The 70892-nt window shown below is 34.8% G+C and overlaps 7 protein-coding genes across 9 annotated transcripts in view; 6 read left to right on the top strand and 1 right to left on the bottom strand.

Annotated features, from left to right (window-relative positions):
• LOC108210108 (phosphoacetylglucosamine mutase) overlaps window positions 1–8709 on the top strand; it is a 10748-nt gene extending 2039 nt beyond the window's left edge. Inside the window, exons 3-9 of the mRNA XM_017381375.2 lie at window positions 3042–3161; window positions 4498–4640; window positions 4720–4962; window positions 5198–5616; window positions 5697–5872; window positions 6631–6727; window positions 8179–8709. Of these exons, the coding sequence (XP_017236864.1) occupies window positions 3042–3161; window positions 4498–4640; window positions 4720–4962; window positions 5198–5616; window positions 5697–5872; window positions 6631–6727; window positions 8179–8327 (1347 nt within the window). The 3' untranslated portion in view covers window positions 8328–8709. The remainder of the gene's footprint in view (window positions 1–3041; window positions 3162–4497; window positions 4641–4719; window positions 4963–5197; window positions 5617–5696; window positions 5873–6630; window positions 6728–8178) is intronic.
• Window positions 8710–9876: 1167 nt separating this feature from the next.
• LOC108206031 (nuclear intron maturase 2, mitochondrial) lies at window positions 9877–14720 on the top strand. The gene is made up of 3 exons (XM_017376193.2): window positions 9877–12402; window positions 12482–12542; window positions 14340–14720. Exons 1-2 carry the CDS (start codon window positions 10220–10222, stop codon window positions 12483–12485), a joined length of 2187 nt encoding a protein of 728 aa, XP_017231682.1. The 5' UTR covers window positions 9877–10219; the 3' UTR covers window positions 12486–12542; window positions 14340–14720.
• Window positions 14721–15346: 626 nt separating this feature from the next.
• LOC108209546 (cytosolic Fe-S cluster assembly factor NBP35) lies at window positions 15347–18808 on the top strand. The gene is made up of 4 exons (XM_064087145.1): window positions 15347–15492; window positions 16504–16590; window positions 16686–16787; window positions 17592–18808. The coding sequence occupies exons 2-4, from the start codon at window positions 16521–16523 to the stop codon at window positions 18512–18514; spliced, it is 1095 nt and encodes a 364-aa protein (XP_063943215.1). The 5' UTR covers window positions 15347–15492; window positions 16504–16520; the 3' UTR covers window positions 18515–18808.
• Window positions 18809–20309: 1501 nt separating this feature from the next.
• Window positions 20310–22742, top strand: LOC108209547 (haloacid dehalogenase-like hydrolase domain-containing protein Sgpp). The gene is made up of 5 exons (XM_017380507.2): window positions 20310–20527; window positions 21341–21455; window positions 21698–21849; window positions 21925–22186; window positions 22270–22742. Exons 1-5 carry the CDS (start codon window positions 20496–20498, stop codon window positions 22459–22461), a joined length of 753 nt encoding a protein of 250 aa, XP_017235996.1. The 5' UTR covers window positions 20310–20495; the 3' UTR covers window positions 22462–22742.
• Window positions 22743–24494: 1752 nt separating this feature from the next.
• Window positions 24495–32439, top strand: LOC108206698 (vesicle transport protein GOT1). Of its 3 annotated transcripts, none has more exons than XM_017377081.2 (8): window positions 24495–24700; window positions 24805–24881; window positions 26126–26217; window positions 26308–26388; window positions 26491–26588; window positions 26670–26751; window positions 30738–30786; window positions 32082–32439. In XM_017377081.2, exons 2-7 carry the CDS (start codon window positions 24857–24859, stop codon window positions 30774–30776), a joined length of 417 nt encoding a protein of 138 aa, XP_017232570.1. In that variant the 5' UTR covers window positions 24495–24700; window positions 24805–24856; the 3' UTR covers window positions 30777–30786; window positions 32082–32439. The 3 variants fall into 3 exon arrangements, with proteins under 3 accessions (XP_017232570.1, XP_017232572.1, XP_017232571.1); XM_017377083.2 differs by having other exon boundaries at window positions 24496–24700; window positions 24856–24881; XM_017377082.2 differs by having other exon boundaries at window positions 24496–24700; window positions 32056–32439.
• A 4136-nt stretch (window positions 32440–36575) lies between these two features.
• LOC108209079 (regulator of nonsense transcripts 1 homolog) lies at window positions 36576–47788 on the top strand. The gene is made up of 29 exons (XM_017379809.2): window positions 36576–37218; window positions 38225–38476; window positions 38566–38736; window positions 38897–38947; window positions 39964–40056; window positions 40224–40319; window positions 40573–40623; window positions 40693–40811; window positions 40892–41000; window positions 41387–41509; window positions 41591–41662; window positions 41885–41956; window positions 42050–42116; window positions 42267–42409; window positions 42498–42569; window positions 42698–42826; window positions 42986–43141; window positions 43383–43496; window positions 43572–43670; window positions 43756–43833; window positions 44464–44598; window positions 45032–45106; window positions 45194–45308; window positions 45480–45841; window positions 45949–46008; window positions 46084–46155; window positions 46269–46400; window positions 46631–46750; window positions 46990–47788. The coding sequence occupies exons 1-29, from the start codon at window positions 36745–36747 to the stop codon at window positions 47122–47124; spliced, it is 3747 nt and encodes a 1248-aa protein (XP_017235298.1). The 5' UTR covers window positions 36576–36744; the 3' UTR covers window positions 47125–47788.
• Window positions 47789–49976: 2188 nt separating this feature from the next.
• On the bottom strand, window positions 49977–61297 carry LOC108209186 (lon protease homolog 2, peroxisomal). The gene is made up of 17 exons (XM_017379969.2): window positions 60951–61297; window positions 60542–60657; window positions 60358–60466; window positions 60007–60176; window positions 59237–59328; window positions 58403–58582; window positions 58230–58313; window positions 57343–57470; window positions 56642–56843; window positions 56338–56544; window positions 56071–56201; window positions 54874–55087; window positions 53650–53949; window positions 53183–53377; window positions 51667–51912; window positions 51355–51456; window positions 49977–50470 (listed from the first exon to the last, which is right to left on the bottom strand). Exons 1-17 carry the CDS (start codon window positions 61055–61057, stop codon window positions 50387–50389), a joined length of 2667 nt encoding a protein of 888 aa, XP_017235458.1. The 5' UTR covers window positions 61058–61297; the 3' UTR covers window positions 49977–50386.
• Between the last annotated feature and the right edge of the window lie 9595 nt (window positions 61298–70892).

The following is a 70892-nucleotide window of genomic DNA, read 5'->3' as shown; positions in this document are numbered from 1 at the left end:
CTCTTCAGCTCGTTTATGTTGCAGAGTGAGTTCTGGGACCATCGAGTCGCAATGAATATCAGAACTGCTTCAAGGTGCATGTTTAAGCTGCCGCTAGCTTTTCTGCGAACCTCAATTTTTCTTTATTTTTTAGCCTCTTTCTGTAGAACTTTTCTTCAACTCACACCATCTGAACATCTTTCTTTTATGCTTATGTTTTTTCTTTTAAGTTTCCTGCTAGTTGCTCACATACACACCATGCTACAATTGCGGTTGAAATGATCAGTGGCTCAGTTTTCGTTTACAGCTAGCTTGGTCGCTGGAGGCTACAGCTAGCTTAGGATTTAAGCTGAGCTCCTAGCTAATTCATTTTACCAAGCCAATGCTTTATTTGGTATTCTCCACCATATGCATCCTTGAACAGATCTAATGCTTGTTTTTCTTGATAATTTCGAAGCCGACTATTCGAGGTTTATGTTGAAAACCCAGGTCATGGCACCAGGGACAAATTGCTAATATACTTGTGCATATCCTCTTGCATCCCGACCATGTTAACCATCAGCTTCATTTGTTTTGGTTGTCTTAATTTTGGTAGCTGAGAGGTGATTCTATCTCTCTATTGTTGTTAGACATCCCAGACTTGACAATTGTGGTAGCATAAATAGAGGAAATTTGCTCCTTATACATGTTAAGCAGGAAAGTTTTTTGCGGAAACATCTATTCGAATCACCAAGTTCATGTATCAATGGAATATTATAGGAAGGTAAACACTGCCAAGGGACCAGGTGCTCCAAATCATCCAGCACCAGTAGAGGGTAAAGGGTTAGGGATTAATCTTTGTTGAGCAGCATTCAAGAGATTATAGTAATTACCCATTGCCCATTGGCTCTATTTGTCTCGATTTTGCTACTTCCATATGATCTGTTTGCATTTTGTTTTTCTAGACTTCAGCGAATAGATCAAGTTGATTCAAGCAGTCAAGTTCTGTTGGGTTGTTTCATCCATAAACTATTGCTTGTGATTGTTGTGTTGGCATTGATTGTTCTAAAGAGAAATTTATTATAACTTCTGGAAATTACAAACTCAATCTGATTCAGTATTTGTCATTCCTTGTATTTTTTGTTGATTGACCCGGGACCATAGTAACTGTTCGGTGAAGCCATAATTTTTGATGCACCAGAACGAATAAGAACAACAATCTTTAGGAGGAGGTACAACTCTCTTAAGGCGCATCACCAGCACGATGGAACTTCGAAATATTACAAACATGCAGTGTATATTGAAGTTTGTGCAAGTTCACAGGCTTTTATAATATTCGTTATAATTATAAATAAATTAAGGTATAAACTACAATCTGAGCAAATGTATGCCATTAACAACAATTAATTATATGTGTAGTTAAGAGTTATTAAGTCAAAAAGTAACTTAAAATGTATGTTGAACATATACTCTAGTCATCCATAAACTCAAACATGCTGTTAAATTCTATGTTGTATGATCCAACAAGTACCGGTCAAATAACCACTTTCCTGCAGATCGTAAATTTAGTGAGGTAGTTCTATTGTGTCCTTTAAGAGTATGATTGGAGCTCCCTCTGAAAATTTATACGTGCTCCTTATGGCTGTTTACGCACGTCCGTCCTTGCTGATGTCAAACTTGGCCAATTGATTTTGTTTTGCAAGTTGGTTTTAACAATGAAATATGTCAAAATTTATTTATTGAGATTTTTCCTCTACACAACTCCTTCAGAAGATGCCAAATGTTGATGCCAATTTTCGTCATGGATGAGAAGTCATAATAGAGAGCCATGTTACTCTGACTTGGGTACTAAGTGACACATATCCGAGTGTCGGACTTGAAGTGACACATATCCGAGTGTCGGACTTGAAGTGACACATATTTGAGTGTTGGACGTGAAAAATCTCAAAAATTGAGGCAAAGGAGAAAGAAGTTGTCCTCTCTTCTCTGGCTCTGGTAACCCGCCGCCGCATATGTAGAATCTTCTGTCTTCTTGAAAAAGACAAACAGGGGCGAAGTCCTAGAAACTAGCGGCTTTTCGGGGAAGTAGTTAACGCCTTTTTTTCTTTTGCTTTGTTTCGCCATATGAGTCAGGCTTTTTATTGAGTTTGCAGACAAGCATGGTAACTAGATACCTTAGTAGAAAGTAACTATCAAGTTATCAGACAAAATTTTGTTTGGAATTTTGCAAATTAGAGATCTTCTCTGCTTGTTTTCTTATTTTTGCTTGTTTTTTCTGGTTTGCATTGTATATTCAACTTATATGTGGTCTTTTTGTTGGTCGAAGTGTCCACAATTCAGTCAAAGGATTTGGCACGGAATAAGTGTCGTGTCCGAGTGTCAAAGTGTCGGACACATGTACGACTACCTAAAGAAGAGTCGAAGTAACAGAGGGTATTCGTATTGACCTTTAGTAAATATCCATGGCCGTTTATGGTGAAGGTTAGGGTTTTTGGGATTTTGTGTTGTGAGTTCTTTTCAACAATGAAAGATATTGAACTATATTTATTGTGATTCAAATTCATATAGCTGTCTTTGATCACTCGTCTGCAGATACGTGTACCTTGGTCTACATATTCGAGAGCTTCCTTCCTCGTGTTTGTTTATAAAGGAAGAATAGTTTTGAAGTTACTTAATATTGTATGAGTTTACATAAGTTTTTGTGTCAATTAGCCTGCATCTTGATCTATATAGATTATATAGCTGATGCTTTTTATTTGAAACACCCCCTCCAGGTTGTTCAAATTATTGAGATTAACTTCATGTTTGTATATGTATAGCTGATGTTTGATTATATATTATGTATAGCTATGTGGAAGATGGTCATGATTTATATGAATTGGTGGACATATAGAATTAGGCTGTTAGGAAAAAAAACCACAATACTCATATATGCCAATTTATAATTGTCAGATGGATGTACATTCATTATTTAGCTAAAGATATATCTCTAGAAAGAAGATTATATTATATAATTTGCAGGTTTCAGTTAATGTTGGGTTTTGATTTGGTTATTGACCTTTGCATTAAATTTTTTGAAACAGTTGATACTTGAATTTGTCAAGAAAGAAAATATTCAATTCGAAGGAGGAAAGGGAGCTGAGGTTTTATTGGGGAGAGACACCAGGCCCAGTGGGGAATCTCTTCTAGAGGCTGCTAAACAGGTATCCCATGCTCCTTCACTCCCATTTACAACTATCCACAATTCTACATTTAAGCTGTAAGTTTACTTTTGTATTACACCAGTAAGGTTTCACAAAAATATAACTTACTTTAAACTAGTATTGGGCAAACACTTATGTTCGTCTCTTGTTTCCTGTCTCCTACCTTCTGTTGCCCGGACTCCCCATTTTTTTTCTTTAACCCATGTCCACTGGACATTGCGTGGGTGTGGATATGTGATCTGAGTGGGATCCTTCTTATATTAACTGGCACTTTACCTTGCTGCATTTCAGTTCAAAATGAATCTAAAAGGTCTCCTCACAACTTGTTGCAAATAGCAAGTCACTTAATGACTTGTTTCTATTTTCTATATTATTCTTTTGACTTAATGCTATAATTTAACATAAATAAGTCTGTGATTTATGTGTATGCCGAGTAGACAATTTTCATTATAAATGTACAAGAAATCATCTATAAAGAGTTTTACTTTTGAAGTTTACATGCGAGTTCCTGCACCAGTATTCAGTTTCGGATCCGTATCCAAAAATTCTAGATGTTCTAAAACTTAGAATCTGACTCTTGGACCCTCACCCGTATCTGACACTCATATCTGCATCCAGGTACATGGCTACCCAAGGGTGGTCGAAGTTAAGGCACTTAAGTACTTGTGCCCGCATAAAAATACAAAGAATATAGTATAAATTTATCTTTGAAATTATTAAATATGTGCCTCCTAATAAATTTTGTTTTGGGAAATTCAACAGAGATGATAAAACTTAATTATTTTATCTTCAGTTTTGAGAATGTCAAATTTTGTATAAAATAGAAGATGTGTACACCTTTATATCATTGTATGTACTTATTAGGTGCACTTTACTAAATTTTCCAAGTGCTCCATAGTAAAAGGTTCTGCCATCTGTCCTTCAAATATACTATAGTCTAAACATCAGTATTGGACAAAGTACTATTGTATGCCACTTTAATTTATGTGTGTCCTACCACCACTAAATTCTAATCAAGGTAACTGCCCAATAAACTCTAATTGCTTTTGCTACTTGAGATGTGTTCCAGTTTTCTCTGGACTGTACAGATTGAGATGAACCTGATCCTCATTTTTTTGAAACAAATTGATCAAAAATCATCCATTTGTTTTTACTTTTTATTGATAAAGTCAGTTACAGAAATTTAAATACACACGTACACTATCCTCACTGGGGTTCGAACCCTCAACCTCTTATTATGTAAATTAGTCCATTCCTGTTTCAGTGAAACAAAAGCACGAGTTGTTCAGTTGTACATTTAGTCATATGTAATGTCTCTTAATTTTTGTGATTTAAGGGAATCCGTTCTATAGTTGGAGCTGTTGCAGTCGACATGGGGGTTGTCACAACCCCTCAGCTCCACTGGATGGTCCGTGCTACTAATAAGGGGGAGAAGGCATCTGAACACGATTACTTCGATCAACTTATAAGCTCTTTTAGGTAGGTTCAACTAGAATTGACCAGATATATCTTGGGATAAATGAAGAACATAGCATAATGTGCCTCTATTTCTGGCTAGGTGCCTGCTAGATCTAATCCCCCAAGGCGCACAAAGCAGTAACAAGGAGAAAATGATCGTGGATGCTGCAAATGGTGTTGGCGGACTAAAGCTTGAAGTTATCAAGAAGAGTATACATGGTTTGAATTTTGAAGTTCGCAACACTGGCAAGGAAGGTGTGCTCAATGATGGTGTTGGTGCTGACTTTGTGCAGAAAGAGAAGGTCACTCCATATGGTTTTAGTACCGCTGATGTTGGAATGAGGTGAGTTGTTTCCTGTTAGTTAAGGCCTTTTTTAGACCTTGATAGTTAGCTTGACTTGGTTTGGAACAATATTCCTTAATTTAATTTTTGCATTTGTAGTTATAAAAGCTTATATTGACAATTTGATGAATTATTTTGTTGAACGGGTATTTAGTCAAATTCTATAGGCCACAAAATTCCAGTTATTAATTTAAGGTATTTGGAATTAAGTGCTGGGATAATTCTAGTGTTTCAGGTGTGCAAGTTTGGATGGGGATGCTGACCGGCTTGTATATTTTACAGTGCTGCCAAATTCTAGTGGCAAAATTGAATTAGTAGATGGGGACAAAATACTGTCTCTTTTTGCTCTATTCATCAAGGAGCAATTAAGTATACTTGAGGAGGCTAATAACAAGAAGGTCAATAATTCCTATGAAGCACATCTTGGTGTTGTACAAACAGCATATGCAAATGGTGCATCCACTGATTACCTGAAACAAGCGGGTCTAGAAGTCGTGCTTACTCCTACAGGGGTAAAATACCTGCATGAGAAAGCAGCTGACTTTGATATTGGCGTATATTTTGAAGCAAATGGACATGGAACAATTTTGTTCTCTAGTAATTTCTTATCCTGGTTGGATGTTAGAGTTAATGAGCTTGGGTCAACAGCCAAAGGTTAATTTGATACAATTTCCACATTCCACAAAAGCTTTGAATTTATTTACCGTAAATTCATAAGATAATTTATATTTCAGGTTCTGAACAACTAAAGGCTGCCTTAAGATTATTGGCAGTCAGCAAATTGATTAATCAGGCAGTTGGGGATGCTTTGAGCGGCTTGTTTCTGGTAGAGGCTATCTTACAACATATGGGATGGTCAATACACAAATGGAATGAGCTTTATAATGACTTACCCAGCAGACAACTTAAGGTAGGCGTATGTAACGTGTAACATATACTCTTTTAGATGCTTCGGTATTTGTTTAAATTCCTAAGAAATATCCTCAACTTGAGATCTTCAAACACATAGTTTGGCTAGCTCCTTGTTAATTGATATTAGATTATGAAATGTTTAATATGCTTTAATCACTAACTGTAGAATATATGAATTTCCTAGTCTTTCACAGAAATTATACAGCTGTTTCATTTCTTTGCATCCTACAAAGTGATTGAAAAGTAAAGACACCAGAAATTAATTACGGCAATGTTGAATCTGTCATGGCTAAATGCTGTATGTTCCTCTTGGATGTCTAGTATAGGGGTATGCAAAACCAACTAGTCAATAATTTTCTATTCTTAAAAGTTAAAAATATTCTCCGGAGATCACCTCGTGTTTAATATAGAGTGCTAGTTTTATATCGTACCTAATGTTATACTCCCTCCGTCCCAATTTATCCGTCTTGTTTGACTTTTTGTGGTCAAATTGACCGAACTTTGACTGGTAATTAGTAATTATTCTTATATGATTTTGAAAATCGAAAAAGTACATTTCAAAGTAGAATAGATGTAAATTCTAATAATATATTTTTCTTAATTTTTTCTAATTATTTTATATATGTAAATTTCTGTCAAAGTTTAGTCAATTTGACCATAAAAAGTCAAACAAGACAAAAAAATTGGGACGGAGGGAGTAATTATTAGTCTATGATCTCTTCTGATGAAGCATTTATATCTTCTCACTTGGTATAGGTAAAAGTTGTTGACAGAACTGCTGTTGTCACAGCAAATGCAGAAACTGAAGTTGTCAGTCCCCCCGGCATCCAAGAAGCCATTAACGTGTTGACCGGTACTATACTCTCTCTTTCGAGTTTATGAATCTAGAATTAAATTGCTTACATCATACATAAATTCATATGTTTAGGGTTCTGTAGTTGCTTCCTTAATCCAGAGCCGCATGAATGGTCAATTATAGATTAGGCATCACTATTCAGACTTTTAAAGTGGTAAAACAGACTGGGGGAATCTATTAAAAAAAGGGGAAAATATCAAAGTTGTCATTGAAATGAAGGCCAGATATCACACTCTTTGTTTAGTTGTCGGCATCTCTAATGCACCATCCTATAGCCAGTAATCACAACTCCGTCAATTTTGAGATATTGAGTAAACGGAAAAACTTTGACTATGGCATGGCCTCTCTCTTCCAAATCTAAAAATGGCACGATTACTTGGTTCATTCACTTTTTACGTTGTTTTTATATTATTGCATAATTTATATATTAGAAGTTTGTTTTTCTAAATAAATATTTTCATCAAGTTTATTAGCTCTCATCATAGTTTTATTTAAGCTAGTTCTGATAACAAATTTCTGTTAATACAATTTTTTTTAAAAATATTATCAAGGTTATTCAAAAAAGTACTTTATTTGATTTCAAAGTAAAATATAATTCCTTTCCACACAATTAAAAAGAAAGATTGAGATGTAAAAAAAAAATCGATTTTTGGTTTTGGAATAGAAATTGAATTTTGTTGTAATTTTTTTAAAATATAAATTTTAAAATAAAAACCATTTTTTTAATTAAAAATTGAAATTTTTAAAACATTTAAAAAGAATTTGTTTTGATTAATTATATATTTTTTGACAACTTAATAATATATTTGTCGTTTCCATGTGCATGGTGTATAAGTGGCAACTAATGGGGGATCGAGGTCAGCAGCCATGAAGATGAATATTTGTACAGTAACATTTTATGTTGATCAAGAAGTCAAACTAAAGGAGCACGATTGGATAGCCCAGTGGTGGGTTTATCCTCTGTTGACCCGGGGCACCCGGGTTCGACTCTGGCTCACCCCGAGAATTATTAGAACAGATACTAAGTTGTGTAAGGCATATAAGCCTGCATTGTCAAAAAAAAAAAAGAAGTCAAACTAAAGGAGTTGTCATTACTGGCTACTAAAAGGATGCATAAGAGACACCCATAATAATGATGAAGATTTTGATATTAGGCCGTCACTCGGTGACCACTTTGAGATTTAACCCATTAAAAAAATGACAAGCTGAACTTCTGGGTTTTTATTGGAATATTTATAAATCCGATTTTTATGTATAGATTTGCATTATCCACAGAGGATCATCGCAATGTTATTACGTATTTACTTCTAAGGGAAAATTACAGAACTAATTAGTGCTAGAATGAATGAAATGGCTTAGCCTCACAGCTTCTGATCTAGTACACGAATTTTCTTTTGCCCAAAGTTTGCTGAATTTATTCATTCCTTGTGTTTCGCTCTTTTGTGCAGCAAAATATCCTCGGGGAAGATGTTTTATACGACCATCAGGAACCGAAGATGTTGTAAGGGTGTATGCAGAGGCAAGCAGACAGCAAGCAGCAGACGACTTGGCCAGTTCTGTGGCCAAACTGACAGACCAGTTTCTTGGATCACACTAAATTTACCGTTCTGGATGTTTTTGCTGTCTTATTGCATGGACTGATAATGAGAGTCCGCATAATGGTTCAACTCAATTGATAAACCTGTTAGTTGGATCATGCTAACTTGGTGATTCTGGACAATTTTATCATACTAGGATAGCCTAATCTTTACAGTATTCCATCCAGCTCATAAAACTTCTGCCTGCTCTGGGTATCCTTAGTTATCACCATCTACATGTAACATTTGCTTGACTCCTGACTTTGTTTATTAGTTGTTGACTGGCAACTATTCAGACAGAGCTTTTGGATGTTTTTTTTTTTTGGCCAAGTAAACCTATGCTTTTAGTTTTATTCTCCTGAAATTCATTCAGGGGCACTATAAGTTTTCTTTTTCACTTGATGGGATAGGGTATAAGTTATTATATCCATAAAAAAGCTAGATGAATCACATTGCACAAACACAACTATTTCTGTTTTCCAAAAAAAAAAATACAACTATTTCGTGCACATAACAAACACAACTCAAGTAATTATAAAAAAAACACCAGCAGTCCAGTAACAAACTCCATCGAAATTTGATAGATATCGGAGCAAACGCTAGCAGAAAACCAGATGCTTACATCATGTTACAACCATGTTACACATGTAACACAGATTAATACTCCCTCCGGATACATTAGTGAGGAAGTCAAAACAGATTAATACTCCCTTAGATACATCAAGGGACATAACAAACACTTTAATCTTCGTGTAAATTATAATTTTATTACTTTTTTAAAAGAATTTCTGAATAAAAATGATCTTTAAACTTTTATTCAGAAAATGATTATTTTATTTTATATGTTTTGAAATAAACTATTTGTTGCTAATTTAGTTTAAAATATAATTATATTCTTTTCATATAATTTTAGGTTCAAAATTTAGATGCTATATATTGCACTTTAACTTGTATTATTTTAAGTGCAATATATAGTAGCTAAATTTTGAACCTAAATTTATATAATTATTATATATAATATTATGTATCTAATTCGACATATCTTGGATTTAATTATTAATTAAAAAATATTTTATAAATATCTAATAATGTATAAATTATAATACATTATAATATTACAATATATAATATATTACTCCCTCCGTCCCCCTCATTTGTTTACATTGGGGACGGGGTTCAGCACGCATTTTAATACTCTCGTAAAACGTAGTTCTATAAACTATTTTGAACTTTTTTCTTTTGAATAAAAATTTGATGTTTAAATTTTTATGAAAAAAGAAATTTTTTAATAATAAGTTATACAATTATGTTTTATATGCGTCCTAAAATACGTATCGAGCAGTATAAAAAAACTGTAAATAAATAAGAATGACAAAAGGAGTATTAAATATATATTATAAAATAAAATATCCTATAACCAGGTGTTTTTAGAATTTCGAATTCGGATAGGCTCAGATAAAATTTTAAATTTCAAATTGAAATATTGGATTTAATTAAATCTAAACCCATAAAATTGAATTCAATTAATATCAAATTTCAGATTTGGGATATAAGTCGGATACGATTATTTTATGCCATTTCCGAAGCTGGCACGGGTTGGGATTAAAGGGAAAAAAGGGGAGAAAATGTTGATACCTAAAGAGCTGAGAGTGCCTGACTGAAACAAGCTAAACCCTTTATACATTTCACAAGCAAGGGTTTAAGAGGTATCCCAACTTTCTTTTATACACTGTGCTCTTCAGAATCCAAATATTTTGTTCAGACATTTCGTCAAACACTTGGCGTGCAGCTCTAGTTCAGAATATTTCAACATCACTTAGGGATCAACTACTGTCGTATTCTTACATGTTCTCCATTATACAGTGAATTTTAGGAATGACATGAACTTTTGAGTTTATATATTCAAGTTCCAATGCGTCGTCGGCTTAGTATTTTTGGTCATCACTTGCTTACTAAGTACTCATATCCTCTATGTAATTCTACTGTATTACAAGCTGGGTCATGTAGATTGAAACCTAGAAATAATGGGGTTATGTTATTTAGAGCTTTTATGTACACTTCAACACATAATAGGAGGGTCTTGGACCCCGATGACCCGTCTACCTTAATGAAGGAGGATGGTGTTGCTGTTTGTTCACAAATGTGGATTGAAAATTTCCGAGACCCCGAAAGAACAGCTACTAATTTGGTCAGTTATTTGAGGAGATTTGAGTTGTGGGTTTTAGCTTATCAGAAAGTATGTGCTGATGAAATGGGCGCTTATATGCCTCGAAGTGCGGTACAAAGGTCCGCACTTGAGGATTTGTTGGCTCTTAGGAATGCTGTTCTTGATAATAGGTTTAAGTGGGGTGCTAGGTTGGAGTTTTTTATTAAGTCACCTAAGGATAAGACTGAGTATGAATCATTGTCGAAGAGAAAGATTAGAGCTATTTTGACGACTACTCAACCGGCTGCTTTTCAAGATAAGATTGTTCAGGAGGTTTTGTTTATGATTCTAGAGCCAATTTATGAAGCTCGGTTTTCGCAGAAGTCGTTTGCATTTAGGCCCGGGAGGACAGCTCATACTGTATTGAGGGTTGTACGGAGGAGTTTTGCAGGTTATTTGTGGTATATAAAAGGGGATTTGAGTACGGTATTGGATGGGATGAAGGTTGGGATAGTTATTAGTGCTTTGATGCGGGATGTTAGAGATAAGATGGTGATTGATTTGGTGAAATCTGCATTGGTTACACCTGTGATCACTAGTCAGGTTGATGAAGCAGAGAAGAAGAAAAAGGTAAAGAGGAAGTACCAGAAAAAGAAAATATTAGCTGATGATGAACCAAAGCCTGACCCATTTTGGCTAGAATCATTTTTTGGATTTGCTCCGGAGGAAGCTGAGAAAGTTCCATCTTGGGGGCATTGTGGAATCCTTAGCCCCCTTTTGGCTAATGTTTGCCTTGATGAATTGGATCGCTGGATGGAGGGTAAAATTAAAGAATTTTATAAGCCTTCCAAGAGTGATGTCATATGGAATGCTCCAGATGGAGAAATTGAACAGGGAAATACATCCTGGCCAGAATTTGTTCCCACCAGTGGACCGGATAAGACCCGGAAAATTGATTATGTACGTTTTGGTGGTCATATATTGATTGGAGTTAGGGGACCCAGAGCAGATGCTGCTACACTGAGAAAACAGTTAATTGAGTTTTGTGATCAGAAGTATATGCTTAAGCTAGACAATGAGTGCCTTCCTATTGAACACATAACAAAGGGTATAATGTTTCTTGACCACGTATTGTGTCGTAGAGTGGTGTATCCCACTCTTCGTTATACTGCAACCGGGGGGAAGATTATAAGCGAAAAAGGTGTCGGGACATTACTGTCAGTTACAGCAAGCCTCAAACAGTGCATTAAACAATTTAGAAAGTTAAATTATCTCAAGGGGGATAGAGATCCAGATCCGCAACCATGCTTCAGAATGTTCCATGCCACTCAAGCTCACACGAATGCGCAAATGAACAAATTTCTTTCTACAATGGTTGAATGGTATAGATTTGCTGACAACAGGAAGAAAATTGTCAATTTTTGCTCTTATATTATCAGGGGATCGCTTGCAAAGCTCTATGCTGCAAAATATAAGCTCAGGTCACGAGCAAAGGTTTACAAGATTGGCGCTAGGAACCTAAGTCGGCCTATCAAGGAGAAAAAAGGGCAGTCACCAGAGTATCATAATTTGCTGAGAATGGGCCTTGCAGAGTCGATCGACGGGCTTCAGTACACTCGGATGTCTCTTGTGCCAGAGACTGATTACACTCTGTTTCCAACTGGTTGGAGGCCAGAACATGAGAAGGCTTTGATTGAATATATAAAGCTTGATGATCCAAAAACTCTTGAGGAGCAAAGGCAATGCCTTAGTGAACAAGGTCTGGTATCACCACAAGATTACACTTCTATGCTGGTGTGGAACTACAAAAGAAGTGCTCTGCCAAAACTAGAGCAATGTTCTACAACTGAAAAGAGAGAAGAAATGTTAGTGGAATCAAATGATAAATCTGATGACCAACTGGCTGGAGATGAGAAAGAGAATGGAATTAGTTATTATGCAGAACAAATGTAAGATTTTTTTACAATTTGTGATTTCGATTGCTTCCTTAAACTTCACGATGTATGATCTTACATTACATACTCCCAGGTGATATCTTCTTGCTAAAAGATTGAGGTTGCAAGAAGAGCTGGTTGTAGGGATTAATGTGGTATGTTCATTCTTGTGAAATTATGAAGTTTTTGGACATGGTGTCATATCATGTTACGAGTAATAAATGTTATTCCTATTCTTTGTACAGCATCTGTGCATTTTATTTTGGTGTATTTCAGCTTATACTATATCATATAGCATGAATTAAGGATTCAGAATGCATGATTGTATTGGATTCTTTGTTACTCCTGATTTTAAAAAATGTTTGGAGAAGTTTAAGCATCTTTATCTGTAATAAATGTACATGTATATGATATTATGATTCTGGTTAATATAATTTCATATAGTGAAAATAATATATTATGCTTCTTTCAGTCTGTGTAACTAGGCAACTTGTGGCTTGGCTGACTAAGGGTAGAGGGGTATTGAGGTATGCTTTTTTGTAAGTGGATTATACACGGTCAGTGTATAAATAAAAACTTAATTATTTCCCCTAAAATTCGAAATATATGAGGGCTTTCTTGTGGGTTCTATGACTTGGACTGTTGTATGACAGTTTTGTATAACCTTAGGTATTTTGATTTTGAATCCTTAAATCTCAGATTACAAAACTAATCTTCAAAATCAGTATTTGCCATTTTTGTTCAATAAAACTGGATCAAACCCGCGAGTAAATAGTTTGAGATATCTATTGTAACATTGTGGTCACAGAAATCTTTATGTCCTGCTGATATTAATATAAGGGCTCATTTGGTTTGACTCGGGCAAACGGAATGGAATTTAGAAAGGGAAATGAGGAGAAATGAAAGGAATGATACTGAATTGTATTACTAGTTTGGTTTTGATACGGAAACGGAATAGAAAATTATACGAATATCTCCCTATGTGATTCTCTAGGTATTATATAATTTCAAAAAAGTCGGTATGTTTATAATAATATGGGTTATTTATTTATATAAATCAATACAGTTTGTTATATAAAAAGTATTTAAATACCTTGACTTGTAAATTATATCAAAAATTGTTTTTCATTTATTACTAAATTAAAAATAATTTTTGATTTTCAAAAATATTTTACATATTACTTTTGTTTTTTATGATTTCTAAAATAAAGTATAAATGAAAGTTAAAGTTTTGATTTCAAAAATATTTTACATATTACCTCCACCAAATGGCCCCTAATTATATTCACTAAAGTTTTGTTTCATACAAGCGCGAATGTGGTGATAATGTTCATAAATCATTATTGTTACTTGGCTGCTTTTGGTTGAACCAACTCCTTATGTGATATATGCGGAGATTTTGAGTCTATTGATCTCGGTGGAGACTAAAATTACTTTTAGTATCTTGATTCTTGGGTTTACTATATTTATATTATTTATTATTATAGTAGAGGTGCGTTTTGGCGAGAATGCCAGTAATTTTTGAATGCTTGAGAAATTTTGAGTCTAGTACCCTGAGTGAAGACTACAATTACTTGTGTCTTGGATTCTCTGTAATTAGCATTATTGTGGAGCTGCATTTTAATATCTGTTCACAATCCTTAATTGTAAAACCTTCTTCATAATGTAAAATGAAGTGCTTGATAATTAGCAAAAACATAAAATAAACAGATAAAGTGTTTGAAAACTGAAAAGAAAAGGTATGATCCCCTGGCCATGTTGCAGCTTATATTAATTGGTAACAATACATGAAATGTAATTCATTTCAAGGTTATTAGTTTTTGCAGAAACTGCAGTGCTCATTTTCCCAACACTGATGTTAACTGTGTTTGATATCAATCTTCTTGGTAGTTTGTTATTCGATCATTTGTATTGCTAGTTCAAATCTAATTGTTCTTTGATATTGATTTCAGGATAGTAATTTCCCTTCGCTGTTGTCATCTGGTTACTAATCCTACACAGTTTTTGCGATGACAATGATGTAAGCATGGCTGAACTCTCGGACGATGTCCCATGTTGACCTACCTATATGAATTATATACAATTTTGAGCACTTTGAGCTAACCCCCACCAATGGCCAGTGGCAAGATCTACTGTACAATGTACATAGTGATGCATCATATTCACATTTAGGTCGCTGCACTTCGGACAACTTGCATTGTCTCTCAACTCTATTCTTTAACTGTCTTGTTCAAATAGGTCTTAAAATGCATTGCCTTTGGTTGTTCCTTGATCTTTCAAGCACAAAGTTGGTGGTGAAACTTGTAAATAATGGAATCAAAGTAAATTCAAAAGGTGGAAACAACAATGTTGATGTGACGACGAACAATTTGACCGGAGATTTATGTGAAATACTCTTGGGTCTTGACTAACTCTTTCAACAACTTCAGAAACTCCGGTTTCTTCATAATATCAATTAAATGAATAGAGTGTGTGCTAGTCTAAAGTTAATGATATAGTATGAAACAAACTCAAAAGATGAAATAATTACTCAACACTTGCGCTTAAAAAAGTTTAACAAATTTTAAATTTAGAATATATAAAAATTATGTAAGAATGTTCCTTGATTTAAAATTTTGAATTTAGTGGATGAATTTATAACTATTAGTATGTGTGTATCACATTTATTTTGTAATTTCATTTCATTTTAGTTTGTGAGAATAAAAATGTTTACTTAAATTTATCAGGACATATAAAATAATTTATAAAATATAACTAAAAATAAAATATTGTTTATAAACAACTATATAATTGCTTAAAAAATATTTTTTTTAAAATGGGTCAACATTGGGGCTGTTTGGTTGTGTAAAGAAGTAGAAGCACTTTTAAAAAGCTGAGAATGTTTTTTTATCACAGCTTCTGCTTCTTTTCCAAACACTTTATTAAATTTTTTAATTTTATTAACTTTATTAATTTTTTACTTCTCACTTGTACCCCATGAAGTACTTTTTTCAAGCTAACCCAAACGGCCTCGTCATCAGAACGAGGATCAACATATATTCTCGTCAGTTGTTGCTTTTCTCGGCAGTTGAAGACATATCAAACTTTGAGTTCTTATTCAATCAGGTAAACGATAATCTCTATCTTGCAAGCTTAGTGTTTTGATTGTTGTTAGACAATGGTTGTTTATATCATCGATTACGTAGTTTTTTAGGAGTAATTAATGAATATAATATCGTATGAACTGTGTGATTGCAAACTGTTTGATAAGATGCCCCTTAGAAATAGGTCCATATTTGAGGTTTATGATGGAATTCTACATATGAGTTGCAGATTATTCCATCAGACAACATGCGAATGTACAATACTTATTACATATCGAAAGATTCGTAGAATGAGTAAGCACCTTAGGAACACCGGCGTAGACATCATCACCGTGGACTGTTAATTATAACACCCTTCCTTGGATTATATTCATTATAAGCAGTCGTACATGGACACAACTATGTTCTCGTCCTTGAGTCCTCCTTTTTTCAGTATTTGGTAAGCTGGCACACGTCAACCTGTTTAACAATCCAACTCAACATCGGTAACATGTTATTACACTAATCATATGTGAGCTCACTTGCGATACGTCAGATATCGTATTTGTCATACCCGAGACCTCATTCTATGTTGTTTTAATGTATAAAGATTATCCATGTTTTATGGAATTCTTTGTATGGAATTCTTAATGGTGGTGGTTGTATATGTTTGTAGTATGATATGCTACTACACGGGTTTCTGTTTTTATATTTTTTTTGAATTCCTTCTGTGCTTCCAGCGCTTAAAAAGCGCTGTGCGTTAAAATAAATCTACCCGTCCAGCGGTTAAAAAGCGTTGGACGACAGACGTATGGCGCTTTTTAAGCGCCGGACGCACAGTAATTTTTTTTAATCCAGACCGTTGCTGAGCTGATCCAACGGTCAAGAAACTGGGTGGTGGATAAAGGCTCCCCAGCAGTTATATGCTGGGGACCTGGACCCTAAGATAAAAAAGATATTGTGGGAACGAGGAAGGTAGCTAGTCGGCAGAGATATTTTGTTAGAAACGGAAGTCGGCCAAACTCACAAATTTTGATTGTGTGTTTGTTAACAGAAAAGAAAGAACAGAAGATGACAGATAAAATGGCGAAGAGTGCCAGAGAAAACGGTGACAATAATATCCCCGAAGATGCCAATGAACGTGAGTAACTCACTCAGAATCTGTCTCTGTTATGTATGTTTATTTGATTGATTATGTGTTTATGGATTGGGGAATATATGTTTGGTATACTACAGATTGCCCAGGTCCTGCATCGGAGTCTGCTGGTAAATCTGATGCTTGTGCTGGTTGCCCTAATCAGGATGCTTGTGCTTCCGCCCCCAAAGGCCCTGACCCTGGTTCTCTCTCTCTCTCTCTCTATTTAGTGTAATTGGTCATCTCTCTCTCTCTCTCTAGTGTAATTATTTAGTGTAATTGGTGATTTTTTGAATAATATATATACAGAACTTGTATGATTATAACGAATCAATTTTGTTTGCCAATGCTTATGTGTTGCCAATGGTAGCAGAAGTAGTTCTCCTGGAAAATCCTTCATTAAAAGAGGATGTAGAAATAACAAACTTAAATCACGCCAAATCGTTAAAAACCACAAAAGTAACTTAAGTAGAAATAACAAACTTAAATCACACCAAATCGGAGTTAAGACAAGGTGTATAGGATGTAAAAACCAAAGTCTCAGCTGTTTACATCTTAATATAGAAATACAGCTTTGTAAAATTCAAATCATCAGCATATTACAAAAGTTTCTATAATCAGATACTCTTCATATATGTTTCTACGAGAAGCACTTTGGAATCGAGTAAATCAACTAATCGAGCATCAAAACCCTAGATGTATCATACATATAAAAACAAATGCGTACATAAACACAGAAATGAGAAATAACACAAACAGTCCTTACCCCCCCCCCCCCCCCCCCCCCCCCCCCCCCTCTATTATCATATAATAGAGCATCATGTACATGTAATATGTATAGGTAACCTTTGACAGTTGATTCAAGCAACTAAGTTTAATTATATTAGTAAAATTAAGCGTCTTGTGATTACTCTTTTCTTGAAAGTGGTATTCTAGTAGAAGATTCTTTTTCTGCCCATTGTTAATGCTATAATCTCATTTTACTGATGATTTTTTTTTTTTTGCAGATTTGGTTGCAATTGCAGAAAGAATGGCTACTGTAAAACACAAGATACTAGTTTTATCTGGCAAGGGTGGGGTTGGCAAGAGCACATTCTCTGCTCAACTTTCATATGCACTGGCAGCTATGGACTTTCAAGTGGGTCTCCTTGATATTGATATTTGTGGTCCAAGCATCCCAAAAATGCTTGGTCTTGAAGGCCAAGAGATTCACCAGAGTAATCTTGGATGGTCTCCTGTCTATGTGGAGTCCAATCTCGGTGTCATGTCAATTGGGTTCATGCTCCCCAATCCAGATGATGCTGTCATATGGAGAGGCCCTCGCAAAAACGGAATCATCAAGCAATTCCTGAAGGATGTCTACTGGGGGGAGCTTGATTTTCTGGTAGTTGATGCTCCACCAGGGACTTCAGATGAACATATATCAATTGTTCAGTTCCTCCAAGAAACAGGAATCGATGGTGCTATAATAGTCACTACACCACAACAGGTCTCCCTGATAGATGTCAGGAAAGAGGTTAGTTTCTGCAAGAAAGTTGGAATACAAGTTCTCGGGGTGGTTGAAAATATGAGTGGATTGTCTCAGTCGGTTCCAGATTTCAAATTTGCACGGATGTCAACTATAGGTGAAGAGGTAGACGTGACAGAGTGGGCAATAAATCTCATGAAAGAGAGAGCACCGGAACTTATGAATTTGGTTGCTTGCAGTGAAGTGTTCGACAGCAGTGGTGGTGGTGCTAAAAAAATGTGTGTAGACATGGGTGTACCCTTTCTTGGCAAGGTACCATTAGACCCTCAATTATGTAAAGCAGCAGAGGAAGGCAGGTCCTGCTTTTCGGATAGCAAGTGTAGAGCGAGTGCACCTGCGTTAAAGCGGATCATAGAGAAACTGGTAGCAACACAAATGCCAGATATGATAAATGATGCTTAAGATATCTGGTGCTGGCTTTTTGGCCGAGGGCCTATCTATGAAAAGAGATAAGCAGATACTCACTTGTGTACTCAATCTCCAAAATTTGAATCTGTTAAGACCTCTACTATCTAGTTATATTGTAACATAACTTTTAGATTAGATCTTACCTGGTGCCTAATTTTTGTTGTTTTCACATGTCATCTTAGTAATCCTTGAGCATGGACGTGGTAGAAGCTGTTTAATTTTGTACTGTCAGATTATTATTACTATAATTATATTTGCTATTGTTGTTATTATTATTATTGATGATGATTATTGGTAATATTTTTCGAAGAAAGAGAGAGAGAACATAATTTCTAGTCCTGCCAAGTGGGACTTACTGTTCTCCCTATACACTTTTTTGCACAGGCTGTCACATCCATAACTTCACTGATTAATATCTGTACAGCATGATGCTGTGTTCTTTAGTCGACCACACATTAGTTATATATCATTCCTAGCGGTCCCTAAAGTATTCTTTGTTCCTAGCGGTCCTGTGATTGATAATGCAGATTATAAGGAAGCAAATGAGAATTGAATGTCACTTTCTATGTGATTGATTTCGGTTATGTATGTATTGATAGCTTGGCGCTATTGTTTACTTATTTGTAAGCAATTAGTTACTAGTACTGTCAAGTGTCATGGACAGGGCATGTGAGAGAAATTCTTTGAGGAACTCATGGATGGTTTGCGGCACATCAACATTCACCCATCAGATGTAACACTCATGCATACTCAGTAGAATGATTGTTTGATTGTCGTATACATAATTCCTTATGCCTTGCTAGAGATGCCAGCAGATTTCTACATCTCTTGCAGCAGAGCAATTCTCATTTATAATATTGTCTTCAATGTGTGTAGTTTTTCCTGTAATTCTTGCTGCTTGGTGGTGAAATTAGAAATAGATTGCATGAAGGACTATCAACCTTATGTTTCTTCTCAGAAAATATGTCACTATCTTAAATTTTCAGTGCACCTTTAATTCTATAGTTTGGACTTTGGACATCCAGAATCATAACACGAAGGTCGGCCTGATATCTGGTGACATCCGAAGCAGTTAAAATATGGTCGGGTTCATATAATGACATCTGTGGGCGGGAAGTTGATGATTTGAGATTAATTACTGATTAACGAGGGTATCAATTTTATCATATCAATTTCTTTTATAAAAATTAGTGATTTGAGATTAATTATTGATTAATCGCTAGATTAGATTGACGGTGTCAACTTTATCATAGATATAATCGGTTGGAAATCATTTTTTTTATATAAATTAGTCAAGAGTTGCTAGAAATTGATCGGTAAAAAATTTGCTTGTTTATTAAAATTTTTATAAATAAAATCGAAAGTTAACAATGAAGAAACTTAGGATAATAAAAGTAGTCGGATTTTTAACAACGCTGCTGGATGTGTAGTGTTATTATATTTTTGTTGGTGTTTATTATATCACACAAGATAAAGAAAAATATAATTTAATTTATTAAACAACGGTTATATATATTTAGTGTGTCTACCGGAGGTGGTAATTAATAAAATTTATGTCATAGAAATCCATTCGAAACTAATCAGTTAACGAATTGACTCAGGAGTTAAAAGGGTTTAATCTATCGAATTTTTATTGAATAAACTGAATTTTAATAATTAAATTGTAATCGATAAATTGACAAAATATCTTAATAATTAATTAAAAATTTAGCAATTTTTTAATGAAATAAATAATTTTTAGAACACCAATAAAATTAGTGATCGTATTTTGTACATTTTCATTCAAACAAGCTGAGAGAGAGATTTCAGAAACACCTGGCGTGCGTGACACGTGTGTTGGGCATATAAATTTGATTCGCCAGGAAGATTCCTTGTCGTGGGGTTGATTCTCCAGCTCCACCACTCTTTTCTCCTTATAATCTCGCTGCATCACAAGTCACAACCCCACCCCTAATTTGCAGCTTTTTCAGTCAACATGGGTTCTTCAGCTGAAAATTCAACCGCCGGGTAATCACTTTATACACACATTTAATTAGGTGCTTGTCAGATCTAATTACGTGTTTCTTGTTTATGTTTTCCGTAAGAAAGTTTGCAATGTGTTTGATGATATGTTTAGCTGCGTTGTGAATTCTTCACCATCTTAATCATCCGTCTTAATGCTTGAGCTTTTCAAAGAGTAGTCGATTTTGAGAGAATACTTTCACTTTGAAGAATCAATTAAAAGTAAGCAGAATACATCATAGATCGCATCGGAGCAGATTGAGTAAACTTAAGTTTCTTTTTTATTTAATCAAACTCCTCGGAGTATTGGTGTATCCCGATACCAGCAAGTGCATTTTTGTCAAAAAAATAAAAATAAATCTAACTCCTTACCTGAAAAACTATACTTGAGTTGTTAACTTAACACGAGTTGGTTCTGGTGAAACTTGCAATGTAATTTGCAAGGTCTGATGTCTCATTATATATCAGTAAGATAATTGTATTGTCAAGTTTTACAAGTCGTCGTACATGGAAAATAACTTCATCAACTTGAGCAGCACGCAGAAAAATGGGGGTTTAATTTTTCTTCTTCTTTATTATGGCACTGTATTTTATAAAATATTCTAACGGACGCGCCTACTATGCATTTGCATCTATGCTGCACTAATTCTTATATTATTTTTTTGATTGTGTTTGCATATTTCTTCTAAATTCTTAAGTTGTTGCATACAGTATGTATAGTGTAATACTGTAATTTGTTTATATGTTATTACATTATACATGAGAATTTTCTTATCGGAAGTTGGCAAGGTAGGAAACTGATTTCAGTGTTATAAACAGCATGTCGTCTTTCTCGAGATTGGCTCCACTCGAAGCAGTACTGTTTGACATTGATGGAACTTTGTGCGATTCAGATCCTCTCCATGTCTTGGCTTTCCAGGAATTGCTTCCACAAGTAGGTTTGCTATTTCTTGCTCATTTTCTTCCAACCCCCCTCCCTGTACTATTTTGGACAGTGCGATGTAATCGAGTCCCTTCATCGGAAGGTTCGGAACAACAAAACCTGATGATGAGAATTGACAAAGCAAATTTGTTTTGTAAATGTATCACATTTTTACCAAAGAAAGCTAAGCATCATATGTTGTTAATCTTGAATTAGATTGTTTTTGGAGACTCACACTGCTATTTAACTATCAGATAGGCTTCAATGGCGGGGTACCTATCACCGAAGAGTTTTTTATTCAGCATTTTGCTGGGAAGCATAATGATGATATTGCTTCTTTCCTTTTTCCTGATGACCATGCAAGGGGTGTTAAATTTATGGAAGATAAAGAGGCAGTGTTTAGGAGGTGAATGTCCTTACCATTTTAGTTGCTGAACTTCGTATAAGTATTGCCGTATAATATTGTTTCTGAATCTGACAGAATCGCCAAGGATCATCTTAAGCCTATAAATGGTCTTGACAAATTGGTGAAATGGATTGAAACCCGTGGTTTGAGAAGAGCTGCTGTTACTAATGCTCCTAGGCCAAATGCTGATATGATGGTCTCTGTTCTTGGCTTATCAGAATTCTTTGAATTTGTTATTGTCGGGGATGAGTGTGAGCATGCTAAACCTTTCCCAGATCCCTACTTAAAGGCCATCGAACAACTCAAGGTGTCAAAAGATCACACATTCATCTGTGAGGTTTGGCTTCCAGTTCAACACACATGCTTTTCAAGCTTCGTTTGGTGACTTTTCAAACAAGTAACACTCTTCCTTTTTCCCAGGATTCTGTTTCAGGAATAACAGCCGGGGTTGCTGCTGGAATGGCTGTTGTTGGCTTAACGACCAGAAATCCTGAAGACTTGTTAAAGACAGCAAAACCAACCCTACTTGTTAAGGATTATGCAGATCCAAAATTGTGGGCTGCTCTGGAAGAGATTGATAGGAAGACAGGTGCAGCAGCAGGCATCCCCTGAAATATTTTTTTAAAAAATGCTAGTGAATCATAGCGAAGGCAAGAGAAACAGTATAAGAAGCCAACTACAAACCAAAACATATATTAAATAATTATTACTTGGTTGTTGATGGCATCTATTCGAATATCGTCCATGTTGATGGACTCATTCCTTAGATATCAGACTTCTTTATTTTTTGTATTTTGCCCTCATTGAGAAGGCATGTGAACATCATTAAAACATCCCAACTGCATACTAGTGGATGTTCTACATATATTTATACTGACAACCATGATTTTGCAGTTGTAAGCGGGTTCTCTTCTGATTACTATGGTATGACCTTGCTTCTTCCGGCTACCAGAGTCAAGTGTATATGTTACATGAATTATATATTGATCTTTATATAACATTTTAATGGGAGTGAGGGTCTTACGATCCCTTCTTGTATATGTTATGTTGTTTCTTCCTCTTTTCTCTTATACCACATGGCCATGGAGCCTGGATATGGGACTGATAATTTTCTTCACTTGTCCAACCCCTCCTGGCACAATTTCGGGGTGTTTGTTTGTCTAGGGGTGGTGATTGTCAAACACATTCATCGTAATATTTAGTGATGAGAAAGTAGAAATGCAGTTATATTCCAGAGAATTCTATATACAGTTACATGAGTTTGTATTATTCGGTTATGAGTAAGAACTAAGAAGTAGAAATGCAATTATATTCTAGACAAATATATGGTAGTGTATAAGTTTGTAATATTTAGTGATGATAAAGAAGTAAATAAAATTATGTTGTAGAATATTATGCATGCTAATGTATAAGTGCATGTAAAATGTGTGTATCTTTATATGTAACAGCACCTCCTTGATTTTGTGGAATTGTGGTGTACTAACTATTGTAACTAAGCTCATCGATTGACAGACTTGTGAGTTGTGATGTACTTACTAAGTATTGTAACCTAGTTCAAAATATTTTCTTTTGAACTTGAGGCTGCAAAACATGTGAATGACACAGAAATTGTTCTACAGAAAGCTCAGAGAACTCTCTCTGTTTCCCCTCTAAATTACTCAGAAAGTACAATCCTGCAGATGTATCATCTCTGGTAAGTGAGGGTGCACTTAATGAGGAAGATGAGATGAGCCGTGAAAATTATTTTTTAGTTAATCTCCTGGTTAATTTTGTGATATTAGTATCGGTAGCGGGGGCACTCAATTTTTCGCCATTTACAAACACTTGCAATTTATTATACAATTAATTATAATTTTTAACAGATTTTTTTGAAATTGCATTAGTGATCGTATATATTATATATGATTGACGGTGGTTGCGGCAGATTTGATTGTAAATACAACATCCATGTTTTTATAATTTTTTTTCAAAAATAATATTTTGAAAATTTTTATTTGAAATATTGTGCTTTCACAATTTTTTTTAAAAAGATTACAATATTTTTAAAAAGAAAAATTCTAAACGGGAGTATTGACGAAAAAAATCCAAAAAACTTAGAAGTTATTGTGTTTGTAAAGGGGAAAAAACGAGTTAAAAAGGTTCGTTCGGACTGACCATATGGAATAGACGTCACCCAGCTAATCAAAATCGTTTTCTTCGTGTGGTGTATTCGATTGGGATTTTAATGCATTGTTTTTAGTCTATGGATTTTAATGGATTGTATGAGATTTTGATTTTTTGCGGATTCTTGATGAAATGTCGCAGAGTTGATAGGATTTAGGTACAATGCTTCAAAATCCCATTGAATTTGGTGGGATTTCAAAAAACTTAAAATACACTGAAGAATGCCACAAAATCCATCATTTTATGAAATGAAAAAAAATCCATCAGCATTTGAATACCATCAGATTTTAATGGATTTTAAACAATCCCAATTGAATACCATCGGATTTTAAAGCATAATTTAAAATCCCAATTGAATACCACTAGATTTTGTAGCATAGTTTAAAATCCCAATTGAATACCTCAAGATTTTAATGGATTTCAAACAATCCCAATCGAATACCCTCGGATTTCATGAATGCAAAAAAATGTTTTAAAATCCCAATCCAATACACCCCTCTTCGTCGATACAACTCGGCATTTCTTTTGCTTCTTTCTTCTCCGCCAACACACACTCGCACACTCATATATATATAAACACATACACAAACCTGTATTGCGTCCATACATAAATATACACACGCAGAGATTAATTAATCTCTCTGTTATCGGCAGTGAGCTCTTGATTGAATTTTGGCGATACGCAAAGGTAATCAGAGACTTTATACATTGAATTACATATTTTCACATCTCATTCTCCTTTTGTTTCTGATTCATTTTGTTTAATTTCTTGTTTGATCTGTGCTTATGTAGGCTTTCATTTTGATTGCTGATTTGCCGGTGGTTGTTATCTTAATCCAACAGGATGATGGAGATGAATGACCGCAAAAGTCAGTTACGCCTCTCTCTCTCTCTCTCTCCCTCTCCTTCTCTCTCCCTCCCTCCTCCCCTTTAATTATTATGTGCATTTTTTAGAATAAAAATTGTGTAATTTCTTAATGTATATCTATGTATGTGTGTCATGGAGATTTTAATAGTGTAACACAGTCTATAGTTTACTATTTTGTTTCTAGTTCTAAGCTGGTTTTAGTTGGCAACAGCGAATACTACTGTATAAGTTAATTTGGGGTGGCAGATAAGCCAATGAATATCTTTCTGTATAGTTTTTATGATATTTGTTCTCTCTTCAATCAGAAATATAATCATATATAGTCCTCTCGAGAGTACAGTATATTCCACATATATACTTTCTGTATTGTTAATTTGTTATGATGAGATTTCTTCTCTCTGCAGTGGAGTATTTCTCTCTCAAGCAATTAAATTCCCTCACTAGACTTATTCTTTTTTCTTCTATATATAGGCACTTCCTGTAGGCTGCAGTTACCCTTTTCCTTAACGAATTTGTACCACCTATACTGTTTGTTTTTGTATTTGCAGAATATGTTCCCTGTTAATCCCAATGGTCTTGCATCCGTGGTTTTGGGCCTTATGTTCTCAGCAGAACTAGTCGTACTCTCCTCCATGTAGTTGGATATATATGTAAAACATTTTTTCTTTCGTTTCAAAGTACATGAACCCAGGACAGTTCACTTCATTGTAAAACTAGATGACCTATATGAATATTTACAAGAACAAGGAAATGACTTGCAGAATAAATAATCAAAGATGGGACTCTTAGGGCTTTTAGAATTATATTGCAGAAACTTAAAATCATGTCACTGCATAGAGGATATAGTATCAAACTCTTCAGTAATAGATGCTAGACAATTAATGGGGGATTAAAACTTTAGTTGATGAGCTGGGTTTTTGAGCAAGTTTAAAGTTTACTCATCTTAGTTTTTGAAATGCTTTTTCATGGGCTTACTGTGGTTGAGTTCTTATGGAGTTACTTCAGGTTTTCTATTATTTTTTGTTTGCCGTAATATTGGTGGGTGTATGGTCAATTTGCTTTACATGAAGAAAGACATTATAATATACATATGCTTCTAGGTGATATCATGATTCTCAATTAGATTTTTGTTTGTAACAGTCAAATTATCATTAGATGAATAATGCATCCCCATCTATGCATGCTCTGGAAATACTTTATAATAATTTGGCTGACTAGGAAAGACTGAATTTTCTGTTGTTACAGAGATTGGGCTAGGATTGACCGGATTTGGGGTCTTTTTCTCATTTCTTGGAGTGATGTTCTTTTTTGACAAAGGACTAATGGCTATAGGAAATGTAAGTGCCTATGGTTTACAAGTTAGTAATCTTTTTTGGCATATACTCTGCGTGTGCTAATGTGAGGTTATTTTTGCGATAATGTATCAGATCCTATTTGTATCAGGAGTGATGTTAACCATTGGTTTGAAGTCCTCCCTACAGTTCTTCATGAAACGTAGCAATTTTAAGGTTTTGGTTTCGCCCTTTCCATCTTTTTCTCTCTTTAGACATGTAACCACTCATCTAGTGTATATGAACTTCTTGCTTTTGTTTTGGTTCTTATGTATACAGGGAACAATATCTTTTGGTTTTGGGTTTTTCTTTGTTATCATTGGATGGCCCATTATTGGAATGATTTTAGAGGCATATGGATTTGTTGTACTCTTCAGGTTTGCATATTTCTTCAGCATCATTTCATGTGTTCCACCGATATATATCAATTCTATTTTTTGATAAGGTGTTTTTTTCAGCGGATTTTGGCCTACTCTGGCAGTTTTCGTGCAGAAGATACCTATTATTGGTTGGCTGTTCCAGCAGCCATTTATTAGATCCGTATGTTTGTTTTATCCACTTGGCTTTTTATAATTTTTTCAGATATTCTTTTCTACACAATTTTTTTTGACTTTTATGATACGCATAACCTACCCCTGCTCTTGTAGTAAGTTGGATTCTCATGTGTATTGTAGCACTAGATTAGTCCCCGCAGATGCCTGGTTATATTATAATTCTAATTTATTTAAATTCTGAAAAATACATAAGTGATGTATGTTAATTTAACTAATATATATTATTGATAAAAAATAATTAATTTGACCATGGGGTCAAAATATTTAAATAAGTGATGAAAAAATCAAGTGATATATGGGAAATACCGCATATATATTAAAGTAAATAAATTAATACTTATTAAACAATTATTAAACAATACGATATAAATTAACATGTGCAAATGATATTGAGAAATAATAAGAGAATGAGAGATAAGGAGAGAGAAATAGTGGAGCATGAGAATTGAAGATGAGAGAAGTGGTGGAGGATGATAAAATTATACCGTTGTCCCTCTTGGTTCTTTACATTTAGAGAGCTTGAACGCATTTTAAGGTTCTTATAAAGTGTAGCTTCATAAATTACTTTAACTTCTTTTTTTTTTTTGAATCAAAATTTAATGTTTAAATTTTTATTTGAAAAAAGAAAATTTCAAAATATGTTATGAAACTATACTTTATATTTACCTTAAAATGTGTGCCAAGCAGGGAAAAAATGGTAAAGAAATGAAATGACGGAGGGAGTATATACCAGACCATACCATACCATACGTACTCAGTATATCCCGCTTAGAGCAGGGTCTAAGGAGGGTAAAATGTACGCAGCCCTACCCCTACCCTTAAAGTAGAGAGGCTGTTTCTGTGAAGACCCCCGGCTTAGTGCACAATAAATAAAATAGTGTGTGATACAATATGACTATAATACCTTAAGCCACGGCCTTCTTCACATGGGACTTACCTAAACATTCCCCGTTGTCAGTGACGAAGTCCGGTGGAGGAAACGAATGGAGAAATCAAGAACCATCATTGTCATAGATTGTAATGTTGAAGTCCGCTAATTTGATGTGAAATGGAACCAGTACCATACTGACGGCAGCTACAAAGGCATGTAAAACAGTGAAGTTACATACGGTGGTAGTTTTCACATATGTTGCTATAGTGTTGCAAGAGGTCGAACTTGTGAACGGAATGGTGAATTTTGGATCTGCCTGACTCTGTATCAATATTTCGATGGAGGGAGCATATAATAATTATTTTTAAAAGTTGAGATTTAATGATGAGTTCACACATAAGAATGCTGATGTCATCCATTTAATGGGAGATAAACACATAAGCTTTGATCACATCAGCTGTCTTTTGTTTTAGTAGACAGAAAGATATAATCCATGTTGACCTCCTAATTATCTTTTTGAAGTGATTTCTATTTGGGTTGAATAAAGTAATTTCTTTGATATTGGTGGAAATTACAAAGGGTCAATTTTGACTAGACTAATCGGCAACATACTGAACAATGTAATATATATGAATTTTATAAGCTAATAGTATTATTAGCTAGGAGCCTAGGATGGCAACACTTTGTCGAGTTTAGCTATAATCAGATATTTTCAGGTCTTAAAACTAAATCCAAATCAAATCCAATACTAAATATCTAAATCCAAATCATCGGGTTTCAGATTGGAATATATATTTATTTTAGGTATTTAAAATTTTGAATTATATAGTTAAGTCCAATATTCGAGGTATGAGCAAATAATACATTTTTCCTTGTTTTGTAGTTGCGTAAAAAAAATATTAGTTATATATATGTATGCCTACGTTTTCAAACAGGACCTATAAGAGTTCCTCGATGGCACCTCATCACAAATCATTGATTTCATTATAGATTTTATTATAGAATGCATATAAAATGTGGTCTAATATAGAATATTATGACATATATTTTAGGAAAATTTTATGGTGAAAATTTGAACAAAAAAGTTCATTTTGAAAATTCGTTCCATAGTGGAATCATTTTGGATAATTATGATTTTGTTGTAGAGTCGTGTTGTAATATTGCATAATTTCAATGATTCTTGGATAAAAAAGTTGTATGATTTTGTTTTTGATTCATTACTTAAATATTTTTTATTATTTTTTTATAAAAATATGATTAACTTATGCATTATGTATATTTTTATGTTATGAAACTCTATAGAATAGGGTCCTCTTTATAGTGCCACCCTATATATGTATGTATAACAAATAATATATTATATATAACAAATAAAATTACAAGTGATTAAGTTTGTAAAGTATTGTTGGGATATTAAGTCATAATGATTATATAATTAAGAACTAAATGATTTACGTAGAAATTACATAGAAAAAATAATAAATGATTTAACTATTGAGTAATAATGAAATAAAAGAATATATGTTATTTGTCTTGTATTAAAATATTATATGTTTATGTACAACTTATATGTATATAAATTCGGGCGTGTTTTGATCGATTTTTTTCGGTACATATAAAATTCATATCAAAACTCACATTCTTTCGGGTCAAAGTTAAATTTAAATATAAATCCTAATCCAAATTTTCGGGTTTGATAATATTCAGGTCAAAGTCACCACTGTGTCTAGTTTTCTTTGATTAGGTGTATATTTATGCACGAGTTTTTCTTTTTAAAGTCTGCCTGAGATATGAAACGTGTGAAATTATATAGTATCCAGGGCCGTCTGGGAGAATTTTGGGGCCCTGTGCTATAATATGAATTAGGCCTCAAATAATAATAAAAAATATGTATATTATAAAAATAAATAAATAATAAAAATATTATTTTTTTATAAAATTAAAACATGTCACTTAAAATAAGATAAATAATGTTATTAAATAATAGTAATTTTAATATTTTAAACAAAATTAATATGAATTTATATGAGATATATCTATATGTCATTGAAAAGAATGAAATTTATAGTACATATGAAAAAATATCATATGTAAAAAACATTATGAAAACATTTAATAAAAGAGAAATTATTATATAAAAAGTAAAGATACAACATAAAAGATTTACAATGCAAATAGACATAATAAACTAATCTATTAGATTATGTAATTATTTATCTATAAATAAACAGAATTAAAATAAATATATAATTTTTAATTTTCAATTTCATTTTCGAAATTTAATTTTATTAAATAAAACATTGATTTCTAAATTTTGAGGCCCCTATAGTTTTGGGGCCCTGTGCCGTCGCCCACCTTGCACGCCTAAAAAACCGGCCCTGATAGTATCTCTATGAATAACTTTGCTGCCATATATTGGGCAACATAGTCAAGATGGAGAATGGGCAACTTTAACGATCTTATGAATTAAACTAAAGTTTTGTGAATCTTTTAAATAGTATCTCTAGTGATGGGGGTGGGGTTCCATGGAATGATGGACAAAAACCTGGGATTATTCTCTCGATGGAGAAAATTCAAAATAGAACAAAATCTCTATATTTACAAGATAACTATTCACTATAATAAATCTATATAACACTTTTTTTACAAGAATATAATTTTAAAAGAAATTATATACTAATTTACTTAAAGATAATTATTGATACATATAATCTAGAATTTTCTACTTATTGGGCCTACAAAGCCTATAGCATTGTTCCCAAATATTCTTTTAGGCTTTTTTATGGGATGTCATGCATCATTCAGTCAGTTGTGCTATAGTTGAGATAATGATTTCACCTATTAAAAGTAAAACACCTAATTTTTTGCATTTATGATTCTCTTGTTATCTTATATCCTTATGCCTATTAAACTTAATATGGATGTAGTACATATGACCTAGAAAATGTGTATCTATACTTTTCATTTTAGATATGTTGGACTACTATGATGTCTATATCTTCCTTTTATTATACTTGAGCATCTTCTTGGTAATCAATCTTTGCTGGTTCAAGCATAATTCTTGCAAGGCTAACATGAATTAATTTTTGTTTATTGTGCAGTTTTTTGATAGTTACAAAGGTAAACGGATGCCTGTATAACCATAGCGAAGTAAGTGGCCCTCTTTTATCCACTTCGGTGTTAATGGAAATTACTAGTTGATCAATTATGGATTGTCGAACTTAGCAGTTGCCAAGCACAATAATTATCTGGTTTTAATTGGTCATTTGCACTGTGTTATAATAAATTGGTTGTTGTAGGTGTTAATTTCTTGTAATTATTGTTGTGAAGCATAACCATATGTTATTCTTTTCTTTTTTCCCTAATTCTTGTCATTTTCTTTAATTTTTCTTTTGAGAATGAAATTATCTTTATGTTCTTTCTCATTAATTTTGATTTTTGCCCAGTGAAATATGTTATCCCTGTGTGTATTCGTTTTAGATTGGTTGTCAGCTTTCATATATAGCTGTAGTTCAGGAATTTTTTAGGCACTTGTTTTTTTAGTAAAGAAATTGTAAATTTTTGAATTTTTTTAATTACGGCTAGAGACTAAAAAAAAGGACCTAAACTACCTAGTTGTATTGTAAGTTGTAACATATCTTTTAGATTAGATCATACCTGGTGCCTAAATTTTTATTGTTTTCACATCATCACATGTTATCTTAGTAATCCTTGAGCATGGACGTGGTGGAAGCTGTTTAATTTTGTACTGCTAGATTATTATTACTATTATTATTTTTGTTATTGGTATAGTTATTATTATTATTAGTGATGATGATTATTGGTAATATTTTTAGTAAAAGAAAAAAGAGAACGTAATTTCTAGTCCTGCCTAGAGGTACTTACTGTTCTCCCTATTCCCTTTTTTGCACGGTCTGTCACATCCATAACTTCGCTGATTAATATCCGTACAGCATGATGCTGTGTTCTTCAGTCCACCACACATTAATTATATATTGTTCCTAGGGTCCCTTGAGTATTTTTTGTTCCTTGCGGTCCCTTTAGCATTCTTTGGTTTTAGTGGTCCCTTGAGCATTCTTTGGCAAAAAGTCGCCACCACTGTCATCTTTTCTTATAAATTCAAGGTAGACATATTTTAGAGATAGCTCCATTCTATAATCTCCAGGCCTTAAGTTTTAGTAAACATGATTAATAGTTGGTCTTGATTAAGTCAAACAGTCATAATTGAGAGTTCTATTCGAACATTGATTGCTTCTTTAAGTAATTATATCATGAGATTGGGCATAAATGGCGGCCCTGTGATTGATGATGCAGATTAATAGGAAGCAAATGAAAATTGAATGTCACTTTCTCTGTGATTGATTTTCGGCTATGTATTTATTAATAACTTGGCGCTATTATTTACTTATTTGTAAGCAGTTAGTTACTAGTACTGCCATGGACAGGGCATGTGAGAGAAATTTTTTGAGGAACTCATGGATGGTTTGCAGCACGTCAACATTCACCCATCAGATGTAACAATCATGCATACTCAGTAGAACGATTCTTTTATTGGCATAGACATAATTCCTTATTCCTCGCTAGAGATGGCAGCAGATTTCTACGTCTCTTGCAGCAGAGCAAGTCTCATTATAATAGTCATCAATGTCTGTAGTTTTTCCTGTAATTCTTGTTGCTTGGTGGCGAAATTAGAAATTACATCAAGCACTATTAACCTTATGTCTCTTCTCTGAAAATATGTCACTATCTTGTTAAATTTCTAGTGCACCTTTAATTTTAAAGTTTGGACATTCAGAAGCACAACACGAAGGTAAGCCTGGTATCTAGTTACATGCGAAATGGTAGCTAAATCATTGTCAGGGTTCATATAATGAAGTCTATCGGCCAGAAGTTGGGTGATTTGAGATTAATTGCTGATTAACGAGGGTGCCAATTTTACCATGCTATGTCGAAAATCATTTTTCTATAGAAATTAGTGATTTCATATTAGTTGTTGATTAATCGCTAGATTGACAGGGTCAATTTATCATTGCTATAATCAGTTAAAAATCATTTTTATATAAATCCGTCAAGAATTGCTAGAAATTGGTTGGTCAAAAGTTGGCTTGTTTATTGGAATTTTTATAAAATTCGTGGGAAAATAAAATCATAAGTTAATAATGGAGAAACTTAAAAAAGTAGAGTAGTCTGATTCTCCAAATCCATTAAATGCAATAATTAACCAAATATAGGAGTCTTTTGTCAAAAGAAATTTCTTTCTAAATCTGTATAATTACAGAAGTTAGTTTTCTTATTAAATTGATGTGACAAATTCTTTTACACATGAACATGTTAGTGTAGTGTATCTTTATCAATACACACTTTTGTCCAGTATTCTCTTCTCCGTTTATCATCATTTTAGTTTTGTCCTGCTTTGGTAAAGATGGAGAAAAGAAAATTTAGTATATCTAGGACGTATATCCAGGACATGATTTAATGGTTACAATTAAAAATAAAATAATAAAATATCGAACAAAAAATGCTCAATAAATTTATGAATATAATATAATTACAATCTATATTAAGACATAAAGGAGATTTTAGAGAGGGTATAAGAGCATCTCTAAGGGTAATATGTATAATGGTTGGTTATCTTCATTGGCTATACTGCATATGTAAATTTTTTGCTAAGGGACCAATGATTACTTCAATGGGATTATCTATATTCATACTTATGTAAAATTATATTTTAGGGCTTTCTTGGATCGACAAATATAAGAGCATCTCCAACCATCAAAAACCTTTAGATAAAATGTGAGTTGGTATACTAAAAATAAAAAATTTAGCCAACCTCTTTAAAAACTCATACTCCAACCACACTCAGCTGTTGTCTATAATTTTAGCCAATCTCCTATGGATGGTTAAATTTGTCGAACCTCTACAGGTCTGTAAGAAATTCTGTAGGAAGATTGCATATCATTTATTACTATACTGAACTGATATATTCTATTTTAACAATCTAAATATTAATAACATACTATTTTTAAATTATAACCAACCAATATAGCCAATACCATCGAAGTAAAATGTCTTACAGGTTCAGCAAATTTTACCTAATGTCTTACAGGTCCAATTTAGCCAACGATTATAGTCAACGCCGTTGAAGATGCTCTAACTAACCAAACATGATTGGCTATATTTTTTGCTAAGGGGAGAGGGTTGGAGGTCCAAATTTTTTACATGATCTTTGAAAATGACACGTAGATGCCAAATAAGCGCCACTTAGATAATTTTAACTAAAGGTTTTTATCATTAGAGATGCTCTAAGATAATTATATTCATTGAAATCAAGTCATAAGTACAAGTTTGATGAATATTTACAGTTACATGATAAGGAGGTTACAAGACATTTCAAAAGCCAAAAGTCTATATTTATGAGTATGTGAATGTCCAAAAGTTTGACAGATAAAAAGCCAAACATCAACACTTAAAAGGTAAAGGACACCCACACAAATATATTATGTATAACACCTTTGATATTCGACATATAAAATAATATTTTATAGTCTTTCTGAAAATAGAACGTGGATGAAAAATTTAGTGAAGAACAAGAACATTAGTTCATAATACGCAGAGGATGTTGTCTCGTTAAAACTAATTTTTCACTATAAGAACTAAAAACGTATTATATAAACAATATATATTTTTTTAGACCCTAACCAAACTCAGATGTATAATTTAAGTATGTCTATAAATATATTCAACATAATGATAATTAATTAATTAGTGTTCTACACCCGATGTTGAACTTCATTTACAAATGTGTTGAATGCACAATTTATTTATGTGTTATTTTTTAAAATTGTGATGTTTTTTCAGTCATTTTCAACGTGGATACTTTATATAACTAAGGATTAACACCTTGGGAGAATAAAAAATCAAAAAAAAAATTTGTAAACTTATAACTTAAAAAAAAATTATTTTATCCTATCGTTATATATATATATATATATATATATATATATATATATATATATATATATACATGTGTGTGTGTGTGCGCGTGTGTGTGTGGAAATGTTCCACAACCACGGTTGGATAAGTAGCTTATCCATCCAACTCATCTCCAACCGCCAAAAAAGGGCAATCAACGCACAGAAATCAATAAAAATACTGTGCTTACGCTGTCAGTAAAAAAGCGTTTACACCATATAATAGAGCGTAAGCCCCGCTTACGCTGTATTATAGTGCGTATACGCTCTAATATAGTGCGTGTACGCTACTTTATACTTATATATATATATATATATATATATATATATATATATATATATGCATGAATGAAATGATAAGAATGTAATCATGTAATAAGAAGGATTTTTATACAATCGACTTTCATAAGTTGCAATTTATGAGCATTCTTAGTAAATATTTTAACATCCACTCAAAGGTAATTTCCCCCCTCAAAATATGCATTGCCTTGGGGAAATCATGGACTAATAGATAAATTTCAAAACTTACAAAACAACTCAATAATCTCAATATTCATTTATTGTGAGGTGAAGCTCATTCAAACTTCAATCGGAAAATAATTTCTAATCTACATCCACTATGGACAGAGTTTTACATGAGTTATTACTTATCACTGATCATGTTACCTTCAAGGAATATTAGAAGGCTTAATTAATCATCACAATACACCTTCTGATACCGGTACATGCACTATGTCCACTTCATATGAGTGAAGGAATATATTATATTATATACAATAAAAATTATTTGAAATAATTTTATATTATATTATAGGTCCAAAATCCTTTAGAATTCAATAGGGTTAGTTCTCGAGAATGTAATTTGTTACTGCCAATAGTTTTTATCCTTCCAGGATGGAAGTTAAATATTATCAAGTGGGTCATATAAAATCAAATCGTTCATATATTGTTAGACTATCATAACCAGTAACCACAACAAGAGATTTTATTTCTCTTCATAAATATTACAAGACCATTGTGCAACTATATGACCTTTATATTTCATAAGTTCTATATTTTAATTTTGTTCAGTCAAGAATCTCAGTAACTTTTGCATAAATGTGTATGAACTGCAGTTTTGAATATTTATTTATTTTGAAGAGATAATAATTTTATAGCGTGCTTTGTTTACAACTTCTGGTGTTCTAGCTGCAAGTCCAAATAAAATTACTATTTGTAATAGATTTTGCCCTCAGTCACTTATTTATAACTAATTTATTTTATGATCCTTGTTATTATCCATAACCTCAAGTGTCATATATCTTCGATATCGATTTGAGTAATTTTTTAATTTTATTATAGAAATGACATAAATATTTAAGTCTCAAAACTTTTTGGATACCTTTATATTTTTTCTTTCTTTTGCAATCTCAGTCTCAAGATCATTCAACGTTATCCAACTTTTGATTTAGCCATCATCTGTTACCATTCTTTTTTCTTTTTACATTCAAGAATTTTTAGCAATCAAATTTTATGAGCCTATCACCCTTCATGCGTTCTTTAGACACGTTAACATCTCGAGGTTAACTTTCTGGGACAATTTCATTTGGAGCAAAATAGTTGGTAATGTAATATAATCATTCTTTTCTGATCAACACATATGTCTGACAATCATCAAAAATAAATTATCTTATGAATTTCGAGTTCATTTTTTTTATTATAAAAATCAATATGAGATAATGATGATTTATATTTCACTAGCTATATATTTTCTCCCCAGATTTTGAGTCCATTTAACCCATATACTTGCTTCAAACCCAAAAAAGCATATATGAAGTTTTGAGAAATAACATAAATAAATTTCTTAAATTGGAAAGCTAAGTTCAGTAAAAAAAAAATAAAAAAATTGGAAAGCTAAGTGGTAAAATCAGTTGAAAATGACACGCGCAGCTCACGTGATGATCCCCCGTTGTCCACAAACCTCCCTACATACACACATCTATACGGAAAAACACAGAGAGACAGCGAGAGAAAGAGAGAGAGAGAGAGAGAGAGAGAGAGAGAGAGAGAGAATCTGTGTACGTCTACTTCCATCTAATACATTCATTCTTCATGTGATTACTTCCCCCAACCAAACCAAACCCTAACCCTAATTCCAATGGATTCTCAAGCAAACAATCTCTTCGAAACGGCGTCGCAGCCCGACACCGGCAACGACGCCTACACTTTCCTCGAATTCAACACCCACGGCGACGACGACTTCGATTACCCCGATTTCCAACAGCTTTCTCAGCCAATTCGCTCCTCAGCCTGGCCCACTCCTTCCGATTCTGTCGCCGATAATATTAATTTAACCTCCGATCACCACTCCGATTCGTCTCCGAGTAATAAGACTAGAAATCAGTCTGCGGTGGAGGCTTTGGCTGCTGGAATGAGTGGATTGACTTTCGAAGAGACGGGAGACGATGACGCTGCGTATGACTTTGGGAAAGGGGCTTTTACGGAGCACGCGTGTCGCTATTGTGGTGTGCAGAATCCTGCCTGTGTTGTTAGGTGCAATGTGCCTTCGTGTCGTAAATGGTTTTGTAATTCCAGAGGGAGTACGTCCGGTTCACATATTGTTAATCATTTGGTGAGCTTCTGCGTATTTCTGCACTTGCGAAATTTTTGTTTTTAGGAATAGCAAAATTGCGTATTGGTAATTGGGATTGTCGTGTTAAATTAAAGAAGAATTCGACTTTTTAGCTGACGATTGTTCTTATAGTAATTGATGTCAGTTAGGAATAGAATTTTAAGCTTATTGTTTGTATGTGTTTCATTTATGCTTAGCTTAGCTTGGATGTTAGTGAACCATAGACGACTCGCATTGCCCAATTTTGTAAATTTTGTCAGATACAATCTTGTTTACCATAAGCTTTCATGGAACTTTAAAGATTTGAAATTTGTTGTATAACTCATTCATCAATCAAAAACTGTGGTCATTTGTCTTGATGGCATGTATAGTTTGTTGCAGCCTATATACACTCCATACTAGAACTTAGAACTTGTTAATATATTGTAAATTAATTTGAGTAGTTCTTTCGCTGGCTATAAAATATTTTATTACTGTGATTATAAGCAGTTGCCATCAGATTGCTGTTTTGGTACAAGAACGAGCTTCCACCAAACTTTGAGTGTACTGTGATGTCAAGGAATCTAGAGGGAATCGGTCTAGCATGGTGTTGTTTTAGCCATTTGTAAAGCCCAGTTGTCTTTTTAACTACGAAGTCATAGTCATATTGTAATATTTGTAAGACCAAATATTCTTTCAGCTTACAAAGATAATATTCCAGGATGAATTCACCTACATTTTCCATAGTTTGTATAATTATTCTAATCCTTGTCCTAAATTACTTGACTCAAGTATTCATCTAGGAACTGGCATATTGGTGACCTAGATCATGTATCTGGAATTTTTATTTATGTAGTAAAGCTTCTTGCAAGTAGAATAGTGTCCAGTCGAAGCAATAATAATTAGATGTAGTTTTTTATGTTCTTTGTAGAATGATGTAGTCCAATTATGATTCATTAATCTTTGATGCAATTACGTGTTATGGTATACTGCCCGGTTAGGGTTTTAATTCGGATGTGTTTTCTAGGTTCGGGCTAAACATAAAGAAGTTTGTCTTCATAAAGATAGTCCCTTGGGAGAGACAATATTAGAGTGTTACAACTGTGGATGCCGAAATGTGTTTCTTCTGGGATTCATTTCTGCCAAGGCAGAGAGCGTTGTTGTTCTTCTTTGCAGGGAGCCTTGTCTGAGTGTGAATGCATTGAAGGACATGAATTGGGACCTCAGTCAATGGTGTCCTCTCATTGATGACAGATGTTTCTTGCAGTGGCTTGTCAAGGTTGGTGTGTGCATGTACTTGCAGGCAGGCTATACCAAAGATGATAAGCTTACCTTAATGGCTGACTTGTAGTAAATTAAAATCTACAGGTCCCGTCTGAACAGGAGCAGTTGAGGGCACGGCAGATCAGTGCTCAACAGATTAATAAGGTAGAAGAACTTTGGAAGTCCAATCCTGATGCTACACTAGAGGATCTTGAGAAGCCTGGTGTGGATGATGAACCACAGCCTGTTGCTTTGAAGTATGAAGATGCATATCAGGTTCACATGCTGCAAATTTTTCCTAGTTGCGTTATTGGACTTGCTAATTGTTGTTTCACAATGTATGGCTTGGAGAATAAAAAATGTAATATATAAAATTAGCACTTGCCCTCACCCTCTTATTGTTTGCTGACGAATTGAAGTTGGTTGTTTATTGCAGTATCAAAATGTGTTTGCACCTCTTATCAAGCTTGAAGCGGATTATGATAAAGTATGCACTAATTTCTTGGAATGTTTGTTTCTATTCGTGCTTTTGTTTTCTTCTAGTTTCTGATATTCTAGTATAACTTTAAATAAATCAGGTCAAACATTGATTGTTATAAGTGTTGTGATATGCGCAAATTCGTAAAAAAGCCCAAGATTCAGTTTTAAAGCACGACGCGCAAAGCGCGATTACTCCCAAGATTTTTGTCTAAAAATGAAATTATATATAGGGAGGATATTATAGTAATAATATTATTTGAGTAATTGGGTAACTGTAAATCCGGACTCTTAGATACGCACTTATGTGGACAAGAGTTCATGCTTTTGATACGACATATTACAAGTGACAATATGGTTGTAAAAATATTTTGTGATACCCACAATAATATTAATTTTAAAATTAATATATTACATATTCCAAAATATTACATATATTTATAAAATAAATTCACAAAACATTGAATTACAATGTTCTACATTTTTAAGCAAGTTTATTATTTTATAGTATTTTCTCACTATATACCAAAATAGTGTAAAAATTACACCAAAATATTGTCATGGGTTGGAGATGGTCTTAGTACTTGATATAGTTTCAAATATAATAAATTTTTTGAAACGTAGTAGAATATCATAAAGGTAACAAACTATCAATAGATAATATTTAGTGCGTCAAAGAGGGCTGAACATAACTCATTAAAAGTGGTGTTTAAATATAGTACATATATTATATAAGTAAGGTCAGAATATTAAAGAAAAATTAGGGATGCAGATTTTTTTCTGAAGAGTTATATTCTCATAAATAAATGGAATCGAATACATTATGCAGAAGAAGAGAGAAATGGTGTGCTTTTTGTGAGTAAGCACGAATCAAACAAGATTTTATGCCAATTTTATAATTGCATTAAACTCACACACAATTAGTGAAGCGTGATTAATTGCAATTTTAACTTCTTGATGCATATATATTTTATAACTAAGATGCTGATCTAAGCAACGGTATGTTGAACTTTTTCGGTTTTGTAGATGATGAAAGAATCTCAAAGCAAAGACAATCTTACTATACGGTGGGATATTGGTCTAAACAAGAAACGGATAGCATATTTTGTATTTCCAAAGGTAAATTCTTTTATTGCTTATAATGAATGACCTGGTCTTTATATAGTACACATATATATAGGGCAAGAAATTTTTATTGTCTCTGTGTTTGTAACAATCTCTATTCTATTGCTTGAATCGCTCCCAAGATTATGGATGTACCTTTATACTTTTTATAAACACTGTAGGAAGATAATGAATTGCGCCTTGTTCCTGGTGATGAGTTACGACTGCGTTATTCAGGTGATGCAGCTCACCCGGCTTGGCAATCAGTGGGCCATGTGGTATGTTTTTATATATTTGAACTCTTTTGTATCTGTTAGCTTTATATCTTAAGATTTTACTTTATTATTTTGGGTTTCTAATTATGACATCACTAAATTAAGGATTGTGTTTCTAGACAGTCTAGATTTAAAGGTTATGGTAATGATATCTCTCAATTAGGTTTGGGACTGTACTTTCCGTTAAAATCATATCAAGTTACTGTAAATCTTCGTGTTAAAAAAATTATTAAAGTGTGTTGTCTATTTTATACAGGTAAAGTTAACAGCACAAGAGGAGGTGGCCCTTGAGCTTCGCGCAAGTCAGGTAGTTTGGTTATTGTATATGCTTTTTGAAGTGTTGCTTCAGCTATTCTAATTTTTAGGTTATTTGCAGGGAGTTCCGGTTGATGTGAACCATGGTTTTAGTGTTGATTTTGTGTGGAAGAGCACAAGTTTTGATAGGATGCAGGGTGCAATGAAAACTTTTGCGGTGGATGAAACAAGTGTTAGTGGGTAGGTTTGCGGCTGTGCTCTTTCTTTTACACTCGTTAGCAAAACAATTCTTACCTCCTTTCTTTTTGAACTTACATTAGGTACATTTATCATCATCTGTTGGGCCATGAAGTTGAGGTTCAGATGGTTCGTAATGCCTTGCCTCGTCGGTTTGGTGCACCAGGCCTCCCTGAACTTAATGCTTCTCAAGTAAGCATAACAACACAGTTAATTTATGACTCTTAAATTGTGAAATGCTTGTGTTTCGTACTCAAATTTATTTATAGAAACATGATGTGTATTTTAGAAGTGTGAATTTGGTCCAAAAATGTACTTATAGAAAGGCTGTATGGATGAGTTAAATATATACATACTCAGAACTTTGTAGTTTTTTATGTGGTTACGTAGTCAGCTAAACTAACCAGGTCAAGCTTGTGTTGCTTCTATAACTTATTAGCTAGCACTCTATTTATATGTAGCTTACAATTTTCACTGTAATGATTATTGTAATAGATGGATGTGCTACACACTGCTGGCCAATTATCCATCCAATTTAAATGACTGGTGTTCTGGTTCCTAAATGGTTCTATTTGTAGGTCTTTGCTGTAAAAAGTGTACTTCAGAAGCCAATAAGTTTGATACAAGGTCCACCAGGCACTGGGAAAACTGTCACTTCTGCGGCAATTGTATATCATATGGCCAAACAAGGACAAGGGCAGGTAAATTTTTGTCAGACTTCCTCTGCTACATGTTCCATTGGATATCCTGTTCTATAGTGTAAATGTTTCCATTCTTGACAGGTTTTAGTATGTGCTCCAAGTAATGTGGCTGTAGACCAACTGGCAGAAAAGATTAGCGCCACTGGCTTGAAGGTAAAAGTACTGCTATTGTGTCTTTCGATTGAAAAGATTTGCTATCTTATCATAGTCAGTTAAATGACACGACCTGGTGGGCCTGATTTTGATTGGTGGAGTTCTTTTGCTAGTAACAGTTACCTCCCCTTGTCTAGAATAGTGCTGTGTATTGTCAAAAGTTATAATAATATAATGGATTGTTTTGTCGCCCTTACTACTCGGCGGATCGTCTTATACTAGGTTGTTAGGCTTTGTGCAAAGTCAAGGGAAGCTGTGAGCTCTCCTGTGGAACATCTAACTCTTCATTACCAGGTGTGTAATTGAGATACTAGTTCTGTTCTGCATTTAGATGCAGTTTATTACTGTGTCACTGCATTCTTGTCTCATAATATAGTTCTACTGCAGGTTAGGCATCTTGATACTTCTGAAAAGAGTGAACTCCACAAGTTACAACAATTGAAAGATGAACAAGGTTAGGCTCTTTATATGCTTCTGGTCTACTGAAATTTGTATTTATTTGTCTAATAAATTGATCTTCATTTTATGTCTATATTAACTATTATGACATTCTGATATTTCTATATATCTTGATTGAGAACTTTAATGCTCCTCTATTCTCCAGGAGAACTGTCCAGTAGTGATGAGAAGAAGTACAAGGCTCTGAAGCGGGCAACTGAAAGAGAAATCTCTCAAAGTGCTGATGTTATATGCTGTACCTGTGTTGGTGCGGGAGATCCTCGATTGGCAAATTTTAGATTCCGCCAGGTCTCTAACCCTGCCTGCTGTAATTGATGGACGATTTCTTACTTATTTCTAAATTCTTGTAGATCAATTTGCTGATTTACCTTTGCAGGTCCTTATAGATGAGTCAACTCAATCAACTGAGCCAGAGTGTCTCATTCCATTGGTTCTTGGAGTGAAGCAGGTACTATTTGGTGTTAATAAGGAATATATATATATATATATATATATATATATATATATATATATATATATATATATATAATCTTTATGTCTCTGTTAGAGTGCATGGTGACATCATTTTTCGGTTAGGTTGTTCTTGTTGGTGATCATTGCCAACTTGGGCCTGTCATTATGTGCAAAAAAGCAGCTCGTGCTGGACTAGCACAGTCTTTGTTCGAGCGTCTGGTGCTACTTGGTGTTAAACCAATCAGATTGCAGGTTATAATCTTTTTTGCATCCTTGTCTACGTGCATCTGTTTTAATCAACAAATTTTTAGTTTTCATAGTCTGTAGCATTGTAATTCTCAAATTGTCTTTTAATTGGGAATAGGTTTTAATCATAGCTATGCATTTCTTTTCTTGTTTGTTCTTGAATAGGTTCAGTATAGGATGCATCCATCACTTTCCGAATTCCCGTCTAATAGCTTCTATGAGGGTACACTTCAAAATGGGGTGACAATAAATGAAAGGCAATCGACAGGCATTGATTTTCCTTGGCCTGTGCCAAATCGGCCAATGTTCTTCTATGTGCAGGTATTTTAAACATCGTGTATAAAGTTTATCCCTGTTTGTGTTTAGTTACCCGAATGTGAACAGATGAATTGCAGGATTATATATTATTTTTTAGTTATTAAAGGTGTACCTTGGATAAATTTGTTGAAGGTGCACATAAATCGATCTTGTACTATGAGGGTCAGCATGTCTTATATTGAGAAATGCAGCAGTAATTGGCTACTACTTTTTGGTTTGTAATTATTTTCTTGTTTCCTTTAAGATGGGACAAGAGGAGATAAGTGCTAGTGGGACATCTTATCTAAATAGAACAGAAGCTGCAAATGTTGAGAAAATTGTAACCACTTTCTTGAAAAGTGGTGTAATTCCTAGTCAGGTACGCTTGCCAGACCCTTGTGCATGTTTTCTTTTTGGTGACGGACCTTAACAATATTATCTGAACTATTTACAGATAGGGGTGATAACACCGTATGAAGGTCAGCGTGCATATATTGTCAATTATATGTCGAGAAATGGTGCTTTGAGGCAACAACTATACAAAGAAATTGAGGTATTCTTTATCCCCCCAGGATGCTGTTACATGGAGATCATATTTTCACAAAAATCAAAGAAACAGTGACATTTTTCTTTTACAGGTGGCAAGTGTAGATTCTTTCCAAGGGAGGGAAAAAGATTATATCATATTATCGTGTGTGAGGAGTAACGAGCATCAGGTTGGTTCATATACTTTTGTGCACCCTGCATGCTTCTCCCTTTCTCCTCGTTTGAAAGTAGGATCTGGCATTTGTCTGTTTGAAGTAATATTTTTTGACAATTTAGGCTTATATGCCTTACAAATGAGTATCTGTTCTAATACTTCTCAGCGTGAGCGAGAGTCGAACCCGGGTGTCCCGCCACTTGGGCTATCCAATTACGCTCGTCTGTTGAAGTAACTTGGTTCCTTTGTAATCGTGATTTACTATGCTTATCGTTGAGTGAAGTTATAATATTCAAGCATGGACATTTTAAATGAGACTTATAGTGAGAAGTTTATTTGCATGTGCCTGTTTCAGAATGTTCTAGCCCATTTTGCAAAGTTTTTTTATGTCAGGAATTTGAATGCCTATACTGTTTGTGTTAGTTCAAATTTGGTAATTCCAATTACTTAAGTGAAATCCTTACTTCATCTTGGATTATTTGATCTGTAACTACCAAGAGTTTTATAGATAGTTTTACTGTTCCTTAAAAGTCTTTTGTACAGGTATTTCATTTTAATCGGTTACCTTTATGATTTTATCCTTATTTGTTTTCGGATGTTTCGTTTTGAAACTTTGTATTCTATGGTGCTTTCTTTTTTCATCCAGGGTATTGGATTTCTTAATGACCCAAGAAGACTGAATGTTGCTCTCACTCGTGCTCGTTATGGCATTGTGATCCTGGGTAATCCAAAAGTTCTTAGCAAACAACCATTGTGGAACGGCTTATTAACACATTATAAGGTCTAATATTGCCTTTTCAGTTTTTTTGTGCTGCTTCTAACTATGTAATTATTTGCATGTTTGGAATGCGTGTTTTATAGTCCAGCAAGTATGGAGTTTGCAGAACAGTTTTGTTGAGCATTTGTGGCCTGCTAGTGTTGGATGTTCAATTTTTGTTTTGTAGGGAATGTGTAATGTAGGTAGCCATTTGCCAAATTGCGGTGCCCTTTCTCTGGATTCCTAGCAGAATAAGTATTGCTATTTAATTTTTAATTCATGCTTTGGGAGGCCTGATAGCAGATTAATGGTGTCTTTCCTAACAAATTCCACAAGCACTGTGGAGCAAGTTCTGCTTGCATTGATCTTTCTCCTGTTTCTCCTCTGGCTCTTTAAGCTTTATGTATATGTTTGCCTGCCTACCAACTTGCTCTACCTTGTATGTGTTTTTTATCAGGAACATGAGTGTTTGGTGGAAGGACCGTTAAATAATTTGAAACAGAGCATGGTGCAGTTTCAAAAACCTAAAAAGGTAAAGCTTATGAACAAATAATTCTTTGATATTAATTTGTTTACAGTTTGTAGCCGTATAATAGTGACATGATGGGTTTTTTCATAGATCTACAATGATCGGCGACTTTTCTTTGGTGGTGGACCTGGAATGGTGCCCAATGATAGTCTTGGGTCTGCATCTTCAAGTGCAAATGCTGATAGGAGAAGTAGCCGTTCTAGGGGTATGTTCAATTTAGAAAATTCATATTTCAGGTTATCTTCAGGATGAAGTCGTCTGAGCTGCTGAGTAATATGATTTTCATGCTACGGGAGTAGTAAAGAGCAGGAAAAGCTTTCTCATTTTTGTTCGTAGTTACTTATTAATGTTGTGACCAAATTTTTTTGGGTTGCAGGTTCTTTTATGCCACCTGGTCCGCTCAATGGTACACATAAACCTGGATTGCATCCAGCTGCTTATCCGATGCCACGTGTCCCAATTCCACCTTATCATGGTGCCCCACCGCAGCCATATGCTATTCCTGCTCGCGGTGCTGTGCATGGACCTGTTGGAGCTGTTCCTCAGCTGGGAAGTCGAGGGTTTGGTGCTGGACGTGGCAATACCGGTGCACCCATAGGTGGTCATCTTCCACAACAGCAAGGCACCCAGCAACCAATTGGAAGTGTTGGGTCTCACTATAATTATTCTGCTCTGGAAAGTCCAAGTAGCCAGCCGTCTCCTGGTGGTCCATTATCACAACCCGGATATGTTTCTAATGCAAGTGCTTTATTTCGCTGTCATGACTCCCATATTTTTGTTTCAGTTGAACTATCCCCTCAAATTCCTACATTATTTCTTCCTAATTTATTTCTTCTTTTGAATAGACGAGCGTTCAACCAAACCAGTCATTTCGAGATGGGTTCTCTGTTGGTGGCATGTCTCAGGTAATATTATTTCTTGAAAGCAACACTTGTTTTTTAAGTTTTATACTATATCTTATCTTGAATACTCGTTATCAGGATTTCTTGGGAGATGATTTTAAAAGTCAGGGCTCACATGTTCCATATAACGTTGCTGATTTCTCCACTCAGGTAGGGACACTTATGTTATATTGTATTAATCAATTGTAAACTGCAACTTTATATATCCCGTGTATATATCCCTAATTTACTATTCACATTTTATACCCATTAATTAATTGCAGGCTTCTCAAAGTGGATATACTGTGGATTATGTTACACAGGGAGCACAAGGTGGGTTCCCGAGTAGCTATCTGAATCAGAATTCTCAAGCAGGATATTCTCGCTTTGGTTCAGGCAATGAGTTCATGTCTCAGGTTTGTTCCTCTTAAGTTAGCTACAACTTATAATCGTTCTGCTTCTTTTCTTTTTTCACATGTCATGTCTACTGTGTTTTATCTTTTATCTCAAGGGAAGACAAAAGGGAGGAAGACACCAAATAGAATGATTAATTTCTGCAGAGCGCCTTCAGTTGTATATGTTCAATAATCTGTCACTAGCCTGTATTTGTGTATTAACTTCTACTTTATCTGATGTGTGCTTTTAGGACTACATGGGCCATGGTTCACAAGGCCTTTTTACTCAGGTTGGATTCAATGATCCTTCACAAGATGATACTCCACAGAGCCATTTTGGCTTGGGCAATGCTAGTCAGCTCCAATCCCAGGTTTTGTAATTTACACATTTATTGACTACTTTCTCTAGTAGTTTTTATCAGCAGGATCCAACATCTTCCCTTTTAACGTATGACCAAGGGCATTGTAGCCTGTCTTGTGCAGAGACTAGAGATTTTGCAATGGCGTGAAACATCTGCCTGTTGTCTTGTCAATTGTCATTTTATTCTAATTTCCTGATGATATTCCTATTAATATGCTCTATTTAAGTTATATGCTGATTGTTTTGTAGGCTTTGTTGAATCCTCTTTATTCTCAGCCTTTCACCAACTATAATACACAGCCACATAACATCCAAGCTTCACAACAGCAACAAGGCCAGCCAGGTCAAGGGCCCCAGAATCAGAAGCTCCATTATAATAGTTGATTGCTTGGAGCTTCTGTCTTATGATGGTTTATAATGTTCGTCAGAAACATAAATTGTTCTGCCTGCTCTTAATGCTGCCATGGTCACAAATAAATGAAGTCAGGTTGTGAAAATGGCACTATGCCAGTCATTCTGAATTTCAGCAATCAGATGGATTGATCCGGACCAGGATTTATAAAAGCGTGGATGGCACATTAAGGGCTGAGGAAGAGGATGATAAATCATATTCTTGATGAATATTTAAACTTTTTGGATGATAATGAGAGTTATTTGACTGGATAAAGCATTACATGTCATGGCTTTGTAAGAAGGGAGGGTTGGTAAAGCACAGGATCCTGGTTGGATGACAAGGGAACTCATTACTATACAGAAGCAGCTACAAGTGTAATTTTCTGTACAGGGGAGATCATTTAACCCTTCCGGCCTGACATATTAATGAAGTTATGATGTATATTGTGTTTGGCGAGGTGTATTGATAAATTGTGCATTTGTCTGGGATTGTTTAGGAATATTTAGGCATGCTACAAAGTGTGTTTTCAGAGTTTACATGTGTGCCTATTATTGGTTGCTAGTTGAGGTGGGTGATAAGATTTTTCTTCTGTTATATATTATTACTTTGGTTCTCATGTGATTTGAATCTATAATATAATTTGTTTCAGTGGCAGTGTAGTGAAATTTTCTTCTGTCCCTTTGGAATATTTTGTGATGGTAAGATGTGTAAGGTGATTCAAATTTCATGCTTATCGATTCTTCAAGATGCCAGAATTCTCTGAGGGAGCCATGCTCTTGTGGTATCACAAACCTCTTGAATTCCTAGGGAAATGAGTTGTGGTCGAGGATATATGTAGGCTTCATATAATTATAATCCATGGAAGTTTCGTTTGGACTTTTCAGAACGTTTTTGTTTTACCTGATGTTACCTTACAGTTTAAACTTTAAAGTCACTTATCTCAGCACGCTTGTGCTTTCTTACAGGAGGTCGAAAAATGTATGTAATTATAGAATCTCAAATGATAATTTTTAGGAGGAAGTTGTACTTTTCTTTCATAAAAACTACATGGGAATTGGGAGGTTGATTAGATTTGTTTGGTTGATAAAAATGATTTTGTACTTTTAGTAAAGATTAAAATGCTGAAGAAAACTTTGTTGAATGTTTGCATCGACCATTTTATTTGATAAAGACATAAAGTTACTAATTTATTATTCAATCGACTTTGAACGATTAAGCTTTTCGTTTTATCTTTTTAAATAAATTGATAAACATATGACCATATTCCTTTTCTTTGTTATAATAGTACTTCCTCCGTCTCAATAGGTTATATGAGACCAAGAAAAAATGTAAAAATTAGTAAAGTTCAATGAAATGAAAAGTGGGTAAAATGGTGGGATCAATTTATATTTAATTATAGATATGTGATAGTGCAGTGAAGTAGTGGGTGTAATAGTGTTTATATTATTATAAAATGAAGATAGTGAGAGAAAGTAATTAGAGCAAGTCCAATGCAATTCTCTATTTTCAACTTCTAAAATATTATATATTAATGAATACCTAAAATATTAGGGATCAAAAAGCTATTTTGCTCCAACGGTGTTCCCTATTTGATTCCCTATATTTTAAATCTATATATACAACTCAAGGAGAGAGAAAGATTGCACTAATAAATAACAAAAAAATAAGAGGAGATATGAGCTGGTGATGACATGGAGCATACAGGGGGTTGCTTTTTCATCCCTCAAATAAGGGGTTGAACTTTCTCTCACCTAAAATTAATAGGGGATAGGGAGTTGCGTTGAGGAGCTCTTTTTGTTCTCAATCCTCAAATCTTGTCCATGTAGATCAAATATAGGTAAGGAATGGATGCATTGGAGTTGCTCTTAGTGTTTCAGTGTTTTATATTATTAAAAGTTATTATTTTAGGAATGTATAGAACTGATGAGACATCTCAAAAAGGAAACTGTATAGAAATGACTGGGACGAAGGGAGTAATAATTTAAGATATACTTTATATAAATGTTTGTTTATAAAATCTATCTCATCTATCTCAATAATAGTATCTGAATTCTCTTTTCTACATTGATTTCATTCTGCAAACTAATTGACCCCGCCCTTCAACTTAATTGCAAAAATGCCACTGCCCACCTCCCTACCCTACCTACATTTACATGCTTATGTGTTGAGAGCCTATCTTGACACCTGTACTACCAATTGTCTACCAATTGTCTAAAGCTTCAAACAGAAGCTTTATTTACAAATGACATGCAGAAGCTTCTCTCATTTGTTTCTTTCGGCAGCCATATCCACTCTTCATCCCTCTCCGTTCTTCTCGCGGTTCATAGATCATGTCCAAAGTATGTGAGAAGCTGCTACTTCCATCTTACATCTTCCATATCAAATTTTTTTACTTTGAGATTATTGCATACCTAAATTAATGTTCTATTTCTGGCAGGATGGTGATCAAAACCGTTTCCTGGCGTTTATTCACATTCACGGTATGCTACTTTCTTACTCAACTAAGAATTGAATGTTGTTATGCCTCTTTTTAGGTAATTTGTTGTCTGTTGATTTATTTGTAGGTTACAAAGCACTTAAAACGAAGAAAGACAGCTAGAAATGTTAAGAAAAACGACAGTTTTAGGAATACAGAGGCACACACTTTCTGTTCGGACAATTCCAAGGCACCAACTGTAACTGAATAACTACTCAGTTAAAATGTCCTTTCTTAAAAGAAATGACACTTGAAATTACTAATATAACTTTATCAATTAATCAACAATTCTTGCATCGATGAAATATATCACGTTTATGACTAGCGCTATAGATATATTAATGTATGTTTTCTGCAAATCCCAAATGAAAGCTTTATCCAGAAAATTGATCAGGATACTGACCCAACCAACCCAGACAAATTTTATAATCAGATTTCTTTCGAGTTCCAACTGTACATAATATAAATATATGCATGCATTGCTGAGCACGTTTAATTGTAAGATGATTTTTTATGCACAGGGAGTTTGTACGAAGTAGAGGGAGAACAAATCAAGCAAGCAGCTTGTTTACACATCCCAATGGAAAGGGATATAACGATACAGACAACACATAACTTTCTTGGCACTTGCCAGTTGCCGGTCTAATTAGTTACTTATGTTAGAAGCTCTTACCACCTCAGCTACTGATGCCAAAATCTTTTTTTTTTCTTTGCTAAAAACCGATTAAACAGAACTAAACAACTTGAGGTATGTTGGAGAAATCAGGACAGAGTTATCACAATCTTGAGGTTTGCCTCCAAGGGCATCCACCTTCAAAAGCATGCTCCAGAACATCTTCCATCCGCTTGGCAGGCAATATCTGACAAAATACATTTATTAACAAGGTATGCACAGTGGAAGTCTGTTACCATATTATTTAGGTCAGTCCACCAGAACCAAATATATGCAGAATAAAACATTACTCCCTCTGTCCCATTTAATTGTATACGTTTCTTTTCAACTGCTCGACACGCATTTCAATGCTCTTATAAAATATAGTTCCCTAACTTATTTTTGAGATTTTCTTTTTCTGAATAAAAATATAACATCCAAACTTTAATTCAGAAAAAAAAAATTTAAAAATAAATTACACAACTACATTTTATAGGAGCATTAAAGTCCGTGCCGCGTCCCCGTCCCCCAATGTATACTACTCAGGGGGACGGAGGGAGTACTATGTTTTACCATGTGTGTGTGTGTGTAAGTTAAAACATCAAATCTGTTGACTATTGTTATTCAGAAAATGACAAATTGTAAAATATTGACTTTAACTTCATGTCCAAAGCACTTCGAGTTGTGTGCAAACAGTCAAACAACCCTAAAATATGTTCAGAGGGAGTATATGCATTTCACAATACTTGTACAGCTCAACAAAGTTGTCCTCATTTGGCAACATTTTACATAGGGTAGAGCCTATGCACAAATCAGTTATTGACCATATGCTTGCCTGCCTGTGCCAGTCAGTATTTGATAAGACAGAACTATGCAAATGAATTTGACCATCAGGTTCATATAAGATGGAGATGTTTGTTGTATTTTACATCTAATCCAAAATATTTCTGAAGTCTATGCATGAAATAAGTGTACTGAAAACACATGTCTAGTACTATTAATTAGATGAGGAAACTATCTGAAAAGAATATATTTTTCACATAGAAAAGCAGTAGATAAACAGCCAAGCCAGCTAAAGAAGTTAATAACTACCTCCATGCTGGTCAAAACAGCTGATGGTACTTCAACTAAATCCTTTAGATTCCTCTCTGGCAGGATAACCCTTTTAATACCATAGCGATGTGCTGCCAAAACCTGTGCGTATAGCAAGGTTAAAATATAATCTCTGACAATTTTTAAAACATTTTACTGCATTTTTTTAATTCTAGACTTTATTTTAGGATACCAAATGGTTTTTTTGTTTTAAAATATTTGGAGAACCTAAAGAAATGATACAGATAGTTTCTATCATGGGAATCCACAGAAGGCAATAAGATAGTCTGTAAACAGAAACGGAGAATTCACCTTATCTTTAACACCACCAACAGGTAATACTAGACCTCGCAGTGTCATTTCCCCCGTCATTGCTGTGTCTGATCTTACCCTTGTATGACTAAACAGTGACACCAGTGCAGTGACAAGGGTCACACCTGCTGAGGGACCATCTTTAGGTATAGCACCAGCAGGAAAATGAATGTGAACATCCCGCCCATCCAGTAGATTTGTTTCCTTTGCAGCAGCCAACTTAAGGTCAGTGGCCCTTGCCCTTACCTGAATCAAGATTAACATCAGAAATCACCAAGGGGGCCTTTGGTTTGTGTCGGGGAAACAGAATGGAGTTCAGATAGGGAAATGAGGAGAAATGAAAGAATGTTCCTGAATTGTTTTACCTGTTTGGTTCTGATCCGGAGACGGAGTGAAATATTATGTGAATACCTTTATATCCGATTATTATGATATTATATAATTTCAAAACAATCAAATGTATTTATATTTACAACATAGTTTATTTACATTTCAATAAATTAATATAATTTATTATTTAACAAAATCCTTATATTTTTTTTGATTTAACATATAAATTACATTAAAGTTATTTTTTAAAACTAAATTGAAAATTATTTTTAGTTTTTAAAAATAATTTACATGTTAATTTAATTTTTAACAGTTTAAGATATGAATTATAGTAGAAGATTAAAAAGAGATTTGAGAAAGGAAAAGAAAAAGCTAGCGAGGGGTTAGGAATGGGCTAGGAGGGATATTACGTCAATCAAAAACTAAGGTCAAAGGGAATGACAATTTTTCTAAAACAAACACTAACAAAGGAAATGACTACAATTGTTCCCCTTCCCCTTCATCAACTACCCCCAACCAAACAACCCCTAAATTCCATGGGAATCAGATGCAAAACAACTTTGAACATAAGTTGACTAACAAAAATTTCTTTTTCATTTTCTGAGTAAAGCTTATAAGCTAACATGTAGTACCCATTCTTAAAAATCTTCAGTTGAGCAAGTATCGAACCCAAGACCTTAAACTTTGTTAATTGTACTATTTTGCATGAAATATTATAGTGACACTGCGTGTTGATTCTGCATTTCAACTATATTTACAACACATTGACAAGACATGCAAGTAGAGTATATAATCTTGATTAGCATTAATTTTAGTAGGAAACAATTATGTTCTGTCATTAAAAAGGTTTTACTTCATAACAGTAAAACCACTGTACCATATATAAATATGTACTTAATATAAAAAAATCAAATACTCCATCCCAAACTAATATGTAAACGACTTCAAGAAAAATAATGAAATGTCATGTATAGAACATAGTACTTGCAAAGAATTTATTAATTAGTCTTATAGACGTCCCCTTCTAAAGAAATCAATCAACCAAAATTTCAGATAAGACTTGGTTGTACTGTTCTTGGAATAAAATAGCTTATAATTTATAATTTCAGACAGATTTTACTTTGTAATAATGTAGATATTTCAATATGCATTTGCTTGGAATTAAAAAAAACAACAAAATATATACCCAAGTCAGTGCTATCTGCGCAGATTCTTTAATAACATCACCAAGTTGACCAGTAAGATGTAGGTCGCCCTTCCCCGCCATTGATGTAGCCTCCACAAATTGAACCTCTCCTCCGAACGCAGTCCACACCAGTCCAACTGATATTCCAGGTGCGGCAACCCGCTCTGCAGTTTCTTTGTCATCAAACCGTGGAGGCTGCATCAAAGCATAAGCAAAATAAAAACTTGATCTGCTAGGCATAAAGTAACACGCAACATAGATAGGTATGCAAGTACATATTAGGGTTAAGTGGATAAGCCTTCAACAATGCTTAGCAACAAAGAGATATATGTTCAACAATCAAGTATAGTTGTGTTGGCTCTTCTCTCTTCTCTGTATAATTTATATTTTGTATATGCAGACTTGTCCTAAACACCTTAACAAGGTAGCGGCAAATGACTTGAATAGTAAATATGATAATATATTACCCCTAATACTTTTTCCAGCATAGACTCATCAACTATCAAAGGTGAATTGATTCTGAAGTCGCTTGAAATCTCATGATTGTCCCCCATTGAAATTACTTCCATTTCTACCTCCGCGCTTTCCCCAAGTCTACTTTCCAGCAATGGAGAAGAAATTTGGTGCACATCTTTTTTAAGAGGAAGAACATGCTCTTGCTCTGCTACTCTTACTGCGGCTGCACGAGCAAGAGACGCTAGATTCCTTTCCAGATTCCTAACACCAGCCTCTCTTGTGTATCTTTCAATAATGAGTTTCATCATAGCCTACCACATCAAGACACAATTACAAATAGTATGAATGTAAGTTGAGCAAATATGTTTTTAGAACTTTAAGATACACGTTTTGCTTTCAAAATCAAAAAATAAACATATATACCGAGACAATGACTCCCCTACTCTTGGAGAAGTTACAATAACTAAATTAGATATCGTTAATCTCTAGATTGCTCCTAGTTGTGTTTATTTTTATGTATAATAAAAATTGTAGGGGACAAAAGGACCACAGCAAACAAAGCATAGAAACTTCCATACCATAATGGTCTAACTTCCATACCATAATGGTCATTAGCTTATGTCTTATTTTTTACCATCTTGGAAAGAGAATAACCTGTCATGCTCAATGCTGTCACAGTGTCACTTTAACCCCACCCAGTAAAGTAATGGTTACACATATTTTATGTTTTGCTCTAACATTTTCTTGCAAGTAGGCAGCCTCTTGATATCTGTTTTAAAAAGATTATACAATATGAACAGCAAAATAATATACAGACCACCTCCTTGTGAAATCTAGGATGCTTGCTCAGTAGGGAATAATAATGCCTATTTAACTAAGTCAATGATAGGAAGAATTCCAAATCAGATTTTTATGAAATTGTACCAGCAAAACTGAAGTTATTACTATCTGGTAGGAGGGGAAGATGATAATCTTTTCATCTGTCAAGCCAGAAGTAAATAATGCTTTTTAAATGAGAACCCCAGCGACCATATTAATACAATGTAGCCTGGAACTATCTTAAACGAAATTGGTTTAAAATTTAAGTTATACAGCCAGAAAGAGTACACAAAGGGTGACCTGCTTCATGCTTAAAAGGATTAACAGGAACCTTTCGATTGATCACAATATGTAGTACTTTATTAAGATACTGTGCAACTTGCTAATTATGAACATAAGCATACAAAGATCAATACCTCCGGAATTTTAAGGAAATTAGAACTCAAGCCATGCTGATCCAGAACTCTTGGAATTAAGTGCCGCATCGCAATTCTAAGCTTTTCTTCGGGAGTATAACCAGGCAGTTCAATGACTTCCATCCTGTCTAGGAGAGGTGGAGGAATAGGTTGTGCTTTATTTGCAGTTGCCACAAAGATGACCTTCGAAAGGTCATAAGGAACATTCAAATAGCTAAAAGAGTAAAAGTTGAATTAAGGAACAACTTTGAGGACTCTGCATGACAAAAGCTGGTGTACATGTCCTCAATTCTTGTGTAACTATTCAATGGACACATAAATGTACTGTACAGCTAACTGCTAAATGATAACTAACAAACATTATTCCTGGCACTACAAAAGATCTCAGACTAGTGATCAGAAATTCTGAGTTGTACCAAAAAAGGATATATGCACTTATTGGCAAAATAAGATAAAGGAAAACAATAACTGTTATTGACAGATTGTCTGTATCTAAATCCATCAGAAATCAGTAGAGAGTGATGACCCAAAAGAACCAAATGGCTTCCAAGTAAAAAGTGCACACAACTTTCAATTTATTCTGTAGCCCCTAATATAAATTAAGTTACAACTGTTTGAACAGATATCCTACAACTTGGTGATCAAGTACATTCTTCTATACAATTTATCCCAACTAATAACCACCACCTAATAATTATCTAATTAAATATGTAATAATGGAACATATTTTCTGTTCTAAGTAATGCTTCAACCATATAAATTGCAATTGATTTTGATAGAAAATCAATGTAAAATAATCAACAATTAACTCCTTAATTGCATGCTTTGCATCAGGAACAATAAAAAAAATGCAGGAATCTACAAATTTAACTCTAGCTCTTCAGTTCCAGTAGATGGACCAACTGAGGTTCGGTGTGTTGGACATTGATATATAGTTCAATATACATATTATATAGTAACTCTGTCTTACCCGGGACACTAATTGAAGTTTCCAATATAAATACGTGTTTGCAAGTGTCAAACTCTGCAATATTTTGAAGTTTTTTGATTTTGGCCCAAAACGAAGTCTCAGGTGTGTATACCCATGTGAGGGTGCTGAGTATTAAAGACGAGTACTCAAAGTGAAATAAAGACCATAAATAACATTGTATGTTTTAACATATTAAATCCAGAAAGATCAGTGAGAAGATAGGATACTGATCATTAAATGTCTTGTTCTGTTCAGGGTCGAGAACTTCCAGTAGAGCCGAGGCTGGATCACCACGAACATCAGAGCCAGTCTTGTCAATCTCATCGAGGAGCATAACAGGATTGCAAACTGCTACTTTCTGAAGGTTAAGAAATAACAATTTAGAATCCAAGCTAGGGTAATTGATGGAAGCCAGCAAAACAAATTTAACAAAATACTTGGCGTGTGCGGATACAAAAATCAGTTTCATTTCTAAAATTTTGTCAAGACGTAACCTTCAATCCATCAATGAGACGTCCGGGCATGCTTCCAATGTATGTCCTTCTATGTCCTCTAATATCAGCTTCATCTTTAACTCCCCCGAGAGAGATGCGTACGAATTTCCTGCCTAGAGCAGACGCAATAGATGATGCCAAGGATGTCTTTCCAACACCTGGGGGACCAACAAAGCACAATACTGGGCCTCTTGCATCTGGTTTAAGCTGCAGCGAATAATCAGATTAAAGGAGAGAGATGTAATAAAACGAGGAGAATTACAACAGAAAGCACTTTGAAACAACAAATAAGAAGCTTTCCAACCTTACGAACAGCCAAATATTCGATTATCCGTTGCTTGACCTTGACCAGACCATAATGATCATTATCAAGACGCTCTTTTGCAGCCTTTAAGTCCAATTCATGTTCTTCACTGGCCGTCTGCCAGGGTAAATCAGCAAGAAGTTCCAAGTAAACCCGAGAGCTATTATATCCAGGTTGCTGGGGTTGCATTTTCTTCAGTCGCCTAGAATAATTTTTTCAATATAGGTCAAAGATAAAAATCTCGACTGATACCAGTTACTTATGTGTTATAAATACACTAGGGCATGACTTGGACTGTTGATGAGAATGGGCCTGAGAATAATTTGGAATCACCTATTTCAACCAATCAAAGCCTGCGACCAAATACTGTTACATGGGAATGAGATTCCAATTCCCGTTAAGCGGGTTAAATCCAAAAAACCAAACAATACCTAGCTTCATGGGTGACGAGTGAGATTTGCAGTACAGTATGGCATTAAATATTTTTGACATATCCAATTATGTGCATATATTTTTAAAAAAGAACTCACTAAGCATATTTTTAAATTACTTTCTCTAAAACAGGCACACAGACAGACCACTAATAAGCAACGAATTTGATGAGATTCAAAAGTAACATAATATTTTCACGTATAAAAAACAGATACAATTAAAAAAATATAATCTTCCACAGACAAATGCCATCTCAAGAATATATGTACCTTAGTTCCCTCTGAGCATGCTTCCAGATATTTGCAGGCATTCCTGCACTTTGCATTTTCTTTTCGAGGGCAGACACATCATCCTCATCATCATCATTGTCACCAAGCTCCTCTTTGATAGCCCTCATCTAGAGTATGTCAGAAACAATGATTAAAGAAAGAAAAAAATAGTGAAGGAAAAGATCAACCATCAACCCAGTGCAAGAAACTGTCAAATTCTTAAGAGTCTGATTCACATAACTATATATATGAATGACATAGCGAAAGACTAGAGAACGTAGTAACTAAAGCCATGATGGCGTTAGGACTTTAAATTAATCATTAAATATTTTGAGGTTATTATGGCAACTGAGAAGTTGCTTAATGCATGAAACTAAGTTTTACATGCAAGAAAAGGAAGCCATGAGATTCATACTTCAGTCATTGCATGAGTCTGGCTTTTAACTTGTTAACCCCAAAAAAAATGAAAATTGCAAGCCCACAAATTTGCAGTTTAAAGAGTATCCTTAATCTTCCTCATACATGGTAGGAATTTAGCTAAAATTCAATTGTCTCTGGAACTGTTATTAATATTATTTGGGCTTTATATGACTCATATCAAATGCTAGTTATTATGACTTAGGGGCCTACTTCCTTGGAGTTTATTTTTGGAGTTTCAGTAAAACAAAAACAGATGCAACTCATGTAAGCTTACAGCACATTAACATAAGGATAAGTATTTAACACAATTCAATTACAATCAATTTATGTAACTCATCTGCATGTTAGGGATCCAGTACTACATCATCTGCTGGTGCTTCACTGATTATAACATTTGATCTCCAATTTTCCAAATCATTACTTTGCATCTAATAAAGGTACTGAAGATCTAGTAGTAAGACAAAAACCTGCTGACGCAGAAGGAATTCTTTCTGTGATTTAGATAACTGTCCCTCAACCTTTTGTGTAATCTTCTCTGCTACACGAATCGACTGAAAAGGTAAAAGAAATTGACTAAGCCATATAGGCCCGATATATGGAAATTCAATTATTCATTCTGCGTGCTATATCTATATATTACCTGCAAATGCCGATTAACTAATTCAGTAGCTTTTGAAAGTCGAACTTTCACATCAACCGAGTCTAACATAGAAAGCTGTTCTTCAAAGCTTATCTCGAAACTAGCAACAAATATATCTGCCAGCTTGTGCACTGGAACCGTCTCCAAAAGAACTTTTGTCCTCCCTCCAGTTTTTTGTTTCTACGAAAATTTAAACAACTAAGAGATCAGACCTATTTTGCAACCGAAACAAGAGAGTCCAAGTATCACAGAATAAGACAAGGATAAAATTATAAACATATTAGTAGTCATTTATATTTGCATATTTATTGAACACATGATTTTTAACATAAAGCTTTGTAATTTAATTCTAAACTCCAAAGCATCAAGCTTCAGCATAAGAGTAGCTACCTCCACGCATATCAAATTTTCTGCTAAAGGAACTATGATTAGTTGGCACAACGCTTAATTTGACAGAATAAAAAAAACAAAACAAAAGAATATCGAACAATTAGACGTCTTTAGATATCGTAATCAGAAAATGAGACCCAGAAATCGAAGCAGATCACAAGCAGAGATTCAAGGCAAATGGAATTTGTTATAAAAAGAGTTTATAACCCTGGAACAATTGTTAATCTTCTGCAGAACCCTAATTAAACGACACACCGCGCATTTTAAAGCAGAATATAAAGGAAGCGAGATGGAAAGGTGAAAGGTGGCAAGTAACTGTGCAGTTCTGTCTGCTTTAATAAAGAACATAGGAACATACTACTTTTTATATACTAATAGGTAACTACATTTTCTATGAAGAATAATATCTTTTTTTAAATCCAACAAACAAGGTTCCACTTTTACCTGCTCAAGAACAGAGATAAGGTCCATCGCAGAAGCTTTGAACTGGAGGGACAGTGCTATGAAATCTGGATCTTGCTCTACTAGCTCCATCTCTAGTTATAATAAGAGTAACAGTATAACTGAGTCATCAGAGATGAGAGACAATATAATGCAGTGTCGTTAATACAAAATTACCATGAGCACTATATAATTAGGTACTGAGAACAGAAATAAGGTTAGATCATAGGTGACCTCATATAAAATGTCAAGTACGACTGAGGTTTCCAGGTTCCTATTTTAACTCTTTTGTGTTTGTTTGGTCTCACCAATAAAAACTAAACCAAGTCTAAAATACATATGGTGCTTTTAGGAGCACTATAACGCTTGACCTCGATATATTTATGATTCTAGGTGTTCCCTATTTTAGTGCAATCAATAATTGAATTTTCAGTTTTCTGTAACATAGTTGGTTTTTCCTCTATCCTGGAGTAGAAATAGCTACCAGAAACTAGCTTTTATTCTTTCGTTTTATATTTCATAAAAACATGTAGTACATTTGGAGGGCCCAAAACAGTTAAGTATGCAACAATACAGCGAAGTGTGCAAGTCTAATTCTGACCACCACCTTCCCCTATACTTTATCAACTATCAAAAAAGATACTGAAGGACAACAAAAATTTGGTACCTAAATATATAAGACCTGAAAAAGAGCGCATAGTGATTGGCATATAGACAATAGAAAGAACATAAGACTGACATATAAAGAATAGATAGAAGTACATAAGATTTACCAGGCTTTGTCATATCCAGAGAAGTAATCCGTGCAGTATAATAAGTCCCCCTTGTACTAAGTTCCTGAACATTGAATCTACACAATCCTTCAAGAACAACAATGTATGTGACTCGTCCACTTGGTTTCTCCACTCCCCTGGAGAGATGTAAAGCTCGAGCTGCAACTCCCCTAATGAAATTTTAAAGCAAAAATCGTCCACTCAATGCACAAAGATGATGCAAATTGGCTTAAAAATGCGATAATACAATAAAAATGTGATAATCATTAAGAATAGCAATTTAGTCCCAGATTCATGATCTCTTAAAACAGGCAGCGAACTAGCTCCAAATAATCATCAAAGAATTCATACCTAGTATGCCATTGAATAACTTCCTGCTGATTTTTTCCATCAATCTTCTGAGCATCTGACGCACCAACTTGAGTTTTGGGATTCCGATCTCCTATCTCAGGCCCTAGTCCTGTACGTTGGTCAGAAAATTATCAATAAGTCTGTTAAACTCCTTTGGGTGCACTAGAAAAGCTACGATCATCACCTGATGATAACACAGCAGGCCCTACCGACGTTGCTTCAGCAGCATCACGCACAGGCAAAATCCCGATCAATCCCTTCTCTTCCTTCTGCCACAGTTCTTGTTCCACCAATTTGACACTATATCGAATTAGCAAAATTCAAATTGCACACAATTACAAACTTCGCAATAATCAGTAACAGTAACCACACAAACAATTTTAAACAACTTATCATCATCATATTCATCTGCCTCGAAATAAAATTTTAAAAAAAATCCTGTTAGCATGCAACTCAAGCATAAGCAGCAATCAAATTAGGTATCTACATACATGAATTTCCCTAAATCCACAGTGTACGAATTTCGAGGCAGTCAACAAAAAACTTTATTCAATCATCAAAAAATAAAAGTTCAAATAATTAAAAAAAATCACCTGCTAGGAGAAGTGCATCGAATTCGAATAATAGCGCCCGGCAATAAGACTTTGTTTCTGAAGGGGAGGATACCGAGTCGACTCGGAAGCTCAACCGATTCACCCATGTGTATAAATTAAATATGTGTTAGAGTTTGTTAGTGGAAGATATTTATATGTATTTTTGTGTGTGTGGGTGAAGCATGGAAGTAGTGAAGCTTTGGGTGTATCTATAATCTATCTCTATATAGGAGGTTTTAATCGAGAGAGAGAGAGAGAGATAAGAATGAGATTATATATTTTATTATTATTAATCAGGTGGCGAGCATTCTCAGCTGCCGCTTCCTCCCTTCGCTTCCTACCGTTTTATTTATTTTTTATTCATGCTGTCTAATTCATGTTATCTGCAACCAAATATGAGGCGATTGAATATAAGGATTATTTTTATTTAAGCTTTTGTCTCCAGTTTTATGAAATATTGAAATATATATTTAATATTATATGTTAATATTATATATAATTTCATAAAAAAAATTAAACATATTTATAGATCACTTAATCGTGAAGCATTTTAGTCCATTATAGTATATAATCTCGGGATCATTATTTCATTTATTTAAGTTATCGGTTCTAAATATATTATAATTATCAGAAATTTGGTTAAACTTTTTCATTCATTCTTGAATTATATATTCAATATATAATCTTAAAGAATAAATAAATGAAAATTATATAAAAATGAGAGGCAAAGCAAATCAAAAGGCAATTTTTTCCCTTTGTGTTAACTCTAGCTATTCTACTCAAACACAAAAAAATGTCTTCACGTAACTTATGGATGATATTATCATCTCTCCGATTCTTTATTGTTTCTTTTCAAAAACATGCTTTTATTTTTTACATTTTGAAATTTCACACATAATAAATTTTTATAATATAAATATTAATTTAATCTATTATTTTCATCAACTTTTCTCAATCTATTTCATAAATATCAAATAATTGTTACGTAGAAAAAAATATCAAATAATTGTTAATGACTTTTATATACATAGGTCATTGCTCAAAAAAAACATTTTTAAAAGAAAGAACGTTTTAGAATCGAATATAGAATATCTTCCAGAATTTGAATTAATAACTAATTTTAAGCTGATTAACCTTTTATTATGAATATAAATAATATCCAACATGTTTAACAATAAATATTGATTAAAAACAACATGATTTTATGTAAAATTAATCATGTTATATATATATATAGGCAATTGTTCAAATACAAACCACAAAAATAAAAACTAAAATACAAACCAAGAGAAACTATACCTAAAAATTGTTCAAATACAAACCACTAAAATAAAAACTAAAATACAAACAAAGAGAAACTATACCTAAACGACATCACCGAACCCCTATATTTAATCACCCACCCCCTATATGTCATCACCCACCTAGGGCCTACCCTCGCCCCCACTCAATCCACTCCGGACCCGCTAGAGCCTCGACAAGGTTTCGCAGGCTCCAGACAGTCTTAAGAGCCAAACCTTGGCCCCACCATGATCCCACTAGGCCTCATCCCGACCCTACGAGGCCCCACTTAGACCCCGTCTAGGCCCATCTCGGGATCCATCCCCGGTCCCAAATCCCGCATCATTCTACTTAATCACATTGGATTCTATTTAGTTTCTACTCCAATACAAACTACTAGAATAGAAACTATGCGATTAAGTAGAATGATGCGGGTTTTGGGACTGGGGATGGGCCTAGACGGGGTCTAAGTGGGGCCTCGTAGTTCCGGGTCGGGGCCTAGTGGGACCATAGTGGGGCCAAGTTTTGGCTCCTAAGGCTGTCCGGAGCCTGTCCAGGGTTTGTGAGGAACTTGGCAAAGCCCTAGCGGGCCCGGGGTGGATTGAGTGGGGGTGAGGGTGGACCCTAGGTGGGTGATGACATATAGGTGGTGGGTGAGGTCATTTAGGTATAGTTTCTCTTGGTTTCTATTTGAGCAATTGTTTATATATATAACTGTTCACCAACCATGGTTGGATAACTTAGTTTATCCAACCAACTCATCTATAACCGTTCAAACAAGCAATCAACGACCAAGATTAATTGGACATACGCTATATAATAGAGCGTATACGTAGTATAAAACAGCGTATATGTTGTATTATATAGCACAAGTCCAGTTTGTTTTTTCCTCATCTTTTGCTCTTAAGCGCTCACGCTATATAATATAGCTCCCTCAAACAGATACGCTATATTATATGTCTGTCCAAAGAATAGCTCCCAAATCGGCTCAAAACAAGACCCACGCTTTTTATCCACCATTTCTAGAGTTTACAAACCCAACACACATAATACACAAAAAAATTTCAACACAAATCTTAAAATTTGGGAGTTTAAAACTTGGAATTTAAAGCTTGGAGTTAAAAAAAGCTTGGATTTTAAAGCTTGGAGTTAAAAAAGTTGGAGTTTAAAGCTTAGAGTTTGAAGTTTGAAATTTGGAGTTTAAATTCTTGTATCAAGGTTAGTTTTCTATTCATCATATAGCATCTTACATTTTTTCATAGTTTCTAGTCCCCTAGTAAGCCTATTACACCTATCATACTTAGAACTGAAACTGAAGAAGAGAATGATGTTGTTGGAACGCCCCCAATAGCAGATGTTTATGATAATGATGATGATATGGTTGAGGAGGTTGGTGATGATGTTGGGGATGATGTGGTCGAGGATGATGTTGGGGATGATGTGGTCGAGGATGTTGGGGATGATTAACGAGAGGATGTTGGTGATGATTGTGGTGAGAATTTTGATAGTTTGAATGATATTTGTTCTTGTGTTGGTCAATTGTTTGGTAGCTTAGATGAGGCGGAAATGTTTTACAGAGATTATGGTAGACGAGTTGGTTTTGAGGTGATAATTAGAACTACACACATGCGTTTTAAAGCTAAAAAAAATTTGTTCGTGTTTATATATATGTCGAAAAGGTGGTCATATAGTATCCAAGTCATTGGACGAAAATGTTGAAGCTAATGCTCAAAAAAAAAAGAGAAATGGATATTCTATTGGTAGAACGCATTGTGTGGCGCGAATTTACATTGTTAATAAAGAGAAATTAAAGAAATGGGAACTGACGTTGGTTAATTTAAAACATAATCATGCGATGATTTCAAAGGATGAAGTGCATGTTGAGACTCGAGTATGTGGTAGTAGATGAGAGCATATGTATATTCATTATAGTATGTTACAAGGGAGGGTCACTTCTATTTCCAACCCTTATTACAGATGTGGTTGTTATCTGTATATACTAGTGTGTTTATGGGCTTTCTGGCAGGCCTTGACTCATGTGGGCTATGGCCCAACATTTGTCCCCCCTTAGTGTGCTGGATCTTTAGATGCAGACTTCTTTGTGTTGTAGGCTCTGTTATTTTGATGTTGTGGCGCTTCAGTGCTTCAGCGCTTCATTGTTTCATTGTTCCTGCATCGTTAGTAATTGTACTGAAAATTCGACAGTAAAATAAAAAATGAAATAAAATCTTTGCGTGTGAGATGAATTTTCCTTCGGCCTTGTGGTCGATCGTTAAGTGTGTGAAGTGTTTGTGGTAAGAAGTGAAATAGAATCTTAGTTGTGTGTGTGAACACAGATTGTGGCCTTGTTTTATAATTGTAAGTTGATAGATGATGGTGTCACTATTGATAGTATTTTTTGAGGTGGACTGCGTTCCAGGTGTTGGGGACTGGTGACCAGTCGAGGTGACAAGGCGATAGGTACTTGGCCTCACCACCCTGGAGACTTTGTAAGGTCCTTCCTAGGGAGCTGACAGTCTGGAGATCTTTTTAGACATTGGAGCTGATGCCTCTCTGAGAGCAAGGTCGTTTACTTGGAAGTGTTTGGGCTTGATCTTGGCGTCATAGTACTGTGCCACCTTGAGTTTTGCTGACTCCTGCACCTCATATGCTAAATCAACATTCAAACGGATTCTTTTTTTGAGGACTCTGGTGTGAAGTTCTTAGTTCTCGGGGACTGCAATGTTCAATGGAGATAAGTGAAGCGAAGAGTTTCCTGGAGAATAAATTTGGAGATTCTATGAGGATCTTTTCTTGGAACTTATATTCCGTTAGTCTTTGAAGACATTGTATTTGTGGACTCCGAACGACATCTTGTTTATATAGGACATTCTATGTATCTCTTGATGGAGCAGAGAACCTGTTGACCCTGTCGAGGTGTTGAGGTGGTATCCACTTGAGGTGATGGTCTCGGTCTTATAACCATTCTGACGAAGATGGTGCTTGATTGAAGCCTGCTTGGGGAGCGCCATATATGCTTTTCTATAACTTGTAAGGGAATCTGCACCAAGCTGGTGAGACGATAGAACCAGTGAAGTCGAGAACCAGGGAGCTGCAGTGCAGGTTGATGTGATTCTGGTGGATAAGGAGTCATTTTCCTCTTTAGATACTTTGTACCAAATAACCGAATTCAATTTGATTGTGATGATTGTTGAAGGAGCCTGATGGCTAAAAGAAGAAATAGCCGAGTGAAGTAGATGGATTGTGAGCTTAGCTCGGAGAACCGTCGTCAGTGATGATGTGTTTGGGCAGACGAAGCCTTGAGGCGTGATACTTGAGACCCGTTTGAAGTTGTTGAGCCATTTTTCTGAAACTCTATCCAATAACTTTCTAGATATATATCATGGAAGAACTAAATAATATCTTGTTGACAGTTTTTTTGATGGCGTTTAACCGTTGTTGTAAGTCTTGAATGAGGTGATGAAGCCTTGGGCCGGTATCTCTGGAGCCCGTTGAGGCGAATGAAGTGATGAAGTCTTGGGATGGTATCATTTGAGCCCGTTGAGGTGTGTGAGGTGACGAAGCCTTGGGATGGTATCTCTATGTCCTTTGAGGTGCATGAGGTGACGAAGTCTTGGGCTGGTATCTCTGGAGTACGTTGAGGTGAATGAGGTGACAAAGCCTTGGGCTCATACCATGGGACAGTGGAAGCCTTGAGGCTGTGGAAGCTTCAAGTTCCATGCATCGAAGAAGTGTATAAGCAAATTATGAGTCATTTCGCGATTATGTTTGGCAAGTTTTAGGGGCGTTCAAAGAGCCACTGAATTGGATTCATGTTTATAGGATTCTCATAGGGATTTGTTTCCTTTTGGATTCTCATGGGGATTCAATTTTTCTTATGCTCGTAGGGCTGATGATGGACTGCTGAACCTCTTGGAGGTTATGTCCGGTACTTTTTTAAAGAGCTTCAGCGTTTCCTCGGTTAGTCATTTCCACGGACCACGGATCAGTGCTTTCTCAATCCCCCGGCTCAACGCCTCGTTCTCCATGTTAGATTCATGAGATTTTCTTGTGAGTTTTTTGGATTCTCGTTAGGATTCTTTTGTTCGGACTCCAATAAGGATTCATGATTTTCGAACTCCCATCGGGATGTATATTTATTTTGGATTCCTATTTAGGAGTCATGTTTTTTGGATTCCCCTCGGGATTCATGATTTTTGAATTCCCATCGGGATGTATGTTTATTTTGGATTCCCATTTAGAAGTCATCTTTTTTGGATTCCCCTTGAGATTCATGATTTTTTGATTCCCATCGGGATGTACGTTTATTTTGGATTCTCATTTAGGAATCATAATTTCTGAATTTCCATCGGGATTTGTGATTTTTGGATTCCCATCGGGATATATGTTTGTTTTGGATTCCCAATCGGGATTTGTGATTTTTTGATTCCCATCAAGACTCATGATTGTGTGGTGCTCCAAGAGCTAATGGAGTATGGAGATAAATTGTTGAACCTCTTGAAGGTTGTCTTTGGTATTATTTTTTAAAGGGCTTCACAGGTCATTAATTTCGCGGCTCAGCGCTTCCTTCTTCAAGTTTAATACACGATTTTTCATTGTGAGCTTTAGGAAAGCTCTAGAAGCTGGATTTAAGGACGCTGATGAGCTGGTAAGCTGGTGAACCGATGTATATCATGAGCTGGTAAGCTGGTGAAGAATGATTTTTGGATTCCCATCGGAACTCATGATTTTTGGCTGCTCCGAGAGCTGATGGAGTAGAACCTCTTGAAGGTTGTCTTTGGCATTATATTTTAAAGGACTTCACAGTTCATTGATTTCGCGGCTCAGTGCTTCCTTCTTCAAGTTTAATACATGATACTTCATTGTGAGCTTTAGAAAAGCTCCGGAAGCTGATTTTGAGGACGCTGATGAGCTGGTAAGCTGGTGAACCGATGTACTTCATGAGCTGGTAAGCTGGTGAACCGTAACAGAATTCTCCTTATCACGTTCATCACATCATTGATTTAATATTCCTTGTGCAGCTTGAAAGTATGGGAGTTCCGTTCCATAGTGCTTTCACTTTACGCAGTCTTCACTCCATACCATTTCATCTTTCAGATCGGAACACCTTTGCGAGAATGAGACACACATCGGATTTATGAGCCTGGCGCCGTGTAGATCAACCACCATGGCGGCGCGTACATCAACCTCCGTGGCAGCGCATAACTCCATATTATTTCATTTTTTAGATCGGGACTTGTTTGCGAGAATGAGACACACGTCGGATTTTTGAGCTTGGCGTCGTGTCGATCAGCCACCTTGGCGGCGCGCAGATCAACCTCCGTGGCGGCGCGCAACTCCATATTATTGAAAAAAGTATCCAAAAATAGATCTAAAGGGAGATCGGAAAGTAACGTAGAGGAACAAAGCTTATTACCGAGTTTAAGCCGATTAATCGAAGAAGTCATGCATTGCATCGGTGAGATCGGAATCCATGATTCAAAATGATTGAGGTGTGTGTATAGATGTATATATATGTAATTTTTTAGGTAATAACTCCCTTCTTCTTTCCTCCGGTCACGGCATCGTCGTGATCGAAATCCATTGGCGAGGTTGGATGTAAAAGGCCCCTCCTTCTAGCGCCATTGTTGAGACTCGAGTATGTGATAGTAGATGAGAGCATATGTATATTCATTATAGTAAGTTACAAGGGAGGGTCACCTCTATTTCCAACCCCTATTACAGATGTGGTTGTTATCTATATATACTAGTGTGTTTATGGGCTTTCTAACAGGCCTTGACTCATGTGGGCTATGGCCCAACAGTGCATTTCATGCATATTAGCCCGCAGGTTGGCAAACATCCCAAATTCCCATTGTTGCAATAGTAGACTTGATAATAATGTAATACCCATTGGTTGAGATGAGATGTACTCTGACGGATTGTCAATTGCGATGCTACTATGTTAACAACTAATGTAGGTTGGATTGCTCGAAATTTGATTGTAATACTTTTTAGATTAAAGAATTTAAATATTTTATATGTTACGGGATTTGAAAACCAAGCAGTTATATGTTTAGCTTGTTTTTTTATTTCATAATCAGGTTGTAATTGACGGTTCGGGAATTCATCTCGATTTGGTTTTGGTAATTTATTAAATTATTCACTTTTCATCAAAAAAAATTCATAAAAATGAAAAAAAAACAATAAATCACCACTACTTCATCATAGATAAATATAACTAAATTTACAAATTATATAGTATAACTACTCCCTCCGTCCCCCTCAATTGTTTACACGGGGACACGGAGACCAACACAATGTATAAAAAATGAGTAAAGTTAGATGAAAAGGGGGTAAAGTGGTATGACCTATCAATATTTAATAGAGAAAAGTGCACTTTGTGTACCTGTACTATGGCCTATACAGCACTTGCAATACTGTAGTTTCAACACCTGCACCCGTGGTACTGGACTATCTAATTTTATGCAGTGAGTGTATTACCGTCAGTTTAATACTAACGCCGCGAGTTTAATTAGTTTAAGCCATGGTTATTTCAGTCGGCGTCAGGTACACAGAAAGTAGCAGATATACACAGACACAGTCGGCGCAAGAGAAAGAATTGGGGATCGAGCCAGTTAGGGTTTCTCTCGTCCCTTTCAACTCAATCAATTCGATCGATTCAAACTAGCCGCAGGGAAGAATTCGAGTTGTGTGGCATCTGTATGTATATTTATGTGTTGTTGTTGATTGAGTTGCGGTAGTTCGAAACCGAAGGTTGGGGAGGCGGCGGCGTTGCCGCCATTCGGAGATGGTCTGGGGTCGAGGAGAGGGTGGCCGCCGGGGGTTGAGACGGAGAGATGAGTTGAAGCCAGGGTGGTCATATTGATCGTTGTATGGTGGGGTTGAATACGGAGGTCGCCGCTGTTGGAGGGGCGACGGTGACTGTGAAGACAGGCAGCGGTGATTGGCTGCCAGTGAGTTGGTTCCCGAGGGCTGAGAAAGTAAGGAGCCAGGCGACTGGAGCTTGTTCAAGTGGTCGCGACCTCCTGGGCAGTTGTGGGTGATGGGCGACGAATTGAAAGGGGAGTGGCTATTTGTGAGGTATGGCGACGGAGGTGCGTGGGTTGATTCGGAATTGGGGTTGTAACAGAGGTGCGTATTGTAACTACTTCTTGCTGTTGATGGAGTGTTAGTAGCTTATTGGGGCAGCATCGCCGTTGACATAGGACAAAGGGAGAAGGGGGTAAGAAGCAGTGGCGGAGGGTTGTTTTGTTGGTGATACCTAATTAAACTCACGGCGTTAGTGTTAAACTGACGGTGATACACTCAATGCATAAAATTAGATAGTACAGTACCACGGGTGCAGGATTTGAAACTACAGTATTGCAAGTGCTGTATAGGCCATAGTACAGGTACACAAAGTGCACTTTTCTCTATTTAATAATAGATTTGAGATAGTGGAGGAAAGTAGTGGGTGTAATAGTAGTTTTTTAGTTAAATATGAGATAGTGGGGGAAGATAGTGAGTGTAATGATGGGAAAAACTTACTATTTATAGTAACGTAAAGAAATGAGAGGGACATCCCAAAATAATAACCGTAAAGAAATTAGAGGGACAGAGGGAGTATAACTTATAAGATATATCTATTAAATATAATATAAATATATTATGTTTATACTATTCGATCGATTTGGTCCAGATCAAAATATTATTTTAAGAACCGGACAGAAGCGAATTATATTTCGGACTAATCGAATGGAATAATATTGCTGACTAATTATTGGTCGATATGACTTACTCCCCACATTTCAAATCACTTCTCTGGACAATTTTTTAAAAAACATATTAAAATGTTGAAATATTGATAAAAATTTACAGATTCATATTTGTTTCTTGACCGTATTAATTTAATAATTGTTTAAGATATAGATTTAGATTTCAAGATATAAAAAATTGACTAAATGATTATTGTCATTCAAAAATACAAACTGAAACAACATACATTGAATATATTGAATCTGTGGAAGTATATCAAAACGGTTTTCTTTTCTCAAATTGAAATCGAAGCGTCAATTTAAAGTTCAAAGTCAAAAGCAATAATAGTTTCGAGTAAATGTCAGAATATGTTATTTAAGTACGGGAGAAGAGAAGAAGTGAAGTTAAGTTTGAGTTGTGGGCCGTTGGATACACGGATAAGGTGACGTGGACATACTAATAGTCGTTCGTTTGATGCGGGTGGACTGCGTCAAAGGACTGGAGTCACCAATGATTGTGACTTCCAGCAGAGTTGAACGAGCATCACGAATTTTGGATAGCAGGACTGTCTCTACTCTCTAGTTTCTAACGAGCATCAGGAATTTTGGATAGCAGGAATCACAATGGTAAACTAACTTGATATTGCAGGATATTGTATAAAAAAATTCGAATCTGTAAAAAAAAATTCCAATTATATTGAATATATTAATTTATTATATTTTAAAAAATATTATATTATTATTGAAAATATTATATATAAAATATGTCATTTTAAATATATATAGATTGTATAATTTTATTATAAGTTTCTGGAGTTTGGCCGAATATAGTCAATATTAACAAATTAGCTATATTTTTAAACAAGATAATAAGTGAATGAAATGAATAAAATTTTAGATACAATCTATAATTTTTACCAAAATA

Source organism: Daucus carota, chromosome 2 (assembly GCF_001625215.2).
Source record: "Daucus carota subsp. sativus chromosome 2, DH1 v3.0, whole genome shotgun sequence".
Taxonomy (NCBI): domain Eukaryota; kingdom Viridiplantae; phylum Streptophyta; class Magnoliopsida; order Apiales; family Apiaceae; genus Daucus; species Daucus carota.
This window is presented reverse-complemented; position numbering and strand designations above follow the sequence as displayed.

Bases quoted from the DNA above. Each gene is read 5' to 3' on its own strand.
- LOC108206031 (XM_017376193.2), top strand. From the start codon at position 10,220: ATGCGTCGTCGGCTTAGTATTTTTGGTCATCACTTGCTTACTAAGTAC.
- LOC108209546 (XM_064087145.1), top strand. From the start codon at position 16,521: ATGACAGATAAAATGGCGAAGAGTGCCAGAGAAAACGGTGACAATAAT. The intron at 16,591-16,685 runs GTGAGTAACTCA...GGTATACTACAG, and splicing joins CCCCGAAGATGCCAATGAAC to ATTGCCCAGGTCCTGCATCG. The intron at 16,788-17,591 runs GTTCTCTCTCTC...TTTTTTTTGCAG, and splicing joins CCCCAAAGGCCCTGACCCTG to ATTTGGTTGCAATTGCAGAA.
- LOC108209547 (XM_017380507.2), top strand. From the start codon at position 20,496: ATGGGTTCTTCAGCTGAAAATTCAACCGCCGG. The intron at 21,456-21,697 runs GTAGGTTTGCTA...TTTAACTATCAG, and splicing joins TCCAGGAATTGCTTCCACAA to ATAGGCTTCAATGGCGGGGT. The intron at 22,187-22,269 runs GTTTGGCTTCCA...CCTTTTTCCCAG, and splicing joins ATCACACATTCATCTGTGAG to GATTCTGTTTCAGGAATAAC.
- LOC108206698 (XM_017377081.2), top strand. From the start codon at position 24,857: ATGATGGAGATGAATGACCGCAAAA. The intron at 24,882-26,125 runs GTCAGTTACGCC...CTGTTGTTACAG, and splicing joins GGAGATGAATGACCGCAAAA to AGATTGGGCTAGGATTGACC. The intron at 26,752-30,737 runs GTATGTTTGTTT...TTTATTGTGCAG, and splicing joins AGCAGCCATTTATTAGATCC to TTTTTTGATAGTTACAAAGG.
- LOC108209079 (XM_017379809.2), top strand. From the start codon at position 36,745: ATGGATTCTCAAGCAAACAATCTCTTCGAAACGGCGTCGCAGCCCGAC. The intron at 38,948-39,963 runs GTATGCACTAAT...TCGGTTTTGTAG, and splicing joins TTGAAGCGGATTATGATAAA to ATGATGAAAGAATCTCAAAG. The intron at 43,142-43,382 runs GTATTTTAAACA...GTTTCCTTTAAG, and splicing joins CAATGTTCTTCTATGTGCAG to ATGGGACAAGAGGAGATAAG.
- LOC108209186 (XM_017379969.2), bottom strand. From the start codon at position 61,057: ATGGGTGAATCGGTTGAGCTTCCGAGTCGACTCGGTATCCTCCCCTTC. The intron at 58,583-59,236 runs GTAAAAGTGGAA...AAATTTTCGTAG, and splicing joins TTATCTCTGTTCTTGAGCAG to AAACAAAAAACTGGAGGGAG. The intron at 50,471-51,354 runs GTAGTTATTAAC...GTATTTTGTCAG, and splicing joins CTGTTTTGACCAGCATGGAG to ATATTGCCTGCCAAGCGGAT.